The 60,722-nt window shown below is 40.4% G+C and overlaps 3 protein-coding genes and 1 long non-coding RNA gene across 4 annotated transcripts in view; 3 read left to right on the top strand and 1 right to left on the bottom strand.

Annotated features, from left to right (window-relative positions):
* Positions 1-3,236: 3,236 nt before the first annotated feature.
* dhdds (dehydrodolichyl diphosphate synthase) lies at positions 3,237-13,285 on the top strand. The gene is made up of 14 exons (XM_031853421.1): positions 3,237-3,306; positions 3,667-3,747; positions 4,445-4,561; positions 4,649-4,791; positions 5,582-5,698; positions 5,836-5,937; positions 6,028-6,142; positions 7,315-7,422; positions 7,885-9,888; positions 11,121-11,135; positions 11,420-11,452; positions 11,778-11,822; positions 12,072-12,128; positions 12,621-13,285. Exons 1-9 carry the CDS (start codon positions 3,277-3,279, stop codon positions 8,125-8,127), a joined length of 1,056 nt encoding a protein of 351 aa, XP_031709281.1. The 5' UTR covers positions 3,237-3,276; the 3' UTR covers positions 8,128-9,888; positions 11,121-11,135; positions 11,420-11,452; positions 11,778-11,822; positions 12,072-12,128; positions 12,621-13,285.
* A 2,577-nt stretch (positions 13,286-15,862) lies between these two features.
* Positions 15,863-23,648, top strand: LOC116386787 (uncharacterized). The gene is made up of 3 exons (XR_004212981.1): positions 15,863-15,963; positions 21,383-21,488; positions 22,781-23,648. It is a non-coding gene; the product is annotated as an uncharacterized LOC116386787 (long non-coding RNA).
* A 13,005-nt stretch (positions 23,649-36,653) lies between these two features.
* Positions 36,654-41,252, top strand: LOC116386887 (uncharacterized protein C1orf232). The gene is made up of 4 exons (XM_031853471.1): positions 36,654-36,959; positions 38,503-38,580; positions 38,790-38,896; positions 39,734-41,252. The coding sequence occupies exons 1-4, from the start codon at positions 36,879-36,881 to the stop codon at positions 40,095-40,097; spliced, it is 630 nt and encodes a 209-aa protein (XP_031709331.1). The 5' UTR covers positions 36,654-36,878; the 3' UTR covers positions 40,098-41,252.
* Positions 41,253-60,244: 18,992 nt separating this feature from the next.
* Positions 60,245-60,722, bottom strand: part of fam110d (family with sequence similarity 110 member D) — a 17,791-nt gene continuing 17,313 nt past the window's right edge. Inside the window, exon 2 of the mRNA XM_031853262.1 lies at positions 60,245-60,722. This exon is cut by the window's right edge and continues 3,320 nt beyond it. The gene's annotated coding sequence lies outside the window, so the exon portion shown is untranslated.

Genomic DNA, 60,722 nt, shown 5'->3' with positions numbered 1-60,722 from the left:
CCCCCCCCCCCCCAGACCCGCAGAGGAGTTGATAGGCTAACAGCAGATAGCGGCCCGTTGCTTGTCTGCCCGTTGACCCTGGAGGCAGTTAACTGCAGAGCTCGAGGGCGATGCTGTCTTCTTCTTCTTCGGACCTCTCTTCCTCCGCGGGGCCGTGATTTGGCCCGAGTTGTTCCGCGGCGTTGTGATTCTCTTGTCAGTCTGTTGTGCTCCTGCTCACCGTTCAAGCAGGATTCTCCAGCAGAACAAAAAAAGGGCCAGCCCCTCACACACAGTCCCCCCACCCACCCCCGAAAAAAATCTGAAACTTCTTCTTTGCCATTTAGAAAGTGCAAAGGAACTGTTGATGAACTTGCTGTCACACCCCGGAGGTTGAAGGAGAAACTACACTGCAGATATGCAAATGTGGCCAGATGGACTTTCATAAATTTAACCAGAATAAATCTGAAATTATATTATTTGGACCACAGCACTGAACCTCCCTTCTAACATATTCTACTTTTTTATTTATCGATTGAGCAATTATTTCAGTATTCATTCATAATGTAATTGATTTCATTATTTCAAAAAACACGTTGGGTCCCTATATAATGTTTGTTCGTTAATACGTACACTTTGAATTTGTCTGCACATATTATTCATACATCCACCTAAACCTTATGGTATGAAACCCATCTTAGTATTTAAAAAGAAGGCTAACTAAGTGGGGTATAATATAGTACGGCAGTGGTGGAAAGTATACTCAGGTACTGTATAAGTACATTTGTGACAGAAGTATTTCCATTACTTTTCCATTTCTTTATACTTAAACTTCACATTTCAGAAGGAAATCTTGCACATTTTTGCTGTTTACTAATTAAGAAATGACAAAAAAACATATAATCACTCAATATATCTAAATATGATTTGTTGTAGATTAAACCACCCAGCAATGATGTACTAGTACATATAGTAAGTAGTAAACATTACTTCAACCCTGACGAGCTCAGAGTAAAATTCCACTTGCACATGAATGCATTATAGTGACACTAATTTTGCAATAATAAAATACGTAATCATGACCCATAACACTCCAGAACCAGCTATCAGAGCTGTATAAAGAGAGAGATTCCCGTCAATGGAAGTTCTAAATTCTTCATTGTCAAGTGATTCAAAAAGACTTCAGATAGTTCCAGGAAGTACTTGGCAGGCAATTTGCATGTGTACATTTTGGTAGAAATCGGTGCAGACAGAGAGACAAAATTGAGACTTTTGCTAATTAGTAGTCAATAAAATAATCGATTTATAATATTCATATAGATAAACATATATATTTTGTCAATTTTTTGTTTTGTTTTTAATAAAATGTGCTAGTATTTTAGGATTAGTAAGTGTAACAGCTAGAGTTACCTGTCTTGTTGAAATATTTTAGGCTAGAGATCCCTTGTTGAAAGGAACTGAGTGGGATTTAGTGGCATCTAGTGGTGAGGTTGCAGATTACAAGCAACAACATACCGCTCCGTTCCCTCCCATTCCAAGCTGTTGGCCCTCTGGTAGTGATATCGTTAGATTTTATTACTATAAGGAGCTACTCTTATCGATACTCTGTTATTTTTCATGACTAAATAATTGCTTTTACAAACCCAGATATAATTTTTAAAGCAAATAAATTCAGAATAGAATTAAAAGTTATTTATAATTTATATATAACTAAATAGTGTTTCCAGAGCAGCAACAGTAATGTTTAAAAGAGCAAAGTCACTATCAATAATAACGAACACAGACATCAGATATATTTACAAGGACAAACTTGTAAACTTAGACTGCAGACAGACAGCCATTGTTTTAGCTTGTTAGTAAAAAAAATAAAAAGCTTTTGTGTCCAAACATGACATGGGTTGCTTTCATTTACATGTTCGTGCTTATTGAACAGATGCATTGTTAAAGTAATGACTTTTTACTCATGAATGTTAAGTTAAGTTATGATTACAACAGCAAAAAAATGATGCAAGGTAATCGTGCATTTCCAGTTTTTAACAAAAAAAAGACCATACAATTGCGATGATTAAATATGTTTTATTTCTTTTGTTTTTAAAAGTAACAACGCAAGGCTTGGAAAAGTCATGGTGTTGAGACTCAGGGTGCAGGGTCAGGGTGCTGGTGTTGTCACCATTAAATACTCTTGTGCTGAAAGAGAGAGACAGGGAAATGAAGTGTGGTCTTTGTTCCCACACATTAAGTTATGGAACGTCATTGTGATCATCAATAGTGTTTCCATCACTAGTTTATCATCAGCACACATCAGTGCTCCTCCCACAGTAACATTTGTCCTTCTAACCCTACAGCACTCCTGACATGCAGCATCACCGCAGTATGATTAGTTATAATGATGATATATATAACATATTCATTATTACTTATTTAATTACTATAAATGATGTGATTCCTTATGTCATACGGCAATATATACACATTTAGCATGTTTCCTTATTGCATCTTAAAACATACCTTGTTATGTTTTCAATCTCATTAAGGTGAACTCAGCACTCCTGACCTGCAGCATTATTGATGCGAGGTAATCATATTCAAACACAGCATTTGCACGTTTCCACAAATAAAGGCCACACCATTGGGATGATTAATATTGGTTTCTTTTTTTTTTAAAATATCAGTGAGTTGCAGGTGCTCTCCACCCACTGCAAGACGCAGGGTGTGATGGGAAACGCCTGGGTGTCGCCTGATCTAAGAGCTGATTGGCTCTTAGTTTTGACAACAAACACCACGTTTTGTAGAAAATCCTAATTTTCTCTATAATTGTAATCACTACTTTGTTGGCTATTAGTTCTCATGTTGTGCAAAGAAAGTTTAATCTAAAACACCTCTTGTGTGGTTGATAATAATACAACTTATTTGTATAGCACTTATCAAAACGAGTAGCAACGATTTTTTTACAAGGCAGACATAAACAGAATAAAGGATAGAATACAATGCTAGATACACCCACATTTCCACATTAATATATACTTACAAGCAAATATAAATAAATCCGAATGTGGTCTGCACACCACAACAGTTGGGTTACAGTTTGGTGTACATTTATTTGAAATTTAAGTCCAATTATTTTACTTGTAACGTATATACAAATACTTGATTATATACAAATACTTGAGTACCTTTATATTGTGGTATTTCTAAAAATGAACGTTTCTTATGGACGTTAGGTTCATCCACATATTTTGAAAATCTACTAACGTCAAACCGGAAGTAGTCACTGCGCGGATACGTCACTTTACTCCAATGCGGAAGAGGTCGTCATCGTTAAAAGCTGTGAGTTGGAAGCTCTCTGAAATGTGATAAAATTACAGTGATTTTGTAGAGTAGAACATCGTCTGGTTCCATAGTGTGAATGAACGAAGCGGTTTCCGTAAAGCGTGTGTGTTTACCGGACCACGCGGGACTCGGTTTTGGGCTTTTATGGCCTCACAGCAGTTCAGTTCACTGCATGTCTCGTGAGCCAGAATATATCAATGACTGGCTGCATGAAACATTTCAGAAATGACACATTAGTAAAACGTTATTTTGGCCATATATACATCAACTGCGTCATTGTTTCTGACTAGCGAATGGTGGGTTATAATGTTGACATTCATAACCATTTTAAAAATAATTTAAATCACCTATTTTTAGACTGTTGAAAGCCCGAACATGTCGTGGATAAGAGAGGGGGAATTAAACCTGCTTGAGAAGATTTCAGCCAATATCCTGAAGGTAAGCCTAATGTTGTGTATTCTTGTGTACTTTGTATGTACTTCTCGTTTTTATCCCCCCGAAAAATAAATAAGCTTCCAAGCTGTGTTTGTAAAGACAGACTAAAAACTCACTGCACAGTATATATATATATATATATATATATATATATATATATATATATATAAATAAAGCATGTGCCACTGTTTTCCAAATCTGAACAAACATAGCAGATACAAAATGAAAAATGTGGCATTGTATTATTTTTTCATTTTGATATTAATTCTTAAGGATGTGTAATTCCTGTATTTGTATCGTGCCGCAGACAGAATATTCTTCTCCATCCAGATGTTTAGAAAAGTCTTTGAGGATTCTGTAAACACCTGGTTAACCTAAGTGTTGTTAACTGTCTGGGTTTTTCAAAGATCAACAGTTTTTTCTTAGTTTAGTGACTCGACTTTAATGTTTATACATAGGAGCACAAAGCCAGAGTTTACGTCTTTAAATAGCTTGTTTAGTTCGATAATACTGAAGCACCTTTCCACTGTAGAAGCTTGAACCAGAGAATATTTGGCATGTTATCACAATTGTTTGCCTTTTTTCTTTCCTGTTGATTGGCAAATCATTTAAGCTCCATACGACCTTATTATTAACATTACTTTGTGTCTCTATAACCCTAATTGCTCTTGACTCCCCTGACCTGCATTGTGTGTCCCAGGCTGGACCCATGCCTAAACACGTGGCCTTCATCATGGATGGCAACCGCCGCTTTGCGCGTAAGAAAAACATGGAGCGCCAAGAAGGGCACATGCAGGGCTTCAACAAGCTGGCAGAGGTGAGCTCAAAGCCTCTCAAACACATGTCACCTAAGCATAAAACCGGTTGCTCATTTACGTGTGTCCCTTTGTCCCTTCTACACCAGACATTACGGTGGTGTAAGCACCTGAACATCCGAGAGGTTACAGTGTACGCCTTCAGCATCGAGAACTTCAAGCGCACTCAAAACGAAGTGGATGGGCTGATGGAGCTGGCCAGGCAGAAGTTTGAGAAGCTGTTGGATGAACGGTGAGTTTCATGTTCAGGAGTTTAAAAAAGCCGTTTTTTTTTTTCTTCGCTGGTTGCTTTCGGGACCAGTCACATTTTATACATGTTATGATTCACAGCTTCCTTAAAGTTAAGTCGAGAGGAACCAAATGCAGTGACTGTTTAGTGTAGTTAAAGTAAGTTAACTGTCTTTGTAAGACTGAACCGTCGAGGTGTCAGTTTCAGTGTTTTGGCTTCAGATGGATAGTAAGTAGTCAAGTGTAACAAGAACTTTTTCAAACTCCCTGTTCAATGCTTTTATATCTGCATAGTTCAGTTATAACTGGATACGCTAACATTGTCCAATGAGTAAGATATACTGCGGACTGAAGGGGAAAAAAGGCTGACTTATAAATAGGAGTCTACAATATCAGTTATTTCCATGATATTGTAGCTGACACTGACTTCTCCCCTATAACACACCAGAATATCTAGTTTACACCTTTTAGATTTGGCCTCTTATTGTTCTGTAAATGTAAAGAAAACATATTAAAACCAATCAACAAGTAAAGGCTCGTTAATCTGCAGTTCCACAGATGACCACTAGAGGTTGATCCAAGAGTGATCGAGTCTGTTTTATTTAGTCTTGTATCGACTTGCCTCCTGTTGCTGCCTTGAATTATCTGGTTAAATAAAGGTAAATAATAATGTTCAATAGTCTTGGATTGAATGTCATCTTGGATGTTTCATCCTCGTCTAAATGGTCATTTTGTTCTCCCTGTTTCTTTTTCTCTTGATTGTTCCACTCACCCCTCTTTACTCTCTCCTGTAGGGAGAATCTGGAGAAGCATGGCGTGTGCATCCGGGTGCTGGGCGACTTGAATATGCTGCCGCTGGACCTTCAGCAGCTTATTGCTAAAGCTGTGGTCAGCACCAAGGCGCACAATAAGTACGTGTTTTATTGATTTGTTCCTCTGCTGCTATGACACCTGTCATTAGTGGCTCACCCCGACCGCCACACTGGCCATGTGACATAAACAGATTTTGTGTATTATAAATGACCACAGATACACAAATGTTTTGCAGATGTTTCCTGAATGTGTGCTTTGCCTACACGTCGAGATATGAAATCACCAATGCGGTCAGAGAAATGGCTTGGGGAGTGGAGCAGGGCTTGATCAAAGCAAGGTGACGAACGGCAAAGACAGTTCTGCCAACACCCACAATGCAACATGGGGATCTTTTTCTAACAAGTTTGTGTTGTTCTGTGGTGCTCAGTGACGTTTCTGAGCCTCTGCTCAGTGAGTGTTTGTACAGCAATAAATCTCCCAATCCTGATCTGCTCATCCGCACTTCTGGAGAGGTGCGACTCAGCGACTTCCTTCTTTGGCAGGTGAGGAGGACAATGACTGCATGGGAAAAACAATGATTTTTTTATTATGATTATCATTAACTTTGAAAACACTGAAGTAAGATTGGAGATATGAATTCCAAGGCTTGGTTTAGTGTTAAGTGATCAGTGCAAATGAGTAGCACTGGCTACTCTTCAGGCGTAGTAGCTGTAACCCCTGTTAGACAAAGCGTGGTTTTAACGAAGGCTTTTAGTTTATGTAGACACAGCCGTGAATATGTCTTTGATGCATACAAAAGATATCTGAAAGATATCTTTGTCAGATTAAGCCTTTACAGCAAAGCAGACAAGTCTACTTTTAGTTTTTCCATTAAGACTTTGTGGTGATCTTCAGAAAGCAGCTGGGATTTTCCATCAGAATTTGGATTATCGAAGATAAAAAAACTCTGTGGCATACACAAGCTTATGATAATTAAATGTTTTGTTCAGCAGGTTAATCTTCATGAGAACTCACTATTATAATTTGTGAAGCATGAAGGTTAGGCTATAAACAAACTACACCACGGTCACATGAGCACGAGTAAACACAGCGAGGCTGTGAAGGGGGACTAGTCGGCGTGATGACGTTTTAACACGTTTCAAGGCTTCAAAATTCACTAGAGGGGTATTTACAGAGGCTTTCTACATCGTAGAACAAAACATTAACATCTCTAAAGCCTGTGTTAACCACAGACCTCAGTCCAAACATCTAACCAAAAACCCCATTAAAAATAATAACATTGAATGTGAGACGAGGAACCAGCAGTGCAAAAATGAAAAGTAATTTTCAGGTTTTCGGACTCTTTCCTGCAGCACTCTATGTAGCAGCAGACGAAGTTGAGTTTCACCAATAACAAATAGATTTTTAATAAAGGGTCATTTTTATTTAACAAAATCAACAATACCATGTTACGATCGTAAGAAGAGCACGCCATTTGTTTTCATGTACAAGTTTGTTATGATTTATATATTCATATTTTTTTTATGCCAATAACAACAATGTGTTATCCACCATATTAGGGTTGCAATCTATGATGGACAGCATTAACCAAGTAGACTAAATGATTGGATCATAATGTCAAACACTTCACAGCTTCTCCTCTCAGACTCCTATTGATTCTCTTTATTTCTATATATATTTATATATATGTATATTTATGTCTCCCACTCTGCAGACGTCCCACTCCTGTCTAGTGTTTCAGTCGGTTCTGTGGCCCGAGTATTCGTTCTGGAACCTGTGTGAAGCCATTCTCCAATATCAATTAAATCACACATCCATTCAGGTAAGGCCTGCATGAGGGAACGTCTCAGAATACAGAGGCCTTGCAGAAGACAAGGGTCATATTGTTTGCGTTTTGGGAACTTTGCCAAAAGTGTCGATTCCGCTGCGCTCCTCTTGTCACTTTTGAGACGGTAGCATCATAAAGCAGATATCCTGCTGGCTGTCTTTTAAATCAGCAGAGTTCCCAATCTCAAGAAACGCCAAATATTGCCAGCTTTATGTTTATTTACTGCAGGGTTATTGTTTTGTAAGATGTTTATATTATATCGTCCAACCACAGAATGTCACTCTCGTCACTTGTCAGTTATTCTGTCACAACACATAAATTAGAAAAATGTGATGTTGCAAAGCTGCAAAAGCTCTGATAACCGTAATACCTCGTCTCTATGACTTCAGCCTCCAGTCACATGATGTGTACTGTATCAGGATTCCTGTATACATCTACGTTGTTGTTGTCTTTTAGAAAGCCAGAGACCTCCATCGAGAGCACCAGGCCTCACAGCAGCTCGAGGCGGACCGTGCCTGTGTCGCAGAGCACCTGCAGCATCGTGGGAACGGGAAGCCCGCCGATGCACAGAGAAGACAGGAGGCCCTGCTGCACTACACCACCCGCCGGGAAGAACGGATTCAGGACTTCCTTGAAGCGCTGAAGCACAAGAGAGACTCTTTCATTCATGACTTGTGGAGCGACGCTGTCTCGGCCTAGGAAAGGCTCCGAGAAGGATGAAACCTCCCCGGTCCTCTTCCCAAAAGGAAGAAATGAAGAGTGAACAGTAACAGTAGCTGTGTTACTGGTTTGTACAAAACGAGAGGGCAGTTTTACCCCTATGGGGCTGTAAAATAATCAATATTTATGATTGAAGATCTAAAAAAGAAAGTCTAATAGGTGGAAACGTCTGGTCAAGATGTAGTTAAGTAATTGTGTAAATTGTCTGTCAACTGCATGCTATTGATTGGAAGATCTAATTACATGAATGAATGCCAGGGATCCCAAAGCAGCCGTCCAGATTAATGTAAGTCAGAGCAGTTTTGTTGAGTGTGAACTTTGATGACATAACTATATTTTGACCAGCCTCCTTTAACAGAATAAAGCGATTATTGTATGTCCGCTACGATTAAGTACAATTCCGACCTTTGTTCTTGCATACCACATGTTAATAGGCTGTCTTTGAACAGTTATTGCCTCCGTCTGACTGTTAATACGTCGGTATGTCAAGTCTGAACTCAGTAGAGAAATATCACTTGAATCTCAGATTTCTGTTTGGTCCACGAGATTACTGAGGTCTTTCTACAGATCAACAGCCAGATCAACTGAACCTCTAGTTTCTACTTGTAGCTGCTGGAGTCAGTACTGGACCTCTCCACTGATTCACATGGTAGATGTACAGTTTTAATTGAGCAATCCATTGCGTATATTAAATCAGTCGGATTGTATATATTTGCTATTTGGTCCGAAGCAAATATTTACTTCGTAGTTGTAATGTTTTAGTACATATAAAGCTCGGTAAACTATGACTCCTTCAATTTTATCTCCTACTTATTTTATTCCATTTTCCTACGTCCAAACTGCAAAAACATCTTCTTAATCCACTTAGTAGAATTAGGAGTTTTAATGCCCTTCCATAGGAAATATTAATATTATCAAAACTAATATTTTCAGTGAGGCAATCCTAATGCAACTGATGTCACTTTAATCCAATGGGGTAAGAAATATTGAGGTATTTAACTTAAAAGTAGCAATACCACAGTATCAAAACATCAAAGGATGATTAGCAACAAAATGTACTTAAAAGTATCTACAGTCAAAAGTACTACAAAGCTAAATGGCCCCATTTTGGGTGTTTTATTGATGATTTATGAATAGTTAGAAAATAATTACTAATGCATAAACAAGTATGCAGCATTTTAATGTCATGGTGGAGCTAATTTAAACTACTTTATATTCTGTTGGATAGTTAACATTCACCTGTTTTGCATTGAAAAATGGGATTTGAAAGCTAATTAATATAGATTTTGTTAATAGAATTTTTTTACTCTGTGGCATTGCTACTTATTTTGTCGGTAAAAGTACTTCTTCTACTTGGCCTACTTGTTTATGATGCAGTGCATTTTTTTAGACTACAAACCTCAGAGCCCTTCAACACAGCGCCCCCTCGCGACACTGATCAGTATTTTCCCGGGTTGCTCCTGCCTCTTTAACAAATGGGCGGCGCTTGGACGCACGTGACGTATTTGCATCCAATGACAGACAGCGAAACACAAAACCGGTTCGAACCGGTTTCGTTCTTATATTTCAGCGTATAAACTACAAAAAACATTCGTTTGCATTATACATTCGCCATTTTACGCAGCGACTGGTCGGTTGTTGTGTGTTATCTCTGCGCGAGAAAAAAAAAAAAAAAAAAAAAACGATTCAATTTGTTGTGCTCTCTGTCCACTTCCTATCAACAACATGGGCAAATCGAAGGTAAGATATTTTAAATTTATTGAATCTCCGTGCACTAGGTTCGTGTTAACTCGGGTCAACCGTTAGGCTGCGTTTGATATATCTGCATCAGAGGAACGTCATCATCCCCAACAAACAGTGCAGCCATGGCGGTCCGACGGGGAGAGAGACCTGGGCGGGCATCCTCCCAGTCGGCAAAAATTAAAGTTGCACTCTAGATAGTAACGTCAAATGCACCGTTATCGGTCAAACACGACTGGTACCGAACATAATGTTATTTTCACGCCCTGCGCCAAATGCTCCGACAAGTGCAGCCGTTGACATTGCGCTGTCTTGTTTTTTCCCTCTTTGGCAGCAGGTTTTTTTGGGGGGGGCGGGGGGTGATGTTGACGGTTTACAGATAACGTTCCGCGCTGAATCGTTAAATGTATAACTGGTAGCTGTTGGGTCGATATGAACGCGTAAACTCGCGACCTACTTAATCACCGATTGTTTTTTTTGTTACCAAGCAATCGAAATAGTAAGTTCTAAGCACAACTTGCACATGTCTTGACGGAGTTGGGGGAGGGGAGGTCACATTTATTTATTTATTTTTCCCTCTTGTTTTGAATCGGAAAAGTCCGACTTGCTCGTGCATGTTTGTTTAAAACGGGTTTAACGTTGAATTTAATCACATTTGGCGGAACGATATCTCGGTCGGCTGACTTTACTACAACGTTACACGTGCGCGTGTCAGTAAATTAACGAATGCATTGATGTGGACATTTTTTTTTCTCAATTAATAATATATTTAATAAGTCAACATTGCGTGTCGAGATTAAACACCCTGTAGCATATGGTTTTATTTAAATTATATTTGACATGAAAAATAAATAAAGGGTTTTCTTTCTGAAATCTCAACCTTTTTTTTAAAATTTTATTTAAAATTGTTTTGCAACCTCTGCAGGCTTTTGTGTGGCTGCGTTTCGTTACACGGCTACAGATTAGTAAAGTATTAATCTTATCAGTTTCCCGACAGCTGTCTATCTGCGCGCACTGATACAAAACAAAGGAAGCTGTCAGGGCGCCAAAGCGGTGTCATAGTGACAGGACAGCCCGAATTTGAATTCAAATATGCGCGGGAAGTCCCTTGTCAGGTCTTTTATGTTATGTCTGCAGAACTCCGTGATTTTAAGATTAAGTGATATTTGAGTTTTTGTGAATAATAATATTAAAATTGTTATGTTTATTTTCTTCTATTCTTTGTCTTTCAGGCTGTCCGCCCTGAGGTTTGTACACATATTTGTTGATATTATTCATAATCTATTGATGCTCTTGTTATTGCCATTGTATACAAATACTTTGTAATACATTGATAACTGAGATTTGCAGTTAATTGTTGCTTTTGAGTGTAATTTAATTTAGGTTTTAGTTTTCTGTTTCTGTCATTTTGATAAGACCAGCCATCTGATGCCCTCTTTAGGGCTGTGAATAGCATGTTTAGTTAGTGTCATCATGCAAATGAGTTACATCTGCAATCGTTACTGAAGGTTTTCTTCCTCTATCTCAACAGGAAAGACGATTTTCCAAGCGGCTGGCTGCTGTGGTAAGAAACATGATTAATCCGTTATCAAGGACTGCTATGTTGTTTTGTGATTATTCTTACTCTTCACCCACAAGTTGGTTTTCTAAAAGCAGCTTCCTCTGATTAACTTAAACTTTGAAATTTGAATCAGCATAAACTCATTGTCTGTCACAAACGTGCTTCACTCAATATCAATTCATCCTTAACCCTTTTGTAATTACAATAGTGAACAGGGGGGTTATTTTTGAGAGATGGTCACAAAACTAATAATGTGCCTCGTGTCAGCAGCCATTTTTTTTCTTCTTCTACTGTTAAATACTAAATGAAATGTCTTTTTGTTTTGCAGAACCCTCCCAGAGTGCTGGAGGTTAAGAAGAAACCTGCTGTAAAAGTATGAAACCGATAGCTAGCTGATATCAACAGAACATCTCTGTGTGCCGCATGTCACTTGTGAAACTGATTCATGGCCTTCACTTCCTGGAAGCGAAACTAATTGTGGCCTAGTTCAAGGAAACTATATGGGAGAATACCCTTTTGATGAACAATTTAGACGTTTTGGTATCCTTGTTTTTCCTTCATTAATCTGAAACGTGTGATAATTGTCTAATCTGTTGGTAATCAATTTTCTTGTCATTTGTAGAAGGCAATCAAAGCAAAGAAGACCAAACTAGCTGAAAATGGGAACGCCAAGGCTGAGGTTTGTTTCTTTAATGAGAAAGATCTTACACATCAGTTTTCTTTTCTTTTTTTTGCAGGAAATTTGTGCCGTTAACTAATAAATAATTAATCAGAACTATCCAAAGTATGTAAACTTGTATAAAGAGTGTCGCGGTGAGCTTACAATACTCATTTGAAGGAATGATTTTAGTATTTGTAGGGTATTCAATACATCCACACAGCTGCTAGCCTTCCACAAAACTTCATTTGACAACTCAAATTACATATTTCTGTGTTTTGAAGTACAAGCTTGAGGGCACAAAAGTTTAAAAATAGTTCTCCTGATATTAAGGATGTGCCGGTATCTTTGGAAGTGTGGTTGTGAGCAAAAGCTGTATTTATAAACTGAAAGAAAGACACTACCAATCAAATGAGAGTTCGGGGGGGAATCAACAGCATGAAGATCACAGTGAGGAATGTGCTGCTAAAGAAACGATGCTTATGAAGTATAACTCTTATCTTCTGTCCCCAGGAGCCAAAGGCCGAAGCCGCTGAAGCCAAATGAATAACAGTTGATGTGCTCACTCTGTGTACTTGGTGATTGTACAGTTTTAAATTAGTATTTTTTACCAAGTTTTATATTACAAATGTCATTTATATGTTTGTTTGGGCTTGCACTTGTAACAAAAGTTTGTTGTCACATTCATATCCATTTTATATCCATTTAAAAATGATTACCGTCCATATCTCGTAGACGTGGCATTTTTAGTTTGTCTAATCCTATTTTATTTTTTTTTGTTGTTTTTTTTAAACTGCTGAGTAATAGATATTTTCCACCAAGTTGGAATTGGAATCTAATTTTAAACATTATGAGGCAGCTAAAGCATATTGTTAAAATTTGAGGGAAAATAGGAATTTTGCCTTTTATCTCCTTGTATTTGAATGTCAAACTAATAAGAAATTGCTTACCAAATGTTTTTGAAACACTGTACGTTGAAACAAGTTCCAATCAGTGAAAACACCACAAAAAAAATCCTGTTATTAGGTGAAAAAGATTGATGCATCCCAAAAACATGTACGACGTCAACCTGGTCATCTGATGAAAAGTCCCGTTAAGTTATGTTTCTCTCCTGACTGAAGCTTTTCTGACTTTAATGGCTGATCTAAATGTTCTTGAATAAAAATTGTCAAAATGTTTTCATGGCATTACTTTGTTGCGACATGAAAACATAAATAGGGGAAAGGGAAGTCGTTTAGGTTCCTATAAGTGCACAGTAACCCCCAAAACTAATGTCATGTCTTTAAGATAATCAACAAAGATGTTCTTATTTCTCCTCGTGCCTTCTGAGGTTTTACGTTGGAGGCTTAGTTTTTATTTTCCACCTGCTTTAATCTTAAAAAGGTTTATTCTCTACGCCTACTTGGTTTAGGGAGCTGGTTGATTTGAAATGATGAGCCTGAATGTCTCTGGACATTATAAATCCCTGAACCAGATAAAAGCTAAGCGGTTCTGTAAAACTCCTAGAAATGTCCTTTTGAAAGGTGTAAAAACTACACTTGTGTGAATTAAGCAACAAACTATATACTGTATTCTAATTGTATGAATGTGCTGTTGCATCAAGTAGTATTCTCTCATTGTAGTTTGTCCAGGTGCTGTTAGGTAGATCATCTCAATCTATACTCAGCATGTGCCAAAAGAAGGCTCCAGTAATCCTCAACTCAAATGTGAAACAGTGGAGCGGATTTATAAAGTTGCACAAAATTGAAATATCCGTCCCGGTGTAAATATTTCAGCAGAAATCAGTATTTGAGTTGAAACTGCTTTGATGAGTTCCCCGGCTGTTGAGAAGCTCTCGGTGTCTTTGCGCCGTAGCGCCAGTAGAGCGCAGCGTCACACCAAAGTCAGTCACATGTGACACATTTTGTTTTGAGACCTTTAACCAGACGTCCAGGGTCCTGCTGCCTTTCTGGTTTCACACAGTGAGATATGGGTCAGGAAGGCTACAGGTGACCAAAGTTACAACGCAGCAAACAGCTGTTCACGATCCTTTAAGAAATCCTTCAATCTTTTGTGACGATTACTTGAAAGCTGTTACGGTCAAGGTCTTTTAAAACATGAGAAATGTTTATTGTGGTGTAGATATACTTCCCATGTTATACATATTTTGTATATTAATCTGGTATTTACTTCCCCTCTTTTTGTTTAAACTGTCTGTTGTACTGTGGTTTTATTAATAAAGTTGTAAAAGATATTGTAGATTCTGTCCCTTTTCTCTTCTTGAGTATGAACCAATCATTTTCCAACTTTGAAAATGCTATTCGTTTAAAAAACAGCTCACCAATCACACCATAACTTCCACTTAGTAGCTGTTCTGGAGCTTTCGGTCAAACCACACGATCTTCCTCATCACACGGAGCATCGCTGGAGCGTTGTCATTTTAATAGATGTGTCAATCTCAATTTATAAACCATCAGAGATAAAAACATCTCATCCATCTGCTGAGGAAGATTGTGTGATTCGATCAAAAGCTCCAGAACAGCCAACGAGTGTACAGTGGATAAAAACAGTAAATGCCATGTGTACATAAGGTGACTGCAGCAGCATTCAGTTGGTTGGGGGTCATATACATTCCTACATACTGTAGAGTAAACGCATACTTTAAATCAGTATAGCTGTCATGTCTCTCCACATGTGGTAAAGACTGCAGCACAGCACAGGTCAATTACTATGTTGGAAACAGCAGGCACAAACACGACATCATTCATGCATCAGATTGATATTAAACCGACGTGTGTTTTTCCACTGTATCTGTAGGTTGAGAATGCAGTCCACTGACCCCGGCGACATGCAAAAAGCCATGCAAAAAGGTCCCATCAGCTCCAAGACACACAGACTTTGTCGTTGTTTAGCCTCTTTTTCTTGTTGTTTCGCGTCCCTTCGTAGTCATTATGTGTCTCTCTGTGGGTTTTCTGTCTCTTTGTAGTCATTTTGTGTCTCTTTGTAGTCTTTTGCAGTCGTCCCTTTTGTAGTTTTTTCATGTCTCTTTGAAGTTGGGTTGATTGTGTGATACAAAACAAAAGCTCCAGAACCGGCACTGATTGGACAATGTGGTGGGATTGCTTTGATCAAATACTGTTTTATAGGTACAGAACCTTTTTCAGTTCATTTTTAAGATTCTGATCACTTTAAGGAGGCTATATTGGCTGGAAATTGAGATGGATAGAAATTGTTGTTTGTCTTTTAAGCTAACATGGACGAGAAGTGTTGTGTTTAGGCGATCGTGTCAACTTGCTGGGCCACTTCATCTGCTGAGGAAGATGGAGTGATATGAAAGCTCCAGAACATCTACAAAACTGACCTCGTCATAAGATTGTTTTGTCGACAAATTCATTTTTAATCTCTTCCAAAGAGCAACCAACCTTAGTCTGTTTTTATGCAATTTCCCCACACCTGCTTTACCTATTTAACATCTAAAATATCAACTTAATAAATGAACAAATGCGTTTCAGCCATTTTATTTAGGCCACATTTCCACAGTGTACACATGACATGTGCGGGTAGTCTATGTGTTGGCATTTCACGGTGTAAAAACCAAACTAAATGGACCAGCATGTCCTTAACATGACAGCAAAACATGGACGAGCCCATTTCTCCCTCACGTGAGGGGGGGGGGGGGGGGTTCATGCACACCCCCATGCGTTGTGTGTGCCGCAGGAATCAGAGTGCCACCCCCCCCCCCCGCCCCGCCCATATAGGACATTGTCCCGGCTTCCTATAAAGTCTGTACATCGTGTAAGCTACATGTTGTGCTTTTCACCCAAACGCAGACTGAGCGGCCCCCCTAACCCGTCCTGAAACCCCGCTGCAGCTGCAGGTAAGCGCACTAGTCTCCAAGAAATGTAAAGCTGCAAAAAGAAAGAAGTAACGGATGAGGAGCAAAGCGTCCACAGCTGGTGTTACGACTCGTATGGAAGAAAGAAAAGTGTCTGTCTCTGTGTGGTAGTAGTTGCTCTGGGTTGTGGTTTGTTAGCTGGTTTTGTTTCCTTATTAAAACTTAAATCTTTTTGGTTTTGCGGAGGTTTTATGAAAAAATAATCGTAAAAGCTGTTGTTGAGCTCGTTTGGTAGCGAATTGAGTCAATTGTCTGCTGATGTTGAAACTCTAGAGTTTTAAAGGGCAAACACACCTAATATGAGAAGCTGCGTGTGAAACATGTGACATCCATGAATTGAGTAATGGAATTAATTGACATTTTAAAAGGTAAAGTATGCATTGGTTTATTTTGGTGTGTTGTGCAGCTGACTGGGACCAAATAGTAGATGTGGTGTTTTTCTTTTCTTTGGCAGTACATTTGGTACCAACACTGTAGTTTAAAATGACCATTAGGCATCATTTTATGTGTTATTTGAGTCTGTAATGAAGATTTTCATGATGTGAGCTTAAAAGTCTGGGGAAAAAAAAAAAAAACTCTTTGGTTTTGTTTCTTTAATGCATCCAAAAAATGCAAAATATAGGAACTTGACTCTTGTTAAAATTTGCTTTCAGTGCGTCTGTCTGCTCAGCTCGTGTTTAAGTGAGGTCGGTTGGATTGGTCTGTTCTCTTGGGTCACTTTCCTTCTGTTGATTGGATTTACACTCGTGTGTCGGCTTAGCTGGGTGGCTTTCTAACAGTAGGTAGGCGAACAGTTTAGCCTGACGCTAATTAAGAAGCTTGAGGTTTGGCTCATTTAACTGACAAAGCTTCATTCTCCAATGTGGTGCGCTCCCAAATTCAACTTTTACTTTGTGTCAGCCATGTTGGCGTCTTCACAGCAGGGGGCCCAAAATGGAGGCCATGTCTAGAGTTTCATTGTAGCATACACCTTGATTGGCCAATAAGGGGGTGGCTCTGACATTCCCTTTAATTGATCTTAGTTGAGCTCAAACGATTGGTCGATCAAAATAGAATTAGTAGCTCTGTGAACTTGCGACAGGCCTTTTTGTTTTTACTATTTTTATAGAATGATTAAGCGTAGAAGTGTCAGACAGATTGATTATAACAATAATCAGTGGTTGCAGCCGTAATTATTTTGTGGTGAGTTTCTACACAATTTTTGATGTTTGTGTGTGAGTAGTGCGTATGACACGTGATGCAGAACCAAAGTTCACAAGTGCAAACTTTTAGCTGTGTGTGTGTGTGTCAGTCACATGGGAACAGTGTGTCAGTGTTGCTCCACCTTTTTTGGAGGTTAACTTTATGTGACTGGAAACTTATCCAACATGCTAAAGCACATTACATGCCTTCACCCAGACCGGTGGGACGAGGAGAAAGCAAACTGTAGCCCAACGCCTCAGCTCCGCTGCTTCTAAGCAAACAGGATAAACCTATTACTAAAGCAATGGGCATATAGCCAAGGTGGAACAAATGGAAACACTCCTCCTTCAGCTTTAATGTTGGTGTTTTTATTTTTTCTTTACATTTTTATTAATTTTCAATTTCATAGCATAAGGGATGCCTTTTCAGTTTTATAGCCTTTTGTTCAGTGCTCGTGCAGTGTATAATACACAAGTGTCTGAAATGTTACTTATTTTTATGATGGAAATAGTTTTACCAAAGTTGCCAGTTTGCAAAAATGCTACCTCAGTCTCCAGCAATAAGACTGTTTTCTGTCAAAATAAATGAAAAACTTATCGTTTTTACATTTGTTTTTGATTTTCTTTCTGCCGTCTCGGTGGAAAAAGTGCCTCTTAAACCAGGGTGTGAACTGAACCTTGTACTATTATTACACTCCTTGTAGCGACAAAATATGTTCTTTACGATGATGGACTTTAAATATTTAAACTGAGAACTCAAAGGCGCACATAGGCTTCTGATCAGCAGTCGTCAGTTACAGCATTGCATCACAGGCAATGGTGCACATAGCGCAGAGAAACCATGGTAGCAGTCGTGTACATGCCATAGTCCTGAATGTGGCAGAAGCCTAGATAACGATTGCCTGACCAGACAGTCAGGTTGATGATGACGTAATCCTTAACTGCTGTTGCCCGGCAGGAGACTTTTATTTTGTCGATTGTGGTGCTGCAGCTGCTGCGTCGGTCTTTCCCTCTGCTGCCATCCACACTCACTGGCAGGAGATCCCCCTGCTGCCAGCAGGTGGGCTGCAGAGGGACCATTGAGGGACATGGGAAGGCGGGACCAAGAGAGGAGGAAAGGAGTGCTGGTATCTCATTGGCTGTTAGGTGTTAAGTACACAATGTACCCGGTAAATGTTTATGGGCCGAGTGCAGGCTGATTGAAATCCTCCCCAGGGGCTTTTTATTATCACTCTCAGTGGGAGAGGAAGTAAATTGAATTCAGATGCCTTTGTGTTTTCATAACCTCTCCTGATGGAAATATGTTTTCTGTATCTTTCTACAAGCTTCAAACCAATTTTGTATTCCTGGAAATTCAATAATTTTTTTTTTTTTGTGTTTGAGGTAACTACAAAGTAGTTTTGCCAGAAAGCAGACATTGTCCATGTGTTACTCATGCAGTTTGTCAACAGCTGGTATGTTGAAACGTGGTCACAACCTGAGTGATACACATGTGGGGGAAACGCCCTCTCGCTGTCACGGTAGTCCGCAGGTAAACCTGAATAGTTCACGAATGATTCACCTGGCCTCCTGCCAAGGCACGTATAGTGAACCACTCCTAAACACTCGCACATCAACATGAATCAGCTGTAAGGCTGTTCTGGAGTCACACTTGTGACATGTTTACATAAATCCAAAAGAAACTATGCCAAACTGCTGTCTTTATTATTATTATTATAGCATATTCACTCTTAGTCTTGCACCCCCATGTAGTTGGAGAGGCAGCTTTTTTTTTTTTTTTTTTAAATGGTCAAAGATATCTTGACTTTGAGTCTCCAGTATGGCTCATGCTCTAAAAACGCTGGCTCCTACCACTCCCACAATTCACCTCAATAGTATCTATTATTTGACCGACCATGCCCACTTCTTTCAAACGTCTCACCGCCAGTTTGAAACGCAGGCTGTCTGCTAAAAACTTTAAGTCTCAAACCTAAACAGAAGACAGTAAAGGCGTTTATTAGGAAGTCTGCTAAACGTATATGTGTTAGAGGAACATGAGGAACTGTATGTTGTTACAGAAGAAACTCGGACAATTTAAAAAAAAAAAAAAAAAAAAAAAAAATGCAAAACGCAGCAGCCAAGTGATTTTAGATTTTGAGTTTAAAACACAGAAAGGGGAAAGCGCTTGAGTGTGGATGAAACGCCATTCCCTGAGCTGTTCCTGTCTTATGGAGACCTGGTTGGCAACGAGCCTGCATCCCCATTACTATTATTTTTCTCCTAATGTGCCTCCACACACTCGGATCTTTGACACCTAAAAACTACTTGTATGAGATTATAGTAGACTTGCTTGGACTCTTTGATTGCATCTTATGCTGTAAAGACCTCATGAGTTCAACTTGTTGTTAATGTGACTTTGGTTCTTGTTTGACACTGACATTAGCAGCCCTACGTACCGCCTTGTTGATCAGATGCCAATTTTTTTTTTTTTTTTTTGTCTTTGTTCAAGGTGTGATCAAACTCCACGAAGCCCAAATATCCTGATAATGCCTTGTGTGATGATTTGTCAGTTGCAGCGTAATGTTAACACTAGCTTGTCATCAAGGATCCATGGATCGTGACTATGTTCAGTGAAATGGAAACAGATTATATAACACCGACAGCCACTAGAGCGATTAATACACACGGCTAAAATAAATGTTATTATAAGACTATTATAGTCCCATGTTTCTAATCTGGTCTGGCATTTCATTTCTGCTCCAGCTGAGATTAAATGGCCACATCAGGCTGGTTATGCAACTCTACTCTCTGACATGCGTGCTGCTTTGAAGAAGGCAGTGTCACGCAGTGTTCTGTTTGCGTTATTCCTATTTAACATCATATCTGATGGTTCACAAAGGGTTTTTCTAGTTTTTGGGAGGAGGGTTCGTTTGGGTGAAAGTAACCCACTGAGAGTAATGCATTTCGACAGCATGTATGTGTTCTGAAAGTGGGCGTGAGCTTGAAGGCTAGCCCGCAGATCGGGTTGGGTGAGTGAAGCTGTATAAAAAGGCGGAGCGCGGCGCAGAAGCTCTCAGTAGTTCAAGTTCGTTGGCATCTGTTAGGATTTTTCAGCGTGGTTGGGAAGTGGAGGGTCCCGCTGCTCTGGGCTTTTTTTTTTTTTTTTTTTCGCCAATCAAAACGGCCTCTGGGAGGTGAGGAATCTCGACCAGTTTGGTCGAGTAACAGCAATTTATTTTACACCAGGAGTTGCTTTGAAAGCTTGGATTGCATTTCTGTTTCTCGTGAGGGGTGTAACTCAAACCAGGTTGGCACATTAATGCTTCACGCATGTTTCTACCTGATCCTCCTCCTCCTCGCCTTCCCTGGAGCCTTGATCACAAACGTTGTCAATCCCAGCTGAGCGTGACGTTCCTTGTTGTCTTATCACCTTTTTGGAGTTTGTCTTTTTATAATGTACATCCTCATCTGCTCCATCTTTTATCTCTTGGGATGACTCTTTCCCGTCCTTTCAACAGTAGAGAACATCCAATTTGTAAATGTTAATTCTTGCCTTCTCCCTGTACTTTTTGTTCTTTTAAGCCACGGTTAGACGGACATCCATCCCTCCATATGCTTTGGTGCTCCTACTCAACAACTGGTTATCCAACAATCATGCAAAACTCCACTTTCTTAATAGGTTACACAGAATTGCCATGCGTGAATAAACAAAATTTTCCTTTGCTGTATCAGTTTGGAGCGCAGCATGAATAGATGCTTTGGTGCAAGCATGACGGTTTTAATAACAGAGGGGTTTAAGGGGCATTCCGGGAGGAAATGGTGTCAAGTAGGTCGGATCTAAAATATTATATGATCGCTTGTATGTTACGTTTTCTCTATATGGCGCTCCTATTGGATCAGCACATGGGAGTTTAGTGCCGTGCCTGCAGGCGAGACGTGTTCCTCCCTCTTGCATAGGTCAGACGGTTTATTTGGGAGGTCCTCTTTTAGCAGCAGTACTCAAAAACTCTCCTAAAAGTTTGGTTTTGAAAGTAGATTGTATCTGATTCTTCTATAGAAGTTGAGTAACGACTGGATACTAGATTTGCATTTATATATATTTTTTGTCCATATGTTTTAGAGACTCGACTGACTTTAACTTCTGGTGGATATTTTAGTTTCCTGGCTGTATTTCTGTCGGTATCTCACATTTCTGAGCAGTTAAGTGAATTCTCCCTTTTTTTTTTTTTTTTTTTTTGCAGGTCTTGAGAGCCACCCCAGCTCTTCCCTCTGTTTGGCCTCACCACATCAACAGACATGATCATCAGACTGGGCAGGCTGACACCCGGATACTTCCGCCTCCTCCAGGTATGTGCAGATTCACCAGTGTGTGCAGATGATGGCTGGGATATACTTTGCATAACTCTAATTTGATGTGATCGTTTCTGAGGATGAAAATGTATGACTGGCGTTTTATACTGGCACATAATCACCGAACCATCTGTCGGAGTTCAATTCTTGCTCAAGAGCTTCATTTTCACTTTTGGCAAATTGTGTTTTAGCTGTCCATCACAGTTGGTCTTTATCCTTTGCTTGTATAGACATTAACACTGGTTCTAATCTGGACTGTGTCACACAAGGGGCCCGGTGCTGTTCTGTGACCCACAATCCGCTTTCATCGCCGCTATAATTAGGGGTGACACTAATCATTGATATAAGTTTCTTTTGTTCATCCCGCTGTCATCATAATCCACTCATCAGTAGCGACCCTCCATATGTCGCGCCCACTGTGTAAAGTCTTTGTTCGCTAATTTGGAAACAAAGGCTGTCGCCTCATGCGGCTTTACATCGACTCAAAAGCTCCAACAGACCGGCGCAAAGTGACTGCCTCTTACATGCGATTTGACACATTAGCGGGACAGTACAGTTTTAATGCTGAATATGTATTTTGGAGAGTCTACTACAGTGGAGACAAAGATTTCAACGAGGTTCGACTCGAATGCAAATTTATAAATTTGTAATTCAGGGCAAAATTTCCCCAGAAAATCAAGTTCACACAACTTCTAACTGAGCAAAGTCTCATCAGTGCAACATTGCCAAGTGCTAATTTGCTTCTTTTTTTTTTTTTTTTTCTTAAAAATAAAACAATAATCATAACTGTTAAAAAATTACCTTTTTCAAATGGTCTAGAAACCTGCCATTGGCTCTGAAGGCAGTCACGTGTGTGTACTTTAAATATGGGACGGGGTGTTGGTAGCCTGAGATTTTCTAAAATGCTAACATTCCTATCTCACTGCTGGAGTCATAGGGGGTAAGGAGGAGCTGTACATTCAGAGACACTCATAATCAAATGTGGGCAGTCACTCCATAAAATACAAGCCGATGGATCCCAGGTGCATATTTAGCTCCTTTTGTGCCCAGAACATTGTGTTCCCTTTTTGCTGAAGTCTCTCCCTTCCTGAATGTTTAATGACTTTTGCTGCTGTGGGTTTGGCCACACGGCAGAGGGCTGTGGAGCTAAAGCTGCAGAGGTTTGGTCTTTAAGAGAGAAGTCTCTTAGGACAAAATATTTGAATGTTTGGCCAATAAATGGCTCATTGTTTCTACTGTTGGCTGACCTCTGACCCTTGCCCTGGTTCTTTTTTTCTCTCTCGCTGCAGAGGCAAGTGGCCGGTGAGGTGCAGACGCAGCCACAGGACCGCGCCGTCAACCAGATAGCCATGATGCTGGCCATCATGGGCCTGAGCTTGTCCTACTACAGTGCCAGACAGATGACGGAGAAGGTCCAGGTCCAGCCTGTGCCCTGAAGAGACTTCACTACTCTGATTGTGGAGTTAACGGATGAGCCAATGAGAAGTGGGGGGGAGGGTGGGGGGGGGGGGCAGGTGCAGAGACGCAGCAGTGTCATCCAGGACTGCACTTTTCTGACCTCGTAGTCAGTCACACTCAAGACACTGAATATCTGGGATCCCTCACACACCATGTGTTTTCTGTACTCGTTGTCAGGGCTTTGTGGGGGATGGCTCACTTGGGTTGTGGATAAGACTGCGGTTTTATGGACTGGTTTGGTTGGGTGATCAAAACCAGCTGACTGCCAACTGGGTCTGACCATTAGTCATTACAAAAGTACATGCTTGCAAGATGCTGTCTATACTGTTCTGAGCTACAAAAAGGGAGGGGGAACTCTTGAATAACTGTGAATTTTGCCACAGCGCAACACTTGTCCAAAAGGAGTTAAATAAAAGAACAGTAATGCCTTTTTAAGGGAAAGGCTGACTGCAATTGAGATGTACCTTGTGATGAAGTGATGGCAGGCCCAGGACAGGGTTAAAGGCGATTCAAATTTAGCCCAAACCGTTTTTTGTTTCAGGTTTTCTGTAATTCTTTGTTCCTTCTCGAGAGAACCTTGCAGATCCTTGTGAACACATTAAGAGCTGTATTCACAAACATACAGTATATACTTGTGAAATGTATCTGTCGGGTGTCAAAGATTCAGTGAATAGTTGCACAAAAGTGCATTTTTGTTTTTTTTTTAAACGATACATTAGATCTTCGAAGGGACTTAAAACTACTCGTTAATTATATATTCTTTTTCCTGTGATTTCACACTATTTTATCATAAATCAGTGAAGTCCTGTTGAGATGTGTGATTATCTTTAATAAGCATGCTGGTTAAGAACCCTTCCTGCAATAGCTACTACATGTTAATGCAAACGGCTAACTTTAATGAATATTGCATGGGTGTGCAGACTTTTAATCAAAATCAGCCTGTCTTGTTTTTGATTTATTACTTTATTTTGTAAAGATTTAATAAAGCTGTGACTATTTGGAATGAGACGCGCAGTGAGTGTTCAATGACGTAAAAACAGTCTTGAGTTGAGTTCGAACAGTTCCTCTGTTGGCGCTGGAGGCTACAGAGCTGCAGTATTTCCTGTAACAGAGGCTCTGTGCTTCATCTGCACGCAACAGGAAGTAGTTGAGCTGATGCACACATTGTGTCTTTCAGTGAAGCAGCCTTTTTTCACGCCTGCTAGTGTGCTCTCTTCTCACGCAAGCCCAAATGTATCGTGAATTTGCAAAAATGTGGTTCTGTAACGATGGCTTGGATTGAGGGTCAGAGTAGGAAGCAATAAAGGCATGTGAGGAATGGAAGGTTTTGGGACAACATGCTCAACAAGTCTATTAGTTCCAAGGAGAACGTCATGTTCTACCTTGACTGTCAAGTTTCAAAACGCAAGCAAACGGGACGTTGGGGGGAGATCTGGGATTATTTTGGTTGGTTAGTTCGTAATGTGACGTCTGGATGGTAAATTAAAGAACATACTAGCAGCATTTGTCCTCTATATTAAGTGGCAGCCATTTTTAACACTTGAGTATTTATGAAATATTCTTCATGTTTTTAGACTCATAAACCGTGTGTAACAGGAAATATAAGTGAGCGAACTAAAAACACCCTTGGTTCCCCTGCAACACAGACATGTTTGAGGCAGATTGGTGATAGCTTTTCCACACGTCCTCCCCTTTCTCTCGCAGGGCGTGGAGTTTAGAAAGTGCGCATGCCTGTTCACGGTCTGATGTGATGTCCTGTGACAGGCTGAGGCCTCGTTGGGCGCCACATGCCCCTCTGCCCACGCTGCAAGCCCCTCCCCCCTCGCACATCACTGGGCAAAAAACCTCGCTTTGCCGTCTCAGTGATGCAAGTTAAGGACACAACCCTTAACGAAGGGCGCCCATTGGCTAACCAGTGGTGCGTCACCAACATCGGCCTGGTTCTGAGCCACAGAGACAAAAGGATGGGGATAAGGTCATTGGTGGGGAATGTGGGTGTCGAAGATCATTATTTGGGATGGAAGTGGGGGTTCCATTCCCTTTGTTTTATTTAGTTTTGATATAAAGAATTGTCACAAAGGGGCATACGATTGCACTCAGAAAGAGTTGGCCTCAACAGTCAAAACCAAGTGAAGTTCTGCAGATGAGGTGGTTTGGTAGATGCTTTTTGTAGAGACTGGTGATTGGTGGAATTTGGAGCTGCAGGTGCAAAAAAGAGATGCCAACAGGACTGAGGCTCATTCTCAGATGACTGTCACCTTTAATGTTCATAACCTCCCTGACGAGCAATTATGAGAAATATGCTCAACTTGTGTGTGTGTGCACAATGAATGTGTTGCTTCTCTGTATCTTCAGATATGATTTATTCTTGACAGGCTGTATAATAATGAAGCAATATGGTAAACTCCATTTGAAGCATAATAGCACTTTAGCTTTACTTTCTGTCAAACAGTATTGTACATGCCTGTTCATGTTTGAGCCTCACAAGGCATTTCCTCCCTCCTGTGAACAAATTGTTTTGCTGCTGCTTTTTGTTCAATAAAGACATTAACATATATTTCCTGAATGTCATTTTATGAACTCGTGATCAGCCTACTGCTGAAAAGTCACATGAATTAGTTCATAGTCACCATCATCATATCTATCGATAGATAGATAGAGGACCGGGTTAAGAAAGCTTGTGGACCAAGGCCATACTTTGTCAGCATTTTTTTTTTTTTTTTTCTTTTTTAATCCAGAAGTTTGATTATGTCCATCTGACAAGAACATTATAGAAGCAAAAGAAAACGGGCCATTTGACATGTTAATGCTCGCTGACCAACCCACCAAGTTTCAACCACTTCTGTAGAGTTAGCGAGGGGGCTCATTTTGCCAGTTGCACCTCAAGGCCTTCACAGGCTTCTTCGTGGTTGTTTTTATTACCAGTTTTTTTGAAAAATGTTCTTGAGTATGTGCTCACTCTTGGCTGTCTCCAGAAATCTTTTTTTTTATTTTACATTTCTAGGCCCCACAAGCTGTGTCAATTTTGAGACCCAAAAACAGAATTGCAGGAGTTGCTCACAGGATTGCGTCTAAGGGAGGGTGAAAATAACTAGTTAGTATGATGCGTTCTATATTGGGGATAACAGTGCACATTTTCAGATGGTCTCTCCTGGCTGGTATTCATAGTGTGGCACTTGGATGTTCACACAAAAAAATAAATAGTTGTATGAATATACTGTTGAATGTATATGACATGATCGATGTAGAGCTGGTGCAAAGACACACAAAACAGTATATCGGCATCATGAAGAGGCAAACATAAAGAATGTAAACCACAGTCCTGCAAATCAACGTCCCTGTTTATGTGCAGAGACCACATCTCAGCTCCCCTGGCTGAGTCAGGCTGAAGAGATGGAAGCGTGCACGTGCCCGGCTGGAGCATGTGCTGGATGGAGGTTCACTCTGGAGGGTGGCCTCTGCACGGGGAGCCACTGGCGTCAAACGTGCCGACTGCAGAAAAAACAGTCTCTCTCAGATCCCCGACAACCCCACCCTGCAGCACAATCGGCAGCAACCGCTTTTATCTGCTGCCACATCAAATCATCTTTAAATATAGACTTTTACTTCGAAAAAGACCTCAATAACTAAAAATATGTTTTGTTTTTTAATCACTTTCATGGGCCACAGGACAACCTGCCATGCCCCAAAAACAAACAAGTAAAATGCAATGTGCTATATAAGTTAACCTGACAATTGTAAAGTTGTGTTTATAGGTTTGCTGTAGCTGTTAGTGCTTCAGTATCTCAGCCCTTTAAACTGCCAGGTCAGTGATGTAGGACGCCATGTTCTGTCTCCTAATCTCACTCAGATTTTTTTTCTATCTCCCTATGGCTTCATTTTCATTAGGATTTACTGAAAAGCGGCTTATCTCTGGACTCTAAGAGCTGTTAGTTTCTCTATTCATGGGCTCAAAGGTTGTTTTCCCCCACTGGGTTTATGATTATTTTGCTTTATGACTGTTGCTAATTGATGTGGTCCATTCGGGACAAACAAAGTATGCAGCGATAGATATCAGACAAACCCTATAGATTTTACACTGCGACTACTTGCCGAAATAATGTGCAGTGTGGCAAACATGGTGTCACTTATTCTATGAATATTCTGGATAAATGACTAATGACGAAACTAATGATGTTCCTGCCAGCCTCAGCTGTGTGTGGTGCTAAACATATGTTAGCAACACTCTGAACTAAGATGACTAACATGACAAACATTGTCATGTAGCATTGTCGTTGTGAGCAAGTTAGCATGCTGGTATTAGCATTTAGCTCAACCTGACAGAGCTGCTAGCATGGCTAACTCTTGTTTAAACCTATTTCTGTTGTTTCAATTAAAAAAAAAAAAATCTTATAACAATGTTGTCACTCAATCTAAAACCATTTGTTCATCTTTTGTCATGCCAACAGGAAACACATGGAGGAAATCATTTGCAGAACATGTTGCAAAGCCGTCGTCGTTAGTTAGACCTCTCTCCACAGCACTGTGTCAGCGCTGAAGAAAGCTTCAATGGAAATCACTGGAGGAGGAAGTCGTGACTTAATAAACCACAAACATTCAGCACCGTCACGCAAGTTTGTGCCTCGCAGTGTCATGAACACATGCTAGGATTTATATATATTCAGAGCAGATGTTGAGTATTTTAACTGTTGGATGTCATCCTTCCACTTTGTATCAAACATGGGAAGTAGTAGCCTACTAGACCAAAACAAAAAAGCAAGAACCTGACGCATAACATTATGGTTATATCATTAAAGTCTGCTGTGAAATCAAGCAGCTTATCAACTCGTTTTGTCTTTATTGAAGTCTGTAAATGTAAAGTTGAAGTACTTTTCAATGTAATTCAGATTATTTGAAGAATTCACATATGTCAGCTGTTTTGAGTAAAATATTTACCTCCAACAAGTGATTAAGTGGTGGAAAAACGATCCCACTATATTGGACATTAGTCAAAACTGACCCCAGTATTTTCTGCATCCATTTATCCCTTTTTGAAATCAGGTCAGACCCGTCCTTTTGCCAATGAAAGCCTGAGAATGTTGTTTCAACACCCCACGAGGTTTTCATGGGCACATTTTTTGCTGAGCCGCTGCATGAGAGGAGCAGTAAGCTGGTGATTTCCTGTCTATACTGGCGGGGGATGTTTTTAAGAATGCTAGCGACTGTGGGAGCCAGAGCTGGGAATAGACAGTGGTTTGGGAATTATAGAGTCTTATTTCTGTCATGAGCAGATAGTGTTCTGCAATTATCTCCCTGGACATACTGTTATACATATAAGGTGTTTTCACGTAGTTTCAGTCACTGTTTGAGAGCTTCAGGTGTTTGCATTTATAGAGTATTTATGTGGACAAAGTGTGTGTGGGAGGTTTCTGTTACACTGCAATACTTTTTTTTATTGTCTCTCCTCTCTTTCCAGTATTCACAGACTTTTTTGCCTCATTCTCCACACCTGTGCAATACTGCTTGGTTAGAAAATATCTTACCCAAATGTGGAGTGTTTTATTAGGAATAGATCACCTTTCCCAGCTCAATGCCATCGTACAACATTGACATATATCACTGCAAGGGTATACCTTCAGGCCATGTGACCTTCTTCTCCGCTGTAAACAGGATCTTATATAAGTTGTATCATGACAGTACTCACATGCACCTACACAGGCACTTTCCAGTGTGTACCCGTCATCTTCAAATGACTCATTTGTCAAAACTAAAACTAACTAAAATATCTTTAATCTTATCACTACATTTTGAAGTTGCACCTTTTCATGGGAATCGCTCCGTGGTTAAGACACACTGAGATACTTAAAGGCTCCTGCAAGTTGTCTTCTCAATCTCTGAGATTATTATCCTGAAATGTAATAGTAATTACCTGGTTATGAGTATATCATAAAAACATGCAAAAAACATTTGCTTGTCTGTTTGACAGCTGTGCATTCAGTGTGGGATTATTACGATTAGCTACCACATGGGAGCAATGACAAGGGGAAGGTATAACTCACAAATTCTCTCTCTCTGCCCACATTTTTCTCAGGAGGCCGTGGAATTTGACCCAGCAATCAGCAAACATGTTGAAATAAGATACAGAGTATGACTTTAGGTTACTTTGTGTCATCTTCAATAAGTTCTGGTGCTCCAAAATCCATGTAGACGTTCACTGATTTCCTGGAGTCACACATTGCTGGGCTTGTAACTGCTGAGTGAGGGTAAGCAAAGATTTAGGCCCTGCACTAATGTAGTTTGTCCCTGTGTCAGCCTGTTTGCCTGCTTATACCTGCATCTTTTTGGGCTTTTATAGATGTGTTTGCATGCTAGAGTGTGGTCATAACAAATGCAAAAACAAGCTGTATCTTGGCTTACAACAAACAAATTCTTTGTTTGCTGCTCGCACATGTTGCTTGTGTCAAAATGAAACACCCACTGCTGTGTTGAATACTATCTACCACACCCCCCTTTCCTTTTCCGTCACCAACTACTGTACGTGTAACTCATCCAGCACAGGATAAAGGTCCACTCACATCCGTTAGAGAACTCGAAACCCAAGACTGCTACAAATAGAATGCAGAGTTCATAGATAGCTGTAACTTTCTCATCGTCACGTCTGATCCCTCCGTCCCGCGTTTCCACTGCACAGTACAACACTGCTCTACTCAACTCGTTGTGGATAGTACCAGTAGAACCACTATATTCTTGGCACCGCCTTGGACGAGGTTCCAAGCGAGCTGAGCCGATATGAGAAGGTGAAGTTAAAAACAACGCAGACCACTGATTGGTCAAAGAGAATAATCCTGCACAAACCTGCCATGTTTAGATAGCCAAGCGACGGTCAATAGCATTTTATTTTTCACCCCATCCAGATTTGAAAATATGTCAACCGTCAAAATTATGTGCTACACAACACTACGCACACTACGCACACTACGCCCTACAAATGACCAAGAGCAGACGTTCTTCTGTTTGGTTGCCGATGAAAGGATCCAGCGAGTGTCGAGTTGAAGATAATGTCACGAAAATGAAATGGAGAAAAGTACGGGTACTACAAGTCGAGTTAAGTCAACTTTCACCATACAGATACAGTACATGAATTACACGGCATGGAGTGAGCTCATGTATTGACACACACATGCATGTAGACTGTATTTACAGTAAGTTCTCCCCTTCAAGGATATGGTCTGTTGTTTATGAAATGAGAATGAATATCATTTCTTTCTATGTTTATTTTGTTATGATCTCTAAAGTAGTTAATCAGCAATGTGTTCTGCTTTGATGGAAACTAAAAATCCACCTTTTAGTGTGGGTACCATGAAATTTACAATCTGTGTATATGGAGCCATGTGTTTTCATTTGAATCTTTGAATGTCTGAGTCTATCACATCTGTGTACAACATCATCGTTTTTTCTGTGAGGCTGTATGTCTGTTTTCTTCTTGGTCTTGAACTTTAAATTCCTGTGGAGCTAAACGGTGGGCCTTGGGAACAGCCTCCAGCCGCGCAGTAAAAACCTGCTTGTAACGTTTTCACAGCCGGTTTGAACAGGTTAAATCCTGAAAAGAAATAATTCTTGCACGGGAGCACAGAGAAGCACACAACCACATACAGTGAAAACAGCTCCTGAAGTGTCCTCAGGGTACAAACTAGTGCCTATGCAACCACACACAAACTCACGTGTGAAAGCAAATTGTCCCTGTTTAGCTTTAAACTTGTGTGAACCCTGATTCTCCTCACCAAAATAACTCCACTGTGTCATTTTGCCAAAATGTCCCCACCCAGATGCAGGAACTGAACCACAACAGCAGAACTATCGCAGCATGTAGACATTGACACCACACACACGCTGCTTTCTGTTCTCGGCTAGAGCTCTGTTAATAATCCGGGAAAGACAGCAGTCCCTTTCTAATTATTATTTAGTCATTGTCCGCCGTGCCAGCAGCTCTGCGAGGCACAGTGGTGCTTTGAGCTCTATGTTCATGTCAGCAATGCTAACACACTTATATTTAGCAGGTATAATGTTTACCACGATCACCATCTTGGCTTAGCATTCTCATTAAACAGAAGGATAAATGACAAATGGCGGAGTTTAATCATCTGATGAGCACAACAGTTTTGCTTAAGCTGATTCGAACTGTTCGGAGGACTCATCCATCCTGGTGAAAAGCTGATTTAATCATCTGTTTTAGACCCCAGTGTCTCCACTGATCGACCTTCTGTCGTGGCCTGTTTTTTAGGATAACGTGTGTGTGAGGAGGAGTTTTTTTTGTGTGTGCATGTGCGATTGAGGTCACAACTTAAGGAACTCTGTAAACCTGCGGCTCAAATCAAAGACTGTGTATCGCTGCATGCAATGTGTGCATGCAGCAAAAAGATGAGTCCAGCAGTTTTCCTGGTGTTAGTTTTCCTGTTTTATTTTCTTTGTTTTTGCCTCATCTTTTTGTTTGCCTTGTTATCTGATTAATCTCCTGTGTACTGAACATGTTTGATAAGTAAAGACTGTTCTTTGGGTCGTGCATTTGAGTCCTGTTTTTTCCCTGTGGGTTTACCAGTCCTAACACAGGAAAGAGACGCATATTCCGAATGCGCTGTATACATGTCCAAAGAATACTTCCAAAACCCGAATAATATCAGCATATCCCACATGTCTTGGACATGGGACAATTGGAAAATGATCCAGTTTCGGAATAAGGCTTAATTCAGAATATCCAAACGGCATATGATGTTTAGATGAGACGCTTTCTTCTGAGGAAACCATAGTAGCCTCATTTTTTGGGCCTGTTTATAAAATAAATTTTCATAGATCATACAGTTTCGAACGGGCTTCCAAAAATAGATCTGTTTCATTCACAATTTTTCTGTCGTTAAAATGACAAATAATTCCAACTATACTGTTTACTCCACCACCTTTTGTGAAGCTAGCTAGCTTAATTAAGATCGAGTTGGTACAAATGACTTAAGTTAATGTAACACCAAACAATTTGTTTGTTTAGCTTGCCCCTCGTGTTTCATCAAAGTCACAAGAATCTGACAAAAAAGTGCTTTAAATCGTACTTAGAACCAAATGCATTGCCATTGGTTTGACTGACACGAACAGGACGATAAAGTTACTTCTGACTGGAACACCAGGCCACGGCTGCAATCAAACCCGTCTCAAATAGCTGGCAAACCACAAAAATCCTTACATTTTCACAGAAAGGACCAGGAAGAAGGAGGAGTAAAATAAAAATGTCAAACTATTCATGTAATCTTCTATATTATACGCCAAACCACAAACTGTAGGCCTACATGTACAGCAGACTAACAGCTGTCCTACAATCTGACCTGCATACTGACCTCCACCTATAGCTGAAAGTGAGTGTCAGATCATTTAAACCTAAAAACGTTGAGTCACATTTGCTTTGTCCTTCAACACTACAGTATCTCACTCATGGTTTATTTTTCTAACAGGACACACAGCAGAATAAATATAGCATTAACATAAAGTTCAGCAGGCCACTTACTCATTCAACTCATGGCTCATGTTGTGTTTGAGGACCGCCCAGTTCTTATATTCCCATGGCTCTATCTTTACATTCAGGTCCATTTAGGGGTGGCATTCTCTCTCTCTCTCTCTCTCTCTCTCTCTCTCTCTCTCTCTCTCTCTCTCAGGTCAGCAAAGACTGCCACCCTCTCCCCTCCATTGCTCACGTAGCACCCTGCTGCCTTGTGCTTGTACAAACGAGGTTGAATTGATTTGCTCCAGCTCCCTTTTGTCTGCAGGATTAGTTTTCACTGAACCAAAATCTTCATTATTTTTGTTGGGAAGGATCTCTCGTGTGCTTTTACATTCAAATGACCCACGTCTGTGATAGATAGATAATGCTGGAGATCCTCAGAAGAGGTTGTTGTCATTTCCCTTAGGTGACTTTGAACAGGCTTGCGTGTTGGCACTGTGTGCTTGTATGTGAATATCATACATTTGCACACTGTGTTCTGTACATTCTGTTCCATATCTCTGAAGCACAACACTGGAGCACCCCCTAGAGGTCCACAAAGGGAGGCAAGGCTCATAACACAACACCCCAAAAAAGGATGTATCACATGCATACGATGCACATGCATGTGTACTCAGGCACCTGCAGACATTAGCATGGACTTTGGTTCATGTTAATGGTGGGAAGGAAGTAAGTGTTTGTTAAGCTGTGTTTAAGTAAAGAAACAAAGAAGAGTGCTGCTTGGTTGTCTCAAATTATCCCCCAGATTATTATTATGATTATTATTAATATCACCATGTGTCAGTAACAGTCATGCATTGAGATTTATAAATTGCAGCAATCACTTGCGACAAAAAACATCTCACAGTCTTCATCCCCCTCATCTGCCAGTTTACGGAGTGGCACTTTGGGGCAACAAGCAAAAAGGTTAACAACATGCAATTATTTCGTGAAACATTCAAATATAAATAGTTTATGTTAAGATCATTTTAAGACATAGACTGCTGCGAGACAAAGGTATAGACCCACATTCACAGAGGCGTTTGAACTGGAACATTTAAAACAACGACATATCTGTGGTGCATTTATTTTAAAACAGAACAGCTGACTGTGGCCTCCGTATAAACCTCTGTGAGCTTATATTCACGAGAGGGCAGTGTGGGGTGTGAGATTTAGACTGCTATCTTTGCATGTTTGATGAAATACTGAGAGCATAAAAGCTGTTTCTTCGTGGTCTTGCCATATAACATCAGCTTTAAACTTTCTTGCAAACCACAGCTAGATACATGCACATGTTTATCTCATTGGGTGTGCCTCTCCTACCCAAAATGTCTATTTGCATGGATGGATTTCCAGATATAGGACAGACATTCAAATTTAGCAAAGGGTATGCAAGCTGCTTTCTACTAATCTTCATACTGTATTGTGTCATTTATTCTTTTTTAGTATTGAAATATCTCCCTCACTACTTAATATCAGCATAAGCAGATTGTTACATGATAATTAAGTCATGTTAATAATCACTGCACATCTGAAATTCAAGCTTTCTCATGACATCCAAAACCAGATGGTCATTGCTGTAAAGGACTCTTGAGCCACCTTGTGGTAATCTGACGCTACGACAGGTATGTTTCTCTTTGGATGATTTCCAGATGAAAAGCAAATACCAGGCAGTAATTGATAAGGAAATCCCAGTGAAAGTGAAAGTAAGAGGTAACTTGGAAGAAGGAAGAGAGAAGAGGTAATATGGAGGCTTCACTGGCACAAGGTTTTTATTTCAGTAGTGAGACTGACCCTTTCACACTCAGATCATTGTTGTTTAAAATGAGCACATTAAGCTGTTAATTAATGAGTATTAGGAAAGATTTAATTGAACAGAATATTTGTCTCTTGCTCCAACATAGTTACACTTATTGATACTATCATGTAAACGTATAAGTGCGCAGCAACGTAACACCAGTTCTGTTATTACAGCATGACAGATTTTAAAATATGTTCATACATTTTAAAAATGACATTTTCAACAATATCTATACTGAGCTTGAAGGCTCATTGTTGAAGTTGAGAACCGCAGTTTGACTGAAAAGGTGACTACTTTCAGCCACATCTGAGCTTTCATCTCACAGGCTTGGTACGAAGGAATGTGATGACGAAGCTCACAAAATGTGCTCAAGAAAAATCAATTAAAGGAACTTGTTATTTTGTCAATTATCTATACCGACGTTTTGATCATGCACATTATTTGAATTCCAGATTCACTTGAGAAAAACATCTCATATTATGTCTGTGATTCTTTACACAAGCACTGTACTTTACACATTAAAATTTTACATACTCAACAATAAAGAAAATCTTATGAAATGATGCTTTGTAGTAGATTTAACTGTCTAACTGTATATAAAGTAATTCAAACTAGCTCCACCTCCACCATCAAGTTGCTCCATACGTGTTAATGCATCAATAAAAATAATAATAATAATATCAGAATACAAAATATGCAATAATATAACACTCTGAAAGAGGCCATTCTGCAATAAGTGAGTACATTTTGTTGCTAATACTTAAACTAAAGAAAGAGATCTGAATACTACTTCCACCACTGAATAATAGACTGTGACCTTTAGTGAAAGTTGATATATATATACACACACATAAATATATATATATATATATATATATATATTTACATGTAATTATATGCAAATACATATATGCACTTTAACTACACAGTGAGTAGACTTTGTCAACTATTATCTTCTTTTCTGCAAAAGTCCTGTTTGACATAATTAAACGTTTATGTGTAGGTTACTTCACTGGCACAGTCGAGATTAAAGAAGCCGTGCTGCCTCCATAAGCATCCACTGCCCTGGTGTGGTGTGTTTACTCAGGTAAATACATGGGTGTGTCTTTTCCACTCTGAAACATGAGCTGCTCCGGCCTAAAACAAACTGGCATGGTCTTCAAATAACAGACATCCATCAGTCTGTGTGCACAGACGTGTCGTCCATAGAACTGCATCCATAATTCAGGTTGGTTTTATCGATCTGCCCGACCGTACAGCTTCATTACCGTCCAACTTGTACGGTAAACAAAACCAGGAACAGGAGAGCTATAGGACAAGATAGCTCACATTTCTCTGATGAATTGAGATTATCCTTCAGGCTAATTTGGTTAGATTTACATAAACATATAGCAAGTATACTGCGTTCTTATTTTTATCGTCGATATAGAGTTTTGCTTGAATCATTGCTGCAATAAAATAGATAATCGAGATGTATCGAGTCAGCATCGTATTTAGTAGTTTTAAGCAAATAAGCAAAACAGTGTGTATTTCTGTACTCTGCTGTGTTGTTCTGGGTGGCTGGTGAAACTCAATCAGTCATCAAAACTTTATACATCTCTCTTTATCTACGCGGCACTCAGGTCATCTCAGGTTGCTAAGCGACCGGTCACAAAAAAAAAAAACCCACCTTTGCGGTGAACCTGAAACTGATTGGTGTCCAGCTGATATGCTGCGGCAACCAATGAGAGCAGAGGAGGACGACTCGCGAGGAAGTGGCTGGTAACAGTGGGGTTGTGCGGTGAGATGGTATTAACTTGTGTAGCCATGAATAAACTGCAGGTATGAACGTGTGTGTGTCGGGAATTACAGATCAGACAAGTAGTTAATGCATGTTTCTAAAAACGTTCTGTCTGCTGAGCTACATTATGAAGAGTTAACACCCCACTTTAATTGGAAACTGCTAATTTTTGAAGGAGGGTTTTTATCTCCAATTATGAGAAAACAACCTGCAAAAAGGAAGTGAAGCTGCTGCAGCATGAAAAAAACAAATCATCCAGATCTGAGCACAAACATGTCAATACTGTGCATGCGTTTGTGTGTGTTTGTGTGTGTGCGTGCATATGCATCAGGGTTACATGAGCCGGTCTACCAACACTGGCTGACAATGGACCTCTGGCTCTGGGAAAGAGACCCTCTGAAATATGCATGAGGAAATACACACCTGTTTCCAGGTAACCAAGGCAGGGATTCTGAACCGTGACACTGAAATTCACTGTGTGTGTGTGTGTGTGTGTGTGTGTGAGAGTGTGTGTGTACACACCTGCGTGGGCGCTTGCAGCACAGCTTCCTAGCTTTACCTGTTCAGACACTGTGGGGACGAAAGCAGCTGTCAACTCCATTTGCTTGACGAGACCGACACTATCAGAGCGGGAGAAACAACATGAAACAGTGCGGGCCTCGGTGCTGAACTGGTCCTCTGCACTGCTGCTGAGCTGCTGAGAACTTTTACGCATAGAAACAGGTCAAAGTCGGCCCAACTGAGACGAGCTGAGGCTGGACGCGGAGACTTGCCGGAGGGTGGACCACAGAGGCATAAAGAGGTCTTCACAGGTCTTGCCCTGCGTGTTGAGCATCTATTTGTGCAAGTATGAATCCGGTGTGGAAAGTCTATAAGAGCAAAGTGCTGAAGACTCTCAACCCTGAGTATGAGGAGGACACTCCTGAAGAGGTACACAATTTACAACTTTCTCCATCTCACTGATTCAAATGGATGTATTAAAGTGTCAGAAAGTTGACATGGCTGTTGGAAACAGAAGTCAGAGAGTCACCAGGTTTGGTTTGCTGATCGTGTTTTATTCATCACAGGGTCAGACGAGCTTGCTAGACTGTTTTGTTTTACGTGCAAAGGGAACTTTAATGCAGAAGTTAGGCCCACATACTTCCTCTTGTGTATTTTGGCTATTTTGACTGAATTATTAACTGATCGAATTGTTTCCAGTGTCAAAGGTTAAACCAGTAGCAGATGTATTAACAGCCTCAATAAAGCAGTTTGTAACTGAAGTATTTTACATCAAGGCAACATTACAAGGCATGTGATCAGTGGTGGAAAATATCTCAGTATCACATTTCATTATAGCATTTTTAGGTAGTATTTCCATTTTATGTTACTTGCTATGTTACTTCTGCCCCGCTACACTATAGTACACTATATTTACATGTTACTTTTCAGATTACAATTTTATAACGATGAGATTATAAAACATTTTTGAAGATTAAACCAGTGGTCACCGATCTTTTTGGCTGGCCCTGCACACACGTTCTGCTGTAACCTTAACAGATGACTGTATAGTTGCTCAAGGTAAAAGTTAATCTTTCACATAAAAAAGAGGCAATTCTTGAAAATCAGTTTTTCTTCTTTCATAAATCATCTCACAACCTCCCAGATTTATTTTGCACGCCTTCAATTGGGAACCACTGGACACCAAACTGTACATAAAGTGATTAAAAGTAGCTCCACCTCCTCCAGCTACATTAGTAACAGTAATTTTTCTCAATTAAGTGTTTCAACACAAGACTTTTACTTTTAATGGAATATTTAACATTGTTGTACTTGTACTTTAACTTCAGTCTCTGACTCCACTTCTTCTTCTACTACCATTGCTTTACACGGCCTCATTGCGACACCTGTACTCCATCCAAGGTTTGGTACCAACGGAAGAGACACAGTGTTGCGTTTACCCGGATCTCTGGAGGACCCAGAAACTCGATCCTGCACGGGAGCTGAACAAACGGATTAGTTGGCATTCCACCGACTGACTGACATGGGCGGGGGGGCTCAGGGTGTACTCAGACCAGCCAGCCGACAGCTTCAAACTGTGGTCTCTCGCAATGCCAGGGCATCTATAGGGACGACAGGGAACACTGTGTGTGTTTGGAGAGATAGTTTCCATTTGGAGGGATGTGCAGAGTGCTATTTGTGTCGACATTGCTCCATGCACACTTGTGAAATATGACACAGCTAAAGTGTATCGCCATGATCTCAAAACATACACTGGTGTGGAAATACTATTTAAAAGTGGTCTCTGCCTTCTATATTTGTGATGAACATTTCTTGATGTGCGCTTTTAGGTCTTGTTCTGGGTTTTCTACAGGTTGTAGTATCCACATTTTGCACTAGATGGTGCACAAATCCTGTGCATCTGTATTCGCATCAGGACGTTGCTGCGTGGACAGGTACATCCATTTTGTCTTGTATTTTCTGCCATTTGCAGGTCACAGAGGTGGAGAATGATGTGAGTCCCGTGCAGGAGGATGAGGGGCCCAACGCTGTATCCCAGCTGGCCAAGAAAGTAAGTAAACAAATACAGTTTAGAATCATATAACTGTTAAATGTATTACACATCCTCAGTGTTGTGTCAGTAAAGAGGAATATCATAATAAGTGGATGAAAAATCATTAAAGTATCAGAAGACCATTGTTCGACTGATCCTCTGAAACCACCTAAATGTATACCCACTTTGACCTTTGACCCCACCTGTGTGGTTGGTTGTGTGTCCAGATGCAGGGGGCCGGGACTAAAAGCTGGAACAGACTATCATCTCTCTTCAACAAAGAAGATGAACACCAGCTTCTAGAGGAGACTGAGAGCCCGCCAGTCGCCGACCAGTGAGTTGAAATCTTTCTCTTTTGTTGACATCTGTCCTCTTTCTCCCCGGACGGATGTCATTCTCACACCTTGTACCATCTGTGGGGTTTGTGTCGGTGAAACAGGGCTGGTTTGTTGGGTATTTTTATAGTTTCTTGTAGCCTACTTAGCTCACTGACAAACTGAATGACAAAAAAGGAAATTATAACAAAATCTAACTAAAACTATGAATGTAAGCTTTGATTAGATGCAACCCTGGGCTAAATTTGGTTAGAACATCAAAGTTTTACAGACTTCTAGGTTTACTTTTTCCTGAACAGCATTTACTGTAAATTACCACATTTAAAGCAGTAGTTTTGGAAAATATCCGATTATTTTCTCTCCTGCCATCAGTTAAATGAGAAGATAGTTACCAGTCTCTGTCACCTAAATATAAAGCTGCAGTCAGGTTAGCTTAGCTTAGCATAAAGACTGGAAACAGGGGGGAAGTGCTAGCCTGGCAGTCCAAAAGTAACAAAATCCAACCACCAGCACCTCTAAATCTCACCGATTTTGCTACTTTGGACAAAACCAGGCTAGCTGTTTCCCCCAGTTTGCAGTCTTCATGCTAAGCTAAGCTAACTGGGCTCTGGCTGTATCTTCTTGCGGACAACTAACTCACCAAAAGAAAGTGCATAAGTGTATTTCCCCAAAAGTCAATCTGCAGTAAACCTTATTTTTGACCAATTTATCTTTGTTTTTTTCTGTATCAGCCATTATAATGAGTAGAAAACTAGAATAAAATGTAAAATCAGAAAACATTTAGTTGACAATGTTGATTGTGTGTTTCACCCCACTACTTTTATCTTAATCCTCAGTCCACTTGCAATAAAGCCGGAGGAGCCTCCTCGTCCCACTAAGCGCACAGCAATCTGGGACAGCTTTGCGGCCAACTGGGCTGCCAAGAAGCAGACAGAAGCTGCAGCTGCTGCTGCTGCTGCTGCTGCTGCAGCAAACGAGGCAGCAGCGGGTCAGGGTGAGGAGGGGGTGACAGAGGCCGGAGGGGAGGAGAGCCAGGGTGGGCAGATCCCTCAGGAAGAGGAGAGTGAAGGAGGAGGAGGACGGAGCAGCAACAACAGCTTCTCCAAATACGTCGCTCTGGGAGGAGGGAGCGAGGACACGTCCTTCAAGTGGAACTTTGTCACCAGCAAGCTGGCAGAGCTGAAGACAAAGAGCAACTAGTAGCTGCTCGTGATGAAGGAATCTGGAGAGTATAAACAATATGATGAAGAGGTTGGGTGAAGGAAGTTTATGGAGGAGGCTATATTAAACACAGGATGTCCTGTAACTGAACTGTACAGCTATTGTAGAAGTCCCCTTTTATCTGAATCTAAATGTCCTTTTACATCCACGTCACAATAAACAAAAAAAAGTTAGAATAAAGCAGGTTTTAAACCTTTACTTTACCCTTTTTTAGGCCCACATACTCCCACCACACAAATAGAGAACAGATTAGAAATATGTTTTGTATTTAATCTTTAAAAGAAAGGACGAATTACAATATGACCTGAAGATACTCTGGAATATACTAATAGATACTTCTACGATACTTTTACAGTATAACATGAGTTTACTCCACAACAGGGGACTTCTACAATTACTTGTACTGAAAGAGAGTTACGCTAATTGATGAAATTCTTTATTACTTACAGATGAGGTGGGTGTACGACACATAGCTGCCTGCAGAGCTAACATTTGTCTCTTTCCCAGCTCGAGACGCAGCTGCTGACAGTGTAACATGTGATCATTAAGGTTCAGGTAAATACAACTGATGTATCCGCTGTTGAATCTGTTACATAGGCTGCACAATACAGCCCTTTCTTGGGGTTGCATGGTGATATCTTCTTTCCCAAAGTGCCTTAAACCACAAAAAGGGCCCTTCATACCTGTCAGCAAACTTGATCTAATCTATAGTTTAGCAAAAACTGGATTAAGAGATTAAAGGCAGTAATAACTGGATTAGTTGAGGATTATCTCACTTAACCTGCTCAGAGGGCAGAGGATTTCAGTGTAGAGATTTGGCAGAGCGATGTGATTATTACATAATATTAGCATTTGTAAACCACCTTTTCTCTCCTCGGACATCAGGGAGGGCAAATGTGCTGCACAATTATATGACATGTGTGAAATGTGAATGTGTGTGTGTGGTGAGATAATGTCAGGTGCACTGACTTGATGACTTAAACTGACTTTAATTTTCTGTTTGTGACTGAGGCTGTGCAAAGCGTGCGTTGTTAACATTCCTAATGTTGTGACATGAAAGAACATGGCATTTAAATATTATTTTATCTCAGATTTAGTGTTTTTGTCTTGTATGTTTTAATCTGTTGTTTTGTTTTTCTGGTATGCTATAATAAAAGACTACTGCACTAAAGGTTCTGACAAAGCATGAATGAGTAAATGTAATTTTCTATCTTTCTTTCTTTCTTCTTCCTTTTGTCACTTTACTCTCGTTTATTTTTCTAAGAAGACAAGCTGAAACAGGCCTAAAAAGCAAAGGAAAAAAAGCAGTATTAAGAATTATGACTGCTAATGTTCACCCTACAACAACAACAATAGTGACACAGTCACTGCATTTTAAAGGTTTCATTGTAAAATGTTTGCTTTTCTCCTTGACATATTTTAAAACCATTTATTTCTTCAAAAGCCTAACTCTTGTTTTCAAAAGGCCTTTAAATGCGTATCATGAGTCACAAATCGCATGATGAGTAAACAGCGGATCATATTACTTTCTAATTATTGGTTTGGGGTATTTCATATTTTTTCCAACAATAGGACATAAAAAATATTTGAAATAAATAATATCATAAAAATAAACAGTTGCATGTAACGCACTCCATATTTTCAGTTTTTTTCTTTTTCTTTTGTCAAAAGCCTCTGATGGACAGAGAGGTTTCACCTGTGCTGATTGACGCGTCAGGCTCTGAAGGAGGACAGGTGGAGGGGAGCGAGAAACCAGCTTCCTGCAAACACAAAGTCATTTTGTGTTGTTTTAGAGCTTAGTTGGTTTTAGTTTGAGTTTGAGGTTCTTGGTTCACACAAAACAAGGGTTTTGTTTTGTGTTAGTTTTGAGGGGTAAAGTCCTTTCCTTTGCTTTGGCCTGTGCCTCCATTTGCCTTTTTTTCTGAGGTGTCTCTTTAATCCAAAATTTAAATGCGACAAAATCAACAGAAAATCCAGAGCATGATTTAAATCTGCGTTCAGTCCAATGCTCCTCTAACCAGCAGGGGGCTCCCTTTACCTTCTGAATGTAAAACATGCGTCTGCTCTATTTTCTATCTTGTTATACTGCCTGTCTCGCCATCACATACTGACGAAAGCCATCCTTTATGATCGAGCCAACAATATGATCATATGCTCTGTCAATAATACACCGATCTCTCTTTTCCTTCACCTCCTTTATTTCCTTTTGTTCCCTGATCTACACCCATTTCCTCTCCTACTGTGCCATGTTTCCTCAGATACAACACTGTTTCCTTTTCAATTTAGGGGCCTTTGTTGAAATTTCCATTTTAAATTTGACAGTACGCCCAAATAAAAGGCAAAGATTACGTGAGCAAATGCACCCAAAGCTCGGGTTCATGTTCATGCTGTTCATGTTTTTTTTTAGCTGACCTGCCTCCATTATTTCCATGTGCTTCCAGTGTCTGTCAGATTTCAGGGCTGTCATCGTGTATCCTGTGAGTCTCAGTAGTTTCATCCAGACTTCCACAGTTGTCAGTCTCAGTTTGACTCAGAACAGATCTCCCCCTATTCACAACTGTTGTTGGATATATTTATGTAACTCACCCAGTTTCTGTCTCAGAGACCATACAACAAGCCCAGGAGGTGAATCTATTCCACAAAAGCTGATTTTAATCATGAGAGTGGCTTGTTTGGGTGAAGGCTGATGCATGCTGCTGACTATTTGATGCTTGTGTGCAGTTCTTAGGCCCGTGTCGAAGTTTTATTACACCAACTCTCAGTGGAAATGGGGTGTGTGGAGCATGAAAGCATCAACAGAAGCGTTATGGTTGTCAGTTTGTGCAGGGGGTGACTGGTGGATGGGAAGTCTGTCGTGTCTTTAAAAGCAGCTTCTCAGATGCCGTACTTGTACTATAGGTTTTCGTGGTAAATTGTAAATATAAAGTAAACAGGTATCATAGGAGTATGATAAACCGGAGATCTCCTTTAAAAACTTAGAACTCTAAATTATCTGTGATTTCATAACTACGAGCACCCGTTTCAGTTCCCAATACAGCCATTTAATTCATAGAAATATCACTTTGTACACCTTTTAAAGAGCAGCTTATACAATTATTGCCTTTGTGCCACAATTACAACAGAATATAAAGTTTGATCTCAAGTGTCAATAAATGCAGTTTTCTGCATGGAGATTAACATTCATATTTTATGGTTGTGATCAGGGTGCCTAATAATAACTTCTAACTGTTTCACATTGATCAACTGTGACAAAGTAAATGTTGCATAGCCTAGTCTTCAAAGAGCATTTTAAAAACCACTTAACTGGGGTCATATTTTTTGTAGTGTGCTCCCTCATTAAAGGGCCACTAATACAGGTGTTTTCACTTAACCTGCCTGATTAGACCTCATCTCAGGACTCTGTGAAGCTGTGCTTGATCAGCGTCTAAGTCAAGGTGCAGTCAGACTGAAATGTACTCATGCGGTGTGGTCAACAGCACCGGAGACAGGAAATAGCATGGGTAGGTTTGTAAACATAACCTGCAGGAGCTAGGATAGCAGGCTAACAGCAGCAGTCCACAAAGTTATAAATAACAGTGTTTTATCAGGGCGTTGTTTCTAGAAGATACAAAACAACAGCCAAGGTGTTTTGTCCTTAACTGGCCAAGAAAGTCAGCCGACCCCAGTTCAACTGAGCATGTATTTCACCTGCTGAACGAAAGGGAAAGGTTCCTCAAAACAAGCAGGATATAAAGATGCTAGTGCTACAGAACTACCAGAGCAGTTTGACACCAAATATTAAGAGTATTAATACAGCAAACAACTATTTGCTATGTAAAGATATAGTGAAGTAATGTCTGACGGAAATTTTCTCGCTCGGTGTGGCCAACATGATTTCCCCGAAATATGTGAAATGACCCACGGCCTCTTAACAGCGCATTACTTTAGGTTTACGCAACAAAACTAACATTAAATATAAGCAATCAAACCACTGAGGAAAAACGACATGGTAAGATAAATAAAATGTGTAAACACTTCATGACCCCAACGTCACTTCACAATAACTCAACAAGCCTTTAGGACACAAAAACCGGTATTAAACACCAGTCTCCTGGTTGAAAGTCTTGTGTGTGCGCCACCATCAGTCCTTAATACATCCAACTCTCTCATGCTCACACACTACCCCAGACGTGTCAGCTATCATTTGTCTTTTCAAACAGTACGTCACCCTGTCTCACTGATCCAGTGGCCTTTGCCATTTGACTCACTTTTGGCTCTCAGTGTAGCACAAACACTTCCCCACCCCCCCTCCTACACGGAAAAAAGACTCACAGTACTTTCTTTTTTTTCTTTCCGCTGATGAACAAGGATGACTAAACCGCTTCGCACCTTGCCCTGGGCTCTCTGTTGCACACACTGTAATTACTTCAAACAAAAGCAGCCCACAACGCCGTGTGAGCCTGAGTCTAATTGTTGCACATAGCCCACAATGCTTTTCTTTCACTCTGCTTGCTCAGATGGATAGGAGATGGTAAATAGAAGATAACAAGTTTAATCTGTTGGTGTCCATAATTGTCTTTTGTGGTGAGATTGTCTTTGTAATAATGATTATATATGGCAATACATCAATCGTGGCAACAGGTTAAAGCTACGAAGGCGTAGTGGCTCTGATTAGAGCTTTTAAAGCTTTTTCAAGCTAAGTGCATAACTTTAGACAAGCTAAATACACAAGAAAATTAAAATTAGATTTGTATTATACATAGATGCTTTCTGAGGGAAATTTGGTTATCCACAAAACTCATTTCTTTGTTACTGAAATAAAGAAAGAGAAAACATCACATGAGGTCAGCGGGACCATTTTAGAGACATAGTGCAGAATGGTAAATTTGGGTCAAACTACCATGTGATTATGCTGTAAGTTGAAGTGGTATTTCCAGCGTCTGTTCCTTTGTGACTCCTCTTGGCTAACTCAAGTCGTAAGTCATGCAGCCAAAGTGACAGGCCAGGTTTTGGGAAAGTTTGTCTTCAAGATTACAGCTCAAGCTCTTGCAGTTTGGCCCTGAGGTTCTGTCTTTTTGTGTGAAATCTGAGATCAGAAGTGCAGTCGGCGAGAAGATTTACAGGTGAAGTTATGGAAAACTTCAAACGTCACACACACATTTATTACATAAACGCCCTCACAGACAGACAGACATGTCTGGTAGCACTCAGGTGTGACGACTGTGTCTCAACAGACACGGTGAGTCACACACTTGCGGGTGCAGAGATGTACACACAAACACGCTGTCTGAGGATTTTCTGAAACTTACCTACAACTGCCACACCTGCTTGAAGCAAGAATGTGGCAACTAGTCTGTGGTATGCGCAGACACACACACAAACATATAAAATCTAAGAAAAAAGTCTAGCGAAGGACTGTAATGTCATTGTGTTGTCTCCCCTGCAGCACATTAGATTTGACATTAAATGTCTATGGCGGTGCAAAGAGCTGACTTTTAAAGAGGTAAGCCCTTTTTAGACTCCCAAGGAGTTCTGTTCCTAACCGGCCAAGTAAGTTATCTGACCTCTGTCCAACTGAACATGTATTTCACCTGCCGAAGACAGGCACTGATACACTGGGAATTTGATTTACCTTAAAAAAACTTTAGCCACTGAGTTACAGACGTCTCTTTCCCAGTGTAAGTCTTTTTCGGCCCAATAACATCACGTGACAAACCCAGAAGTTGGAATTCCTCCGTTCGACCACTATGTAAAATTCACTTCAGAGCCTCGGAGCCTGGCGCTCTTCCTGGGGGCTTGAGTAATAAACCAACAAGGACAAGGTAGAAAAAGACTGCTGGCTAAGAACACATAGATATAAACTCTTACAAAAACTGCCTTTTCAAATGTTTTATGAGGAAATAAATGTGTCCAGTGTCAATTAGAGTCTATGTGTTTTGGTGAGTAGCAGTGAACGTGACAAAGGGCTGCTTTAACGCGGCCCCCTGGACTAACCGTGCGATAGTATTATCTCTTATTTGATTTTTATTCAAATATTTAGCTCAACATCATTAACAGTGCTACATGCATCCTTTTAAAGCAAAATGTGTTTGTGGTGTAAACCATCATTTGTAGTAGATTTAATTTGACCACACATTATGAAACACCAATGGAGGCTGCTAATCTCTTCTCTAATAGCTGTTCTTGTTTACAGTAAATAAACTAATGTCCCAAAAGTAACATGGTCGTATTAGACTGACTGGAGGTGTCAGAACTACAGTTGCTGCACAAAGGTCATATTTTCCGGCGGAGGAGTGTGAGAGTTTAGCGGTAACTTTGCACCAGACGACACTCTGATCATTTTATCAGCCAGAAGCAGGACGTACCCCAAACAAACATGGAGCCAAAGCAGTCGTCAGTGTTAATCTCCAGTGTTTGCAGTGTGTCTGCAGAGATAAGGAGGCAGCTTGATTTATTTTTATTTTTTTTCAAAGTAAGTTCACTCTCTACTGGGTTATTATGACCTCTGTCTTGCAGCCTGTTACCTTGTTAATCCTCAAGAGATAACGTGCGGCTCCCTGTTCGAAGTGTGGTTTGGTTTTGGTTTGATTTAATGAAATGGTTGTCACTTAATGCTAAGAAACGGAAGGATTAATCCTCAAAACTGTTCATATTTTGAAGTTCCGGAGCTTAAAATGGTCATAACGACAACATAGAATGATGCTTAATGAGTCATTTTGAAGAGAAAAATCTTATGAAACTCACACAAAATATGAATAAAATCAATCTTTTTTTTCTCTTTTTAAAAAGAAGAGTGATGGTGTTATTTAATTGGCATGGCTCTGTCGTGACTCTGAAAGGTTTTACGGTGTTTTAGTGGAGAATGGAGACAGCGAGGTGAATTATTCAAAGACCCACAATCCTCAGTCCCTCACCTTGAGTTAAGGAGGTTCTCACAGGACGTTTCATCGCTCTAATCTGCATGCTCAATCTCAGTTTTGTAATCTCGTGGCTCTTTAGCAACGGATTTGGGACCCCCTTTGAAAAGAAAACCTGCCTCCTATATATTTCCCATATATTTCCCAGCAGAGGGGTAATCTCTCTGCTAAGCCACCCCCTCTGGACACACCGCAACCCACCAAAAACACAAATACACACACACAGGCACAGGCACGCAAACACAAAAACACACACACACCCTGCCACCCATCATCAATCTACATCTCTGTTGAAATCTGATCACCCATCTCCACATGTCTCTGTCTGCTGTAAATAGATTGATTTTTCTTCAGCTTTTGACGCTCTAACAAGAGCTCAGGTCTTAACGGATGACCACAAGTCAATACATTTTCAGTCCACAAGTGTTTCTTTTTACTCAGTTCATGTTAGTATATGTTGGTTGTATTGATCATTTCCACATAACAGGGGCGACCTACCAAGAGCGGCGCTGAGAGCTGTAGAACATGAGCCTTGGTATTTCCATGCATGACATAGAAAATATAACTGAGCAGCTGAGATGTTTCTGACTCCGAAATTATAGTTTGTGGAGTTATTTTTAAGGGAGCGATATGCCAGAGGGTTACAGTCCTTCATCAATCATACTGCTTCCCAAAGCTGGGCTCTCAGGCTGCTGCTGAGGGTGTCTTGGTCACTATAATAAAAGTGCTTGCGTGTGTGTGAAATCTTTATCTTGTATATTTGGGTATTGTGGTTGCTGGAATGCTAATCGATTCTTTAGCCTTCCACACGATCTCTGTCAGGCTCAAGTTACTGTTGCTACAGCTGTTAAGGGTCGTTGTTCTTTGCTTTTTCTCCCGACCTGTAGCTACAGCCTCTAAGCCTAAACACACACACACCCACACACACACACACACGCACACACAAACACACACATAGACACGTAGAGCTCACCGTGAGAACTGACCGACTCCAGCAAGACATTGAGAAGCTATTCAGAAAATGTATCTGAATTTGAGGATGATGGAGATAAGAACTCCCGTCTCATGTACTGTATTCATACATTAATGAGTTTCATATATAAAGTGTATGAAGAATCTCTGTGATCCAGTAAGGTGTCACAGTACTAGAAGTAGAAGTACTAAGTCAAAGATAACCGGGTTTGCTCTTTATGTCTATGGTTGTTCGTCGGTTTGTTGACGGACGTGATATTCCAGGAACTGGAGGGAATTTCTTCAAATTTGGCACAAACTTCCACCTGGACTCAGGGATGATCTGATTCGATTTTGGAGTTCAAAGGTCAAGGTCACATCAGCCTTAAGGCAGTTCTTCAAAATTGGCACAAAGATTTTGGTGGTCAAAAGTCACTGTGACTTCACAAAACATGCTTTTGGCCATAGCTCAAGAATTCTAATGCTAATTAGGGCAATTTCACATAAATGTCAAATAGGATAAAATTATGTTAAAATTAAGTGGTGAAGTTTTGGAGAGACATGGATGTGAACTGCGATATGATGTGTTGGAGGAGGGATACACGTGTGCTTAAGACAACGTGATTGTCCAACAGCAAACTATTCAATAATGAAGCAGAGATTTACAGGCAGAGGTGTTAAAGGAATAGTTTGACATTTTGGGAAAACAATCTTCTTATCTAACTTCCGGAAATATAAACAACGTATTTTCCAAAATGTCAACTATGCCTTTGAGGGTTTAAACGTTTCTCTCAAGCTCCCTTTTTTTATTCTTCACGCGACGACTTCTGTCACTTTTCTTGTGTATAAATGTGTATTTTTTAATTCAGGTTATATAAAGAAAAAGAACGTTATAAAGAAGGATATTTGCAGGGTTTTTCCACCGTACAGCCCCCATACTCCACAGACTGATCATGCATCCATGCCCAGCCAGTCGAGCCTGCAGGAACCAGTGGCCCGTAACATAACTAGCCAAGTCGGAAATTACTCATTGATGCACAGCTGGAGACCTCGCTGGCCCTGTTTCTCATCATGTATGATCAGTGCAGGTATGGAGACGTGCAGGGTTGGAGCGTAACAGGGTAGACATCTATTCACAGCTATACAAGCTCAAATGGCTCGCCTTACACCCTTCTCTTCCTCCTCTCCTGCAGGAGCCATGCACACCTCCATCGAGCCTGTCATCACGATGTCATTAAAGCCCCTCCGTCTCTCCTTCGGCAGGTCGTTCTTTCGCTTTTCCTTCCCAACACAAATTCCTCCCTTCCTCTGCACGCTGCTTCTCTTAGGAGTCGTCGTGCTTCTGTTCATCTCTATTTCTGACATGGGAATCTGCGGTGTCACAGCCTGGCCGTAGAGGAGGTGGGGTGAGGGGACGCGGCGGAGTGGACGGTGTCACTTGATAAGGAGTTGATGGAGGCCGTCAGGAGGTATAGAGCTATTGTGGGACAAGGCTATTGTGGGGAGTTGGCATTTATGAGGACTTGTTTGTGTGGACGTAAAACAACTACATGATGTATGCGTTTGAAATGAATGTTAAAACTGAATTAAAAGTGATCATGCACAAGTCATACACCCTGCAGAGGAGTGAACGTCTGGTGGTGGGACCAAAGTAAATAAGTGAAATAAAAACAGGAAATATTTCTACTGAATTATTCTTATAACTCAGAACTTTAGCTTGGATTTAGTTATAATTCTTTCAGTCAAACAATCAATCAAATGCAGCCGTCTTGCATTTGGTCTAAGACTCAAATATTTCTTATTGTCATTGTATAATTCAGTATTGCACAGTAAGGAGTAGTTGTAGCCCCCTCCACGCTACACACAGAAAATGTATGGACAAGTATTCAACATATTTAAATTTGAATAGAACATAAATAGGAAAATATGAAATGAAATGGAACAAACTATATAAACATAGCACTAAAGGAAGCAAACTAAAAAGTAAACAAAATGTGTACAGTTACAAATATACATACATACGAAAAATGATATACAATATGTGTAATATATCATATTTTGATGTGTTATAGCTCCTCATCACAGCTGTCTGGCCTGTCTGCGCAGATGGTGAAAACCTTTTGGAGACTCATGGGAGATTACAGCGGCCCTAATCCTTTCATTCATCTCTGGAAATCTTGAATGGAGTGACTAATTGTTCCTTTGGAGGACCTCAGCACCTGTGTGAGTGACACACTAATTGGCATCAGTCACGCCTCAAATCCGGTTGAGGAGACAACACCGTCACAGTCGCCAGGGTTTAGGTGTCAGATAAAGACAGGGCGTCGGGTTTTGGACAATTCAATTGAGATTCAGCTGTGGCCTTCACTCACGCAGTTTGAAGATGTTACAGAGCTTCATGTGTCACCTGGGGCACGTTAAAGCAAAATGCTTTAAGGAGTGATGAAAATGTTTATTCTTTTTCTTTTGTGTGATTTCTTCTGCTTGTTTCAGTTAAAGTTGAACATCACAGCCAAAGTGTGATTTTTGACCACAATGTGATTCACACCACTGTTAATGACTAAAGTTTGCTTTAGTGCTAAAAAAAAAACCAGCACTTGGTTCACAGCTCATCCAGGAATAGATCTACTGCGCAAGGCTGCAGAGTTTGCTTTAACCTCTCAGCTTCTCTGCCTACAGTGAATAAGTCATCACCAAAATGGAAACTTGTCTTTACATAACTCAAATATTCTGCAGTATGTTACGTCATGGAGCTACATTCCTCCCTGGACTTTGCACAGTTATTCAGGATCTTGGCAATAAGGAGCTCATGCTGATGGACTGAAGACTGTAATTAGAGGAAACAGACTGTATTAGACCACATTAGGCTTCACTGGGTCAACAGGCAGTTCACATGTCATTTGCTGACCGATAATTTGTTTTCAAGTGTCTCATCTGTCGGTTTTGATCAGCATTGTGGGTAGTTACCTTCGGATATGATTACTTCAGTGAGTTTATTCTTGCATTTAATATTCCTCGCTTATTGTCCTCTTAAACAATGCGGTAGATTGTTGTCATTTTTCTAAAATGTAAAGCAAAGGTATTGCTTTGCTTTTACATCAAGAGAATCTTCTTTGTAACATTTTACATCAGTGTTTTTATAAAGGGCAGTGGATGTGCAAGATGCTATTCTTATATTTGTTTTTCCACTTTCACTGCTTTCAAAAAGAAATAATTAAAGTACTGATACTGCAAAAGAAAATAAGTAAGTCATAAAAAGTGATGTGTTTAGATATTTAAGTGCAAATAAGCAATCAAACAAATGAGACAGAATTATGGTTATGGTGGGAAGAGTTAGTTAAAATCAAGGATTGAAAAACAAGCAAAAAACAGTAAAAACTAACACTGCTTGACAGCTGTTCTCCTGTACGATACAATTAGACCCCACAGAGGATAATATGTCAGGTGGGGATCCTCTGTGGGTTTTTTTTTGGGCTGTCATTGGCCGAATCCTCAAGGGAGGTCCTGCCCAGCATGGCGCCGTGGTGATGGGCCTTCCCTCTCCTTGGCAACCAGACTGGGGTTAAATTAGGAAAGGCTAACCTCAGAAATGTGGCGGGGACGAGGGCGAGGTCAGACGTTCCCGTCTGCTTTGATGATGGCGGAGGTTGGAGAGAGCAGCAGACAGACGCTCTTCATCAGGAGCCTGACGCGCCCTTAGAGGACGGATCAAGTGCTGATGGTTCCTATACTGTTGTGTGCACGTGGAGATCAAGCTAATTCATGCAGCACCCTTCATTTTCGTGTGTCCTGTGCAAACGGTTTACAACATTTGTTTCCCTAACCTCTCCACTCCACAGCTTGAACCCCGGCTCTGTGAGAATGCATGGGGTAGTAAATTGTCCCCTGCAGCAGTTTATACTACGCATGTAGCCATCAAGAGCATATTTAGGATCTTTCACATGTTCTTGTTTTAAAACCAATCAGCTAGAAACATTAAAAAGTCAGCGAGAGACTTGACTTTTTACAGCCAAGCTACGGAGTTAGCGTTTAGCTGATAAAGTCATGTTGTCATTTCAGAAGACTTAATCAACAGTTGCCGGCCAGCAATGAGAAACTTTCTTTTGTTTACTTCTGTGTGAAATATAAGATCTGTTGTTTGAAGAATGACTAAGTATGACTACTGGGATTTGCCTTTGTTAGAATTGTAAACTGCTCGTGTGCCATATGAGAACGAAAAGCTTGACAAGCGTGACTGGAGTAACAAAGGGGAGTGGGGTTGAGCTAACGGTCACCTGGAGAGACGTAAAGAGCAGACAGTGATTTACTCTCCACTCCCGTCTCCTGGTGTCTGCCCCTGCTCAGGCTGCAGAGCTTCTCTCTCTGCAGCCTGAAGGTTACAGTCTGAGCCTGGACTCAGTCGGTCTACGCTGTAGCTGAGCTCAAAATGTGTGCTGTAAAAAAAACGTTTTGGCATAAAAATGGCATGAAATATGTCCAGCATTACCTGATTTGAAGTTTTCCAAAATAGAGCAGTTCAACATTTGTGGACATATTTGTGTTTTGTAAAAACATACTTTTATTTTTGGCTCTGTAACTCCGCAAATGCATTCAAACTGCATTGTGAGAGTTGTAGGATTGAGTGTTTTTGGAACCTGACCCATTGGGATTGTACCAGCACCTGTTGAAGTGAAGTATACCTGCATATATTATAACAAATGATTGCCACTTCCTCTGAAATCCATGCAAAAAAATCGATATTGTTGACCCGAAGATAACTGCGTGGTTTGAGGATTTCACCGTCACTGAAGGCTTGTGTGAGGAGGAGGAGGTGCTGAGGGAGAAGCTGCGGATGATTTGATTTTTTAAACATACATTTTCCCAAACTAATTTTTACTGGCTGTGGAACACATCAAAGCTACCATCTAAAAAGGAAAAAAGGCCTGTCATTGGTTGCACCCAGGCCACATTGTGAACATATGGTCCCCCGGAGACACTTTTACGCTGTTTGGTGAAAACATCAAGACCTGAGAGTGAAAGAGAGTAAACGAAAACCATAGGGGTGCAATAAAGTGACTAATAAAGAGACTGTATCGAGGTGTTATGAACTCTGTGCCCTCGCGGGAGTCGAGTATCGGCGCCGGAGAAGTCTAGATGTTTTCATGGATACAGTCGGGGAACCAGGGCCAGCTGTCGACCTGATGTTTTCCTGTTCCCACATGACTGGGAATATAGATCTGACTATGTGATTAAGCTGCTTTCTCACTACCCAGTGGCCTAAAATGCTTTCACAGCGAAGACCACACTGGAGAATGTTGCTGTAAAAGATAAATGATGGATTTGGATACAAAATGGATTGAAATTATAATAATTTTCAATGCAATACTTTGACAAGAGTGGAAAACACTCATTTTTGCAAATCTGCACACACCCATATTTTGGGACTGTCTTAGGGTGGCATGTCGGGGCGGTAATAATAGAGTCTGTCTGCACTGTAACAGCAAGTTCACAAGTTTGATTTGCCCATCAACAGCTGTTCGGTCATCAAGTCTTGCACGACTCCTGCCTGCTCACACAGCTATCAGGCGGTGTTTGCATCGTAATGCACCACATGCAGATTTTAGAAAGTCGCCCCAAAATCAAACTGGGTCGTTGTTGAAGATACTGAACTCTCTTAAAATGAATTACAGTAATGACTGGTGAGACACCAGAGCACTTCAGATCAAATTAGATGTTGCGCAATCCTGCAGCTAAAATACTGGTTTGCAACCAAAATAAAGTTGACTTTGATCGCTGCTTGCCGCCCTGTTCCACCAACATCATCATCAAACTGGCCAAAGATGTCATGTGGCTGACTGTGGATTTTTGATTTTGCTCCATAGTTTTATTATAAACCTGTTTACTGCTTGTTATGTGGAGCATCTGCTCTCAAAGAGACTTTCAAACTTCTCCAGCTAGCGTGGGTGAATTTTAATTAATAAACCTGTAACCACTAAGAACATGTTGGTATTCAAGTTGCCATTTTTGGCAGCATGAAAAACATTTAATTTAACTTTTTTTTGTTGTTTACTGCCAAAAGTTTATTCCTTTAGTCTTTTGAATAGTGACTAGCTTGTATTTTGTTTTAGCAGAAAACTGGCAATGTACATCATAAAACAGGAGATAACGGTGTGCAAATCTATTATGTATCTCTCTAACTTCTATAACATTCTTCAAAGCACAACTAAAACCATCCACCACAAAATCTTCTCTAATTTGTTTGTTGAATTCTTCTCATTCTTCTCACCAGATGCGAAGGAGTAAGTAGGGCGTTACACCAACACCAAATATCGGTTAAATACTGTATACTCTGCAGTGAAAATATTCCTCTCTCTCAGAGCAACATGTGCAGTAAACCCTGCTAATCTGCACTCCTAGCAGGTGAAAACAAACACGGAGGGATATTTGCTGCTCGTATTTGGCCCGGTGCTGCTGAACTCTCGACCACACAGCCTGAAACCCAAACTATCCAAAACACTGGACTTGTCTGTCACAACAAAGGAAATGAATTTCTCTCTTTCCCGCCAAAACAAATAAAAGTGTCCCGTTAACTTGCTATACAATAGTGGCTGCCCAAAATATGGTAATGGCTTTTTATGTTCACAATAAGGAAGAGCACTGAGATCTAGTCTTACTCGTGGCATGTGACATGTTTAGCATCACAGCTGGGAGACAGGACATTGTGTTCAGACAAGAAAAAGAATATCAAGAAATCATATTGCAGTAAAATAGTTAGTTTGATTATTCTTACTCTAGAAACCTCATTTGGATTCAAATATAATATCTAATATATCAAATCTGACATTACTGCTGCAGGCAAACATACTGCTCTTTGGTTAATGGTTTTAAGTTATGCACATTTTAACACATGTTTCTGAGTAGCTGTATAGTTAATATAGTATTCACATTTTTGAAGAACTGAAATGTATTTCCAGACAATAAATCGCTTTTCTGGTTCAAACGTCTGAGAGATTCAGAGTCACAACAACTTATCTCAGATATAGAATATGTCGTGTTTTATTTTCAATATGTAATCATGTTTTGGTCGTTAGGTCAAGACACAGACAGATTATTAAAACCAAAGATAGGTGAGCAAGAGGAGAACACATTCAAACAAAGAAGGAACATGATTTAGAATTTTCAGCTACCTGAAGAGAAAAAGACTATTTCTGACAGTCTAATCTATTTCTTTGAATATTTTCTGGGAGAAAGAAAGTTCCAGAAAGAGACAATTATTCAGTTTTTCTGCTGACAAGTAATGAAGCCTGTCAGAGATTAGCTGGCTGTTAGCAACTAGAAGTATCGTAGGAGATAGCTTTGTGTTTCACTGTCAATCAGGGTGGAAAACTACGGGAATAAAAGCCCAGTCTCTGTATTCATACCAGCGTAGATTCCTGCACGAGGCAGCAATGGTTAAAGTAAACTATTTAACTATAACACCTAAACCAGGAAGCTGTCAATAGCTGGAATACCCCCCGAATGAAAACTGTTCAACATTCAGTTTCGGTTCAGCCCAACTGCAGTCGATCCTTGCCCTTGTTCTACATTGAGGGGTCAACTGACCTCACGAAGAAGAAAACACATAAAACTCTTGTGTCCTCTTTGTGTAAGTTTCAGTTGGGGCTGAACCCGAGCCCCTCCGGCAGTCCTGCCGTTGTTCTGCTGTAGTCTTTCCTGACTTCTGACGGATATTTGAAGAGGGTCCGTGGCTCCTGGTCAGGTTTCCCACAGGTCCGAGGCTCAGCACATCTCCCCGACCCCCCGGGAAGCAGAGGTCGCGCATGAGAGAAGGGGGAATGAAAAGGGCCACTCCTCCTGATTTATGACCTGGCGCAGCCATAGGATACCTGTGGAGGTACACCAAATCAGATTCCCCCAGCACCTCCTGCCAACGTTGGTTTAAGATTTCAGACATTTAGAGGGGGGAGCTCGGCATTTCAGAGTCAAAAGGAGCAGTAGCTGAAACTGCTTTGTGGTGTGTCCGGACAATAAGCAGGTACAACACAGTTATCTTTTTCTGTTGACTGATTCTCTACCCAGATGTTAGCCAGCTGTTGGATTTTGGAACACCGTTACATAACTGATACGTCTGCTGCTGTTTTGGATCATTCCAGTCATTCTTTGGACTCACTCGTGAGGATTTTATTTTGGTGTCTCGGTCGTGAGTCTGCGACTGTATCAAATCAAACTGTGGGCTCACGTTCTGGTGCCCTCTTCCACTCTTGATTTATAACTCAAGTTCCAAAACTACATACTAGGGCTGTCATTTCAAATTTCGAAAAAATGCAAAATCGACATGGTTATTTGATCGGTTTCTTTTGAACACAACTCATGTAGCTTTATGCGGAACTTAGTCGTAGCATGGTTGGTTTTCTTCACTCTTGTGCCGACAGACATGAATCAAACAAGGACTTTTTGAATGAAGCTTTAACTTAAAGGCAAATTATAAAGGACTTACTGTTTGTAAACACAACATTCAAAGTTGTGCCCTCACTCGCAGCATCACATACGGCAGCGAAAGTGAAAGCCAACCCTAGATTCTTCAATTTTTTGGAACGAGCTTTGACCTCTTGACGTTCCGCCTTGTTTTTTTTTGCGTTTTTTCGGCACAGTGTCTGGCATTGTGGTAGCTTTCTTGTGTGTGCATACTTGCGCATGCTTTGGGGCTTTACACCCGACACCCGGAAAACGTCCCAAACACAGTAAAATAATCAGAAAATAAGTAAATGCACATAGAGGGCACAGTCTGTGCAGATACAGACACCGCCACACACTTCCAGTGGGTCATAAGTGATGATTAAGAGGGATTATTTCTGGACAGTATACCTTTAACAAAGGGAAAACAAATGTTCTATACTTATTTGCCCTCTGCACCATTCTTACATTTTTCCAGCTCTGAGTTAGTCAAGTTTCTCTTTTGTATTGCAACGAGCCCGTCAACGGCACATCCAAAAATCCAGCTAATTTATAAGGCAAACTGACATCTTTGAGGATAATTCAGTCTCCCGGTGTTTGGGGACTACATGCTAAAAACTGGGACACAGCTCTCTCGTCCTCACCACTAACTTAATTTCCAGACCACCACTGCTTCTACAACGTCGCCATGCTTGTAGCATTTTGATGTCTCTAGCACATCACTGATGGAAATGTGCCTTGGCAACAGCTGCTAATTGGCTTATCGTGTTTTATTCTTGTACAGGCAGATCATACAGACCTTTGTGCTAGTTGTGTGTGACCAGCCTCTCTCTCCCTGAGTCATGAACCCAGCTTCTCTCAAGCGTAGACATCCACAGTCTGCTGAAGCTGCTGGCACAGAAGAACTAGGCCAGATTTGACACACTTCACAACCCAGGCTAACCCTGACACACATTACTGCTTCTCAGAGCTCAGAGGAAGAAAAATGCTACAAATGCATCACAGTTTGAGGCCACTCGGACACAAAGTGATAATATTTGACCAGAGTTGTTGTCAAACAGCTGGAATAGAGGTTCTTAGCCCAGAAGAAGCACATTGTATGTCTGCCTCTGCGACGTGACACTGAAAAAGTCTTGTTGTGACAGTTGCTAGAAGCGTTGAAGACCACAGTGAGGTTAACACTCCAGGCATGAAGGGAATCGCATTTTCATTTGTTGCCCTATAAGTCTGTTATACTTTTGAGGCAGTAAGGAAACAAAATGGCAGTTTAACTTCTTAACATTTGGGGATTATTATACATTTGCAAAGTTTCAAGAGATGCTTGATTCGGGTAAAACTCCAAACCAGTTTATGATGTCATAATTGGGTCAGATCTTTACTGGACAGGATTTGCTAGTGGGCAAAAGTGTAAACCAGGAGGTGTTTGGACCCCCTGTGGTGATTGTTTTATGTGAGTGGAAAACCACATCAGCAGCATGAAAGCCTGGAGTGGTGGTGGATCGCTGCCAGTTCTTCATCCACTTTGCAAACCTGGCATTATCTGCGAGCACGGCAAAACTCTCGAACAGGTACACCATCTTGAATTTGCCACAAAAAAACACTTAACCAAACTAAACCACGTCAACCCTGTAAGAATAGAATCTGAATTGTCCTCTACTCTACCAGTTGTTGTCGATTTATTTCCAGGAAGACTGAGAAAGAAAGGCCAAACCCAAAACATGACCATATGTTTAAACCTTGTCCTATGAACCCAAAACAGGATGTCACAGCAGGACCTCCGGTCAGAGTAACTGACATAGACACAGGCACATAGGAGGGCTATTGTTTTCTTCTGCTTTGGGAAAGACAGAAAGAGGGAAAGGGAATTGTGGTTAAGGGATGGAGAAATTGGATGTGCGCGTTTATGTGTGTAGTTACACTGAAGTGTTGCTGTGAGAGACTTAAGGACTTTAGAGTTATCTGAAGAAACAAACCAGCTCGCAAAACTTTGTTCAGTGTCTGCAAAACAGAGCCCTGGGAATGTGTCAGACGATTGTATCCTTAAATGTCCTCAAACCATGTTGGGCCTCTTTAAAGGGAAAGTACTTCCTAAAATAGAAATCATATTTTGTTTTCTTTGTGAATTTGAGGTCTCTATTAAAGCTCAAACGTCATCTTCTGACAAACCTCGTAACTGCTCCATGGACAGTGAATAATAGATCAACTTCCAGCCGGACAGCACACAAGGTGATTTTATTGTGATGTGGAGACCTTTTGTATTTCACATTATGCAATACCTTCATGTAATAATAAAGCTCATTATGATAGCTTAAAGTAACAGTTTTGACATAATGGGAAGTTTGCTTGTTTGCTTTCTTTATCACAGCTGAGAGGATTGATGCCAACGGTAAATACCAAGCTGGACTAAAGGCACCTGTAAGGTCATCTCTACAAAAATGACAATAAGAGTTATGTGCCGGACAATTTCTTGGCTGGGACCAGCAGCCTATAATTTCCAGAACTTTTCATTGGTTGTCTCCATGGCAGTAAAAGTAAAATCGCCATTTTTACACTTGGAGACACTTTGGCAAACCAGATATAACGTGTTACTTAGTGCCCTTTAGGTGCTGTGGGTTTTGAAACCTTCATCCAGTGTTTTGTTTTCAGCTAACCGGCTGATGGCTGTAGCTAGTTATCTGTCATACACTAGAATGGTATCAATCTTGTCTCTCAGCTATAAAGCATTTTAAGAATAAAGCTAGAGTCAGCGATTAGCCTAGCTTAGCAGCAGTACTGGAAATAGCTAGCCTGGCTCTCCAAAGTATAGAAATCTGCCTTTCAGCAAATCTAAAACTCACTTATTTACGAAATATAGCTTGTTTGATTCATCTGTACACAAACAGAAATCGAAATATGACAAGTTGTGTTTTTTTATGGGGAATTGTGTGCTGTAACTATTTCTTGGTGAACAGAGGCAGCACTGGTAGGTTCGCTGTTTTCCCTGATTCCAGTCTTCATGCTAAGCTAAACTAAGCTAATTGCCTATGGCTCTAGCTCAATACTTGATGGACAGATGTGAGAATGGCATCGATCTTCTAATTGAACCGTTGGCACGAGAGTGATCACGCATAGTTCCCAAAATGACAATAAATGGACCAACTCTAAAAAATGTCATCTGATATTTTCACTTCAGCATTAAAGCTTGTGACAGGGGAGACCTGTGCACATAAAAAAAACAAAAAAAAACCTCTAGATTTCTTTCCCCTTGAGACTTGAATACATTGTGAACTGGTGCGTGCAGAAACAAAAGCTGAGTCAGCGGGTCTAAGAAGGAGAGAAGAGACAAAGGCAGAGTGTCAGGAAGAGTCTACAGGCAGGGTGGAGGTCGGCTCTCGGACGGCGTAGACATAGCATCAGGCCACACAGAGGCCTTCTTGTCTATAAACACAACCTGTTGCAACTCACTCAAGAGCATACCATGCAGGGAATGCTAAAAGGATTAGCGCGTAGCCACTTGAGATAATGTGAAGAATGAGACGTGATGTGGTGGAGGGAGGCCACAGAGAGTCAAGGATGAGACAGCGTCACAACACTGACTCAGTCAACCATTACCCTCTAAGAAGATTAAAGAACAACAGCCACAGCTTTTTCTTTATGTTTTTTTATATTGACTGCTGTAATATCATGTAATATACGTAAATTAATTATTTCTTAAATATTCACAGGATTTCTTAAGTATCATTTATACAGGGACACTTATTTTTACTAATTGGTACACAGTAATTGGTTTATTAATACAGAGTTTTCCTTTTTTTTAAATCACCCAAAAACACAAGAAAGACCACAAAGAAATCACCTTCACACACATTTCATTCTTTGTGTTTATTTGCTGTGTACATCATACACAAACATCTTTGGAATAAAAACTAAATCTCTCATATATATATATATATATATATCAAATAAAAAAAGAGATTCAGAATTTCACGGAGCCACTTTGTAAACATGCAACCAATGGTTTTCAACAGGGAGATATTAAAAACAAAAACATTTGAAGGGATATCAGGAGTGTGCCATGCTGATGACGAATACAGAAAAGATATCATATCAAAGCTGCAAGTACTGTAATTGTGTTAATTTATCACATGTAGAAATAAATCGTGCCCTTGAGTTCAGTAGTTCTCACCCCAGAACGCCTCTCAGTCTAACCTCCGCATACCTCGGCAGACCCCCAGTTCATATTTCAGTGGCATCCTTTCATGGAGATAAAGTGAGAATCACTGAAGGATGGATGAAGTGAGGTAGGATCCGTGGTTATCCTTGCTTGTTTTGATGGGAAACGGCT

This window comes from Anarrhichthys ocellatus, unplaced genomic scaffold, assembly GCF_004355925.1.
Source record: "Anarrhichthys ocellatus isolate YVR2014 unplaced genomic scaffold, GSC_Weel_1.0 scaffold13, whole genome shotgun sequence".
Lineage (NCBI taxonomy): Eukaryota > Metazoa > Chordata > Actinopteri > Perciformes > Anarhichadidae > Anarrhichthys > Anarrhichthys ocellatus.
The sequence above is the reverse complement of the archived record's forward strand: the minus strand, read 5'-3'. Positions and strand labels throughout refer to the sequence as shown.

Bases quoted from the DNA above. Each gene is read 5' to 3' on its own strand.
- dhdds (XM_031853421.1), top strand. From the start codon at position 3,277: ATGCGGAAGAGGTCGTCATCGTTAAAAGCT. The intron at 5,699-5,835 runs GTACGTGTTTTA...AATGTTTTGCAG, and splicing joins AGCACCAAGGCGCACAATAA to ATGTTTCCTGAATGTGTGCT. The intron at 6,143-7,314 runs GTGAGGAGGACA...CCCACTCTGCAG, and splicing joins GCGACTTCCTTCTTTGGCAG to ACGTCCCACTCCTGTCTAGT.
- LOC116386887 (XM_031853471.1), top strand. From the start codon at position 36,879: ATGAATCCGGTGTGGAAAGTCTATAAGAGCAAAGTGCTGAAGACTCTC. The intron at 38,581-38,789 runs GTAAGTAAACAA...TTGTGTGTCCAG, and splicing joins TATCCCAGCTGGCCAAGAAA to ATGCAGGGGGCCGGGACTAA. The intron at 38,897-39,733 runs GTGAGTTGAAAT...CTTAATCCTCAG, and splicing joins AGCCCGCCAGTCGCCGACCA to TCCACTTGCAATAAAGCCGG.